Source organism: Triturus cristatus, chromosome 3_1 (genome assembly GCF_964204655.1).
Source record: "Triturus cristatus chromosome 3_1, aTriCri1.1, whole genome shotgun sequence".
NCBI lineage: Eukaryota > Metazoa > Chordata > Amphibia > Caudata > Salamandridae > Triturus > Triturus cristatus.
In genome coordinates this window covers 409086038-409158126 of record NC_140583.1, presented here as the reverse complement: position 1 = coordinate 409158126, position 72089 = coordinate 409086038, and positions in this window count along the sequence as shown.

Sequence of the window (72089 nt, the reverse complement as noted above, 5' to 3'; positions counted from 1 at the left end):
CGCACTATGCCAATCTGCCAGTCACCATGCTATCCACTGCAGCTGAGCAGCTAGGAGGTAATGTTCGAAGCAAGGAGCCGCTAAACCCCCATGTCTGTTGGCAAGTACAGCTTTTTGCCTAGTGCTGCCCAGATGAAGTCTCTCATCTGTTTGTCAACGTGACAAAGAAGGAAGCTGGGATATATACTGGTAGGTTTGTGAAATAGTATAAGAGCCTTGGGAGGATTACCATTTTGGCGAGTGCCACTCTGCCCATTACGGCGAGTGGAAGTGTGCCCCAGAATTGCATCTGTGACCTGATTGTTGTCAATGCCCTACCTAGGTTCCCAAAAAAAGAACAAGGAGACCCTGAGAGACTGAAGGGACCAACGGTGGACGTATATTAAAGAGAACAGTGGTTCCATACATGTTAAATTAGTACAATATCACAAGATAATATACAAAAAAACGTTATTTGGGTATAGGGATCTCATATATAATGAGATCCCTATACCCAAATTAGGATCGAAACGTCATCGACACATACATCTTCAACTCTATACTGTAATCTGTATCTAATTGTGCAGTATGAGATGTAACTCTGATTGTGCATTTTTGCTCACCTACATTTTCACAAATTAAAAAGTCACTTTTTAAGTCACTTGCATGTGGTAAGGAAATCGGCCGATTTCTCATTACCCTGGCACGTCTTGCTCATTCACTTTTTTCGTATATTATCTTTAAGTTGAACTGAATTGTTAATAAAACTTTTATTTTTCCATTGATACATTTGTAATTCCAATTTTGATTGCTAAAATTGTGGTATTGTACTATTCTTCCTAGGTTCCCATCAAAGAGATCTCTTTGGTTGGTGGTAGATCCGGACACCCAGATAGCGGAACGTGTCTTCTCTCAGGCTCCACTGTACTTTTCTATCATTGAGAGTAGATGCAGGACATTCCCTTTAAGCCCGGAGAGTGCGGGGAAGTCCTGTAATAATCACGCTAGCTGACTAGGGACCTTCTCAATGTTCCTAATGTAGATGAGCAGGTCATCAGCATAGAGTGACACCTGGTGCATGGCATCTCCCAAAGGCACACGGTGTCCCAGTTGGGTATGTATTAGTGGCTCTATTGCAAGCGCGGAAAGAAGAGGGGACAAAGGGCATCCCTGTCTTGTTCCTCTTTGTACTGAAATAGCATTTGACAGTTGCCAGTATAAAGCAGATGCGTTAATTGAATAAATACTGGACCTAAGTCATACTTCTCAAGTGCTGCAAATAGTCCCATTCTAAAGAGTCAAAGGCCTTCTCCAGGTCTAATATGAGACATCCAGCCCTCGGCCACTCCTGTACCACGTCCGTCGCCACCCTAAAGAAATGCCGTAGGTTGAGGGAAGTTCTATGAGACGGCACAAAACTGTTCTGGTCTGTATGGACCAATGTGGGAACTACCTGCATTAATCTGTCCGCCAACACGTTCGCAAATATCTTGTTATCAGTGTTGATCAGGGCAAGGGGCTTATAGGAACCCATATCCACAGGTTCTTTGTCGGGCATTAATAAGGACACCAAATGCGCTTCTGGCATAGAGAGGGGAAATTTCCGTCTTTTCACAGTGGTGGTGTATAAAGTGCGGAGCCGTTGCGTATGCGAATCTCGGTACGCCTTATAGTACTCTGCCTGCAAACAATCCGGCCCTGGCGATTTTCCGGAGGCTAAGGACTTTATTGCATCTCCAATCTCCTCTAATGAGATCTGCTCATTGAGTGTCTCTTTATGTTCGTCCGTCACTGTTGGCAGTTATAAGGAGCCCAGAAACCTTTCCAGATTCTGCGTGTTACAGCATCCCTGGGAATAATACAGCCGGATATAATGCTGTGTCATGGCCCTCTGTATTTCGCACTGTGTATATAGCATAAGCCCTGTGGTTGTCTGTAGTGCCCTTGTTGGAGTGTGGGGGTATTCCTGTCTTACCAGCCAAGCAAGCAGTTGGCCTGCACTGTCGGCCGTGGCGTGCCTGCTGTGTGTGCTGTGTAGTTGTGGTATCTGAGGCAACCTAGCTGCTCCTCGTGTTCCACACGCAGCACTTCCAGACACTGTGGGTCTCTGCCTGCCCCTTCCCCTCCAGCTCATACCTCAGTAATTGAGACTCTATTTTTGAAAGGGAGGCAAACAGCTGCTTGCAGACATTCAGTTGTGGCTCCCATGCTGTGCCCTCTGATCGATACTTTAAATGCCTCCCATTCTATTAGCGCGCTGCTGGCCATACCATCATTTATTTCAAAATATGCAAGAGTTGCTGTTTTCAGAGACAAGCGAAATGCTGGGTCCTCCAGTGCATTAGTTTGGAGACGCCACGTAGGGACTGGGGGACGATCCGCTTCCCACCCGAGCTGCATCAACAGGGGGTTATTATTGGAGTGGGCCCGGCCCAGGTACTCCATCTTTTTAACTAGGGGGAGTAACAGTTTTGATCCTACTAATCGATCAAATTGCGTATGAAGTCCATGTACTGCGGAATAATGTGAATAGATCGCCCCATGGGGTTGAGGGTGCACTACATATCTAGTAGTGCCCAATGCGAGAGACAATTTGTGAGGGATTGTGCATTGGATGTGGCAGGAGTTCTGTTGAGGGGTGTGAATGAGCTATCTAGGTCTTTATTGAGCACTGATTTGAAGTCTCCTCACACCAACCTAGGGATACCATTCCATTGCGCCAGTATCCCAGGTAAGCATATGAGAAAGGAGGCTTGGTCCATGTTAGGGGCATAGATAGAGCCACTCAATATTGTTTGGCCATTCAACTACCCTCTCACAAATGTATATCTTCCCACAGCGTCAATTATGTCCTCTTCGTGAACAAACGTGACTTCTGCCCTTATCCATATCAGTGTGTGTTGCACGTGCGCTGAGTAAGTGGTACCAAACACCTGGCCTCTCCACCTCCTGCACAATTCAGAGTGTGACATGTGTGTCTTTTGGAGCAACGTGATGCTTGTCGAACGACGCTCTCAATATGAAAATATTGAGTAACTGCATGCAGGTGTGTGCACACTACATATATTCCATGTAACCATGTTATCTTGTGTCATGTCTGACTATTGTACCCTTCAGGGGAACTTGGGACGAGCAGTGCAATACTGAATATGTGGCGCATAATGCATATGGAGGCCCCGGGATGGCCTTGCTGAACCAAAAGCTGAAGCTTAAACCATAACATGTGTAACTATTGGGGCGAACTCTGCGGAGATGTCCATCCAAACCTTTATACCCAACAATGGCAGTAACTATTCCAGTGTAGTGAATGGTATGGGTGTGTGGTGTACCATGAATTTTGGATAGCCTTCTCTGTCAGAGTGTTGCCACCCCCCTTCCCAGCTGGTGTGCAAGAGTATATATTCATGAGCTGCGTGCATCGCCGGCCGTGGACTTTGTGTGTGGAGTGTGCGTGCACCTAGCTGAGGCATCAGCATTTAACATTTTGCATATATGCAACCATTATCTCAGCTGAACATTTCAATTAAGTCTCTACTTGCATGTGCAATATCTGTCACGGTTCATTCATATAATGTCATAGGCAGTTTGTGGAGTGACATCAGGCAGCTGTGTGTTGTCGAGGTCATTGGACCTGGGAGTTGATGAGCCGCTGGCCGTTGTTGATCCAGAGGAGCTCACATATGGGCTTTCTTGGTACATCATAGTTCCAAGTGCCACGGAAACTTCCAAGGTATCTTGACGTTGCGTACTTCTCCGCTCTGGATTCGATGCTGCTGCCACTGAGGTCATGTTTCCAAGTTTCCCCCATTTCCCACACCGGCGAATTCTTCTGGCAGATGTTTTTGTTGCTTCCATAGTAGAGGGTCTAGGTCCTGTCCACATTCCGGACTTCTCCAACCAGTCCCATACCTCGGCAGGTGAATCAAAGAAGTGGACCATGCCTTTTGCCACTACCCTCAGCCTGACGGGGAACAACAGTGAGTAGGTGAGTTCTAGTTTGCAAAGCTTGCATTTCACGGCCACGTAAGTGGTGCTATGCTTCTGCACTTGCGCTGTGTAGTCTGGAAAAACTATGATCAAACTCCCGCTGACCTTGAGATCTGTGATCTTACGAGTTTCTCGCAGCATCGCATCCCTATCTCTATAATTTAGGAGTTTGGTTTCCCAAGGTGCCATGGTAGTGGTAGTAGTAGTAGTAGTAGTAGTAGTAGTAGTAGTAGTAGTAGTAGACACTGAGAATAGCATTCGCAAAAAAAGAAAATGAGACAGTCAGTCACCTGAGGGAGATTTGGGAACGAGTAGTAAGAGTACAGTACACAAGAAGACTGCCAAACAAGAAACCATGATGATGATAATCAACACTAATGTAAAATAAACTAGAATGCCTGGAATGATAGCCTAGTTTCAAACTGATGTCTACTCTAGCTATGATGATGAAGAGGACAAGCGCCTTCATAGCCTTTAGTGCTGGAACTAGGATGATGATTGATCACTCAATGCTGGCAACTAATTATATTATTATGATGGATTCTTTATGTTCCTCTGGAAAATAAATTTGAATATTGAACACTGTGCATGGGTGGGCAATCTAGAATTGCCAGTGTGGGCTAAAGTGAAGTATATAAACTTAGAGCAGAAGAAGATCTTCACCCTGCCTTGAGTTAATGTTGCTTTCACCACATGAGCCCCAGCAAGTGTGTGATTAATATTGGTGTAAATTTAATTTAGTCACACCTCAATATAAATCACACAGTCTGGGGGAAGAGGGTTAGGGTGGGATGGATGGTTGGGAAGGGGGATTATGGGAATGTTTGACAAAGACAAACATTGCACATCAACAACACAAAATCTTGGCAGCCGATCATCAACAGTCTGTTAAGGGAAAAAAAGGAAATGCATGCATGATGATGGCCTACTTGATGAGTAGTACTAAACTAGTAGTACAGGGCAGCAGTATATTATAAATTATTACCCAATTGCCTTGCCTATCGCCCCCAGAGAGACCCAAGTTACATACATTTTATGTTGTGTTGTACCGGCTTCCTTTTAAAGCTAGCAAAGAAAATTAAAAAATATCTGTAGGAGTCAAATATAAGCAAACATATTAAACGACAACACACACAGTCGTAATGCTTGAAGAGAAAAAATGAATCAAATGAAATGCTGATACTGTAATTATGGTCAAATGGGGAGTTGCATCTCGGCATTCCTCTTGGTCCTTCCTTGGACTGTCCGTCCATCAATCTTGGGTGCCTGCCTGGTAGATGTGGCTTGATAAGGTAAGTGTGAGTTGTTTTTCCCAGTATAGCACAGGGTAAAGGCCAGCCTGTAAGTGTGAGTGGTAAAACAAGAAGGATATTGAACAATCAATGAGAAAAGTAATGTTAAACTGCATAAATTAAGGAGGAGTGCAACAAGTAAACTTTCAGAGGCGGCATGGCTAAATCATGTCTACTCTATTTCCAGAATTAACCTACAACAACAGGAGCAGGCCTGCCCACCCAACCTCCACTTAGCTTAGAATTTGAGCCAGAAAGCACTGACCACACATACACAGCAGCATAGCATTTTTCACATTAAGCAACAAAATCAATGCACCGCTGTCAATTTTACCACTACATTCACCTCCACCACTACACAGACATGTAGGTCTGGTGTTGTTGTTGTTTACCTTTTAGGCCACTTCATGAAATGCCTGAGTTATTCCATCAATCATCTCTGATCCTACTGACTGACTGCAAGTATGGTATGGTCATCATGGTGTCTGTTAGAACCGGCGGTCTCTAGTTGGCAGAGGTATACACTTCTGACAAATAGGGACCAACCAACTCTAGTCAGGGAAAGGGGATTACACACTCAGATAACCCCTGCTACCCCCTTGGTAGCTTGGCAGAGCAGACAGGCTTATCTCAGAGGCAGTGTGTTAAGCATTTATGACCACATACAGTAATAAAGTGAATACACTACAGATGGACACGACACAGAAGTTATTATAAAAATAGTATTTTTATATAAGGCTTAGCACAAGACCAAATAACGACAAAAATATACCACAGTCTTAATAAATACTCTTTGGAAGAAAAAAATAATAGTTCAAGTAAGGTTTCTTCTTGGCAAATAGTTCTTTAGCAAAGTATTCTTCTGAGCACAGTTCTTTGGCAACAATGTAACCCCCACAGGAGTCACACGACGTCGAGTCTACAAGATTCCCAAGGTTCGGCGTCGACCGCGAGGAGCGCTACGTCGAGCCTGGAGTTGCAACAGACCCCACAAGTACAGTACCTTGAGAAACGAAGAAAACGATGATCCACGGCGTCGAGATCGGCGTCGAGGTCGTGCCTCGGAGTCGGGTCAATCCGCAGCGGCGTCGAGGGATGTCGGGCCGGAGCAGCGCTCACGGCGTCGAGAAGGGCGTCGAGTCGATGCGATCAGCAGCGGCGTCGGGACGGGGTCGCTTGGAGGTAGAGCCGATACTCACTCCTCACTGGCGTCGATACCGGCGTCGAGACGGGGTCACTTGGAGCCGGGGCCGATACCCACTGCTCACTGGCGTTGCTGCTGGCGTCGATCGGGCCCGGCGGCCGGCGTCGAAGGCTCGGGACACTGGAGCCGTTACTCACGGTGTCGAGCTGGATTCGGCGGCGTCGGCGGCGTCGAGACTGCAGATTTCCCCTTGTGTACTGGAAACAACACTTTCCAGCAATTCAGCAAATGGTGAAGTCCTTTGGCCCTGTGACTTCAGCAGGAGACTGGCACTCTTCCAGTCCTTGGAGATTTCCTAGCAAGTGTTCAGAGAGTACACACCAAGTTCCTCTCTCCTTGTTCCTTGGCAAAAATAAAGAAGCAGCTTTCAGGTTCCTCCACAGCAAAACAGCACTCTGGCAGAAAGGGGAGGCAAGTCCTTAGATCAGCAGGCTTCTTGTCCTTGGTACAGGTTTCCTTGTCAGAAGTGATCTGAGTTCTTGGTTCAGGGGTCCTTCTCTTATACCCCTTTTTCCCTTTGTTCCCTTTGTCCAAGCAGGGCGATTCCCACCATCTCAGGTTTGTTGTGGGTGTTGCCAGGCAGAGGCACCTGGCCTATTCACTGGGCAGGGCAGAGTCCTCAGCCGCCCAGCAGGAGGCGGAGCCAGTATTGTCACTGGTAGGAGCAGGGCTATCAGTCGCCCAGCAGGAGGCGGGGCCAGTATTGTGTCAGGCAGGGCAGGCTACTCTTCCCTCACTCTACTTGTAAACGCCCCATTCACCCCACACTGACTCACTCAGACCTCTGGAGCCACTCAGCCCCTGACACACACACCAAACCAGCAGAGACCGGTAGATAGTTGGACAAGAAAATAGCCACTTTCTAAAAGTGCTATTTTCAAACATAGAATTTAAAAACCATCCATCCTAAAGGGTGTGTTATTAAATTCTGAGTTCAGGGATACTAAACTCGACTTGCTACCATGCTCCCTGAGTCAGATAGATTATAATGGAGTTAATAATCAGTCTGCCCAGTCTGGCCTATTGGAGGCAGGTAGCCCTTCAATAGTGAAAAACGAAAATGGCTGTAATTCACTATTAGGTCATGCCACACACATCAGGGCATGACCTACCTTTTACCAACAATGCACCCTGCCCTAGGGCCTACCATAGAGGTGTCTGAAAGGTGGCAAAGTGAAGGTTTAGAGACTGGCAAGTAGGTTTCCTTACCAAGTCGACATGGCAGTCAGGGACTGCACGCAGGCGCCGCGGTGGCAGGCCTGAGACACATTTTGCACGCTGCTTCTGTGGGTGGCACAACCAGTGCTGCAAGCCCACCAGCAGCAGTTAACTTACACGCCCTTGGCACGCGCAGTGCACTAGACTAGGGTCTGAACAGTAGTCAACCAAGCCAATCATGGTAACACCAATCAACATAACAATTTAGCATAGGGAGCACTTGCACTGTGGCACTGATCAGCAGTGGCACAGTGCCCAAAGCAATAATCCAGCAAAAACATCGTAAACAGAGGAGGCAAACAGAAAAAAATGGAGGAGAGACTCATGCCAATGATGCCAGGTCTAACACGTGTCCCCTCCAGCTGAAATGTGGGGAGAACTACCCTTCACCCAGGGAGTCCTCATCACTAAGGCGGAAAAATCTGGACAGACCATCAGCATTGGCGTGATCTGTACCAGGGCGGTGTTCCACCGTAAAGTCCATCCCCTGTAGGGAAATGGACCACCTCAACAGCTTTGGGTTCTCACCCCTCATCTGCATTAACCATCTGAGGGGCCTGTGGTCCGTCTGAACCCGGAAGTGAGACCCAAACAAGTAGGGTCTTAGCTTCTTCAGCGCCCAGACCACAGCAAATGCCTCACGCTCTATCGCACTCCACCTTTGTTCCCTGGGAAGTAACCTCCGGCTGATGAAGGCTACAGGTAAGTCTCGGCCCTCCTCATTCATCTGTGCTAGAACAGCCCCCACACCATGCTCTGAAGCGTCCGTCTGGACAATGAATTCTTTTGAAAAGTCGGGTGCCTGGAGGACCGGTGCTGTACACATTGCAGTTTTCAGGGTGTCAAAGGCTTTCTGACAGGCGTCAGTCCAGATCACAAGTCTCGGCTGCTTCCTGGAAGTCAGCGAGGTCAAGGGGTGCACAATGTTGCCATACCCCTTGACGAACCTCCTGTAGTAACCCGTGAGACCCAAGAAGGCTCTCACCTGAGTCTGGGTTTTGGGCGGTTCCCAAGCCAGGATGGTATCTATCTTGGGTTGCAGGGGGGCCACCTTGCCGCTCCCTACTTGGTGCCCCAAGTACACCACTGAACCCTGCCCAATCTGGCACTTACTAGCCTTGATTGTGAGGCCTGCTCTGCGCAGGGCCAACAACACTTCCTGGAGGTGGCGCAAGTGTTCCTCCCAGCTGGCGCTGAACACTGCTATATCGTCCAGGTAGGCGGCGCTGAAATCTTCCAGCCCGGCCAATACCTGGTTAACCAACCTCTGGAATGTGGCAGGGGCATTCTTCATCCCAAAGGGCATCACACGGAACTGGTAGTGCCCATCTGGTGTGGAGAATGCAGACCTCTCTTTTGCCCCATCAGTCAAGGCGATCTGCCAGTACCCAGACGTTAGATCAAACGTACTAAGGTACCGGGCAGCCCCCAACCGATCGATGAGCTCATCAGCTCTGGGGATGGGGTGCGCGTCAGTCTTGGTGACCGAATTGAGTCCTCGGTAATCCACACAGAACCGAAGTTCTGGTGAAGCACCAGGCGCTGCAGCCTTTGGGACCAAGACCACTGGGCTGGCCCAAGGACTGCTAGAGGACTCAACCACCCCTAAGGCAAACATCTTGGAGACCTCCTCCTTGATGTATGCTCTGACCTTGTCAGTCACCCTGTAGGCCTTGTGCCTCACAGGAGTGCTGTCCCCAGTGTCCACATCATGGACACACCACTGAGTGACACCAGGGATCAAGGAGAACAGATCAGGGAATTGTACCAACAGATGGCGACAATCTTGCTGCTGCTCAGGGGTCAGTGTGTCAGAGAGGACAACACCATCCACTGACCCATCTTTTTCTTTTGCACACAGGAGGTCAGGAAGAGGCTCACTCTCCTCCTCCATCCCCGCATCTGTGGCAAGGAGCATGCCCACTTCGGACCTTTCTAAGTGGGGCTTTAACCGGTTGACATGCAGGACCCTTAAGGGGTTCCTGGGAGATTTCAAGTCCACCAAGTAGGTGACATCGCTCTTTTTCTCCACAACCTCAAATGGTCCAGTCCACCTGTCCTTGAGCGCACAAGGTTCTACAGGGGCCATGACCCAAACTTTCTGACCAGGTTGAAGCTCAACCAGAGTGGCATTCTGATCGTACCACCGCTTCATCTCTTCCTGGCTGGCCTCCAGATTTGCCTGAGCAAGATCTCTGAAGCGCCGAGTCTGGTTCCTAAAGGCCAGCATGTAACTATATACATCCTGGGGAGGTTTCCTGGGAGATTGCTCCCAGCCTTCTTTGACCAGACTCAAAGGTCCTCTTACCGGGTGACCATACAAAAGCTCAAAGGGGCTGAACCCTAGAGACTTCTGTGGCACCTCACGGTAAGCAAACAGCAGGCATGGCAAGAGGACGTCCCATTTACGCCTCATTGGTTCTTCAAGACCCATGATCATGCCTTTTAGGGTCCGGTTGAATCTCTCAACCAGCCCATTACCTTGAGGGTGGTAAGGAGTGGTAAACTTGTAGGTTACCCCACACTCCTTCCACAGAGACTTCATATAATTCGAAATGAAGTTGGTGCCTCGGTCTGACACCACCTCTCTGGGGAACCCCATGCGGGAGAAAACACCCATCAGTGCCCGTCCCACCACGGGGGCCGTCACTGTTCGGAGAGGGATGGCTTCCGGGTACCGGGTGGCATGGTCCACCAAGACCAGGATAAACCTGTTGCCCATGGCTGTCTTGGGGTCCAGTGGCCCCACAATGTCAATTCCCACTCGCTCAAAGGGGGTACTGACGACGGGAAAAGGTTGGAGGGGAGCCTTCTGCTTCCGCCCACTTTTCCCACTTGCCTGGCAAGTTTGACAGGTCCTACAATGGATATCTAAATCCCTTCTCATCTGAGGCCAATAAAAATGGGTGACAAGCCTGTCATAGGTCTTGTCCTGCCCCAGATGTCCAGCTAACGGAACGTCATGAGCCAACCCCAGTAGGAAGGCTCTGAAGCGCTGGGGTACCACCAGCACACGGGCTGACCCAGGTTCAGCAGCCTTAGGCTCGCTATACAGGAGGTCGTTCTCCCAGTAGACCCAATGTGATCCTGACTGATCACCTGTCGTTTGGGCTGAGGCCTGCTGCCTCATACCCACAAGAGAAGGGCACACTTTCTGTTCAGCACAAAATTCCTCCCTGGAGGGACCACCATCCTGCTGCCAATGGGTCAGCTCGGGCAGGTCTCCCAGTTCGGCCACTTGTTCTCCTGTCGGTTCCAGGGCATCCCCCTCAGGGTCTGCTCCCTCCTGGACCGCGGGAACGATGGGGGACGGTTTCCCGCGCCCCCTGCCCCTTCTCTTCACGGTTGGGACCTGGGCCATACTTTCAGGCTCCAGGGCCCCATCAACACCCTTACTGACTGACATGGACCGGGTGGTCGCACACACCCACTCAGGCAGACCCAACATTTCCAGATGCGCTTTTCTCTCCACCTTAGCCCAAGGGGAGTCCTCCAAATCATTGCCCAAGAGACAATCAACAGGCATGGCGGGCCTCACAGCAACCTGAAGAGTACCTGAGACCCCCCCCCACTCAAAAGGAACTTGAGCTACCTCACACTTACTCTGTGAGTTGTCAGCAGCTACAACGGGGTAGAATGCATGAGGGACCACCTGCTCTCTGGACACCAAGTGACACTTGACAGCTGTCACACTCGCTCCGGTGTCTCTGAGAGCTTCCACCCTATGGCCATTAATGGTCACCCACTGCCTATATTTCTTAGTGTTACTAGGCAGAGGGGTTGGAGGGACCATCTCCACGTCTCCTAAAGAGACCAGGGACATTTCTGCGGGACCCCACCCACCGGGGGCACCCATCTCCTCCCCTCCCAGGGCTACACTCGCTACCTGACGAGGGGGTGCACGCGGCGGTGCATTCGAATCCTTCATGGGACACTGGGGATCATAATAACGGTGTCCCACCTGCTTACAGGCATAGCAGGTCATGGGGCCCCTGTGAACAGGTTTACCTGTCGGGGCCTCTGGCTTCTTTACAGGGGGAGGCTGGGAACCCTTCCCTTGGTTCCCTTGGGGACTACTTTGGGGCCCTTTCTGAAACTCCCTCTGTTTACCCCTGTCCCCCCCACTCTTCTGCTGGGGACCCTGCCCACCTTTGGCTGAGTCTCCCACTGGACCCTTGTGGACCCTGGTACTGACCCAGCGGTCCGCCTCCTCAGCAAGTTTTCTAGGGTTAGATAGCTTGCTGTCAACAAGGTGCTGGCGTAGCTCTGGAAAACAGTTATTAGACAAGTGCTCCCAAGCAAACAAATCATAAAGAGCGTCATAACTATCAACCTTGCTACCCTTTATCCAACCATCCATGGTTCTGCAGAAAAAAGACACATATTCAACCCACGTAGTACCAGGCAACTTCTTACATTCTCTAAAGGTTTGTCTGTACTTTTCTGGGGTTAAGCCATATCTCAGCATTAAAGCATCTTTCATATGAGTATAAGACATCCTATCCTCAGCAGGAAGGCTCAACAAGGTATCTCTCCCCTCGTTTGTAAAGCGGCTCCACAACCCCGTTCCCCAATCCTTCTCAGGGACCCGGTGGGCCAACAATGCTAACTCATACGCTTTAAACCATTGGCTAATATCTTCATTCTTACTGTAATCTTTGATCACATCCTTAGGAAAATAAAACCTACTTTCTGCAGGCACGGATGGAGTGCTGCCACCAGAGGGATTCAACTCTAAACTCTTAGTTTTAAGCTCCATCTCCCTCACCATCTTCTCACGTTCAAACGCTAATTTCTCTCTCTCAAAATCTAATCTTTTGCTCTCCATTTCAGCTTCTCTCTTGCTTCTCGCATTCTCTAATTCCAACTGCCCTCCTAATTTAAGTTTCGCCATTTCTAACTTGTACCCCCTCTCCTTCTCCCTGTCTTCTAATTCTTCGGGGGAAAGGCTCCTAGAGGACGCACTACTGCCTGGAGATGACACTGGCCCACCTGTGGGCTCTTCCTCTTCCTCTTCCTCTTCCTCTTCCGGTACCACCACCGGATCAGAGGGATTTCTGGCCTCTAACCAGGCCTTCAGCGCTTTGAGGAAGCCCTCTTTCTTTGAGACACCTGTGGTAGGAACTTTAAACTGCTTGCAAAATCCTTTTAGATCTTTTAGCGTGTAGGAATCTATCTTCTCCTTATCGAATTCCCCCACAACATTCTCCACAGGTGTAGCAGCTCCGGCATTCTCCATGGTCAAAACTGGCAGTGTTTAAGAAAATAAGCTCCAGGAAAGCGGAGAACAAAAATAGAATATCCTACCAAACAGACTGTGGCTGCGTTATGGTCTGCTTTCACTATGTAGCGTACACTAATCACTGCACATGAGTCATAAATGCAAAGTTCAAATCCTCACCGCTGACCACCAATGTTAGAACCGGCGGTCTCTAGTTGGCAGAGGTATACACTTCTGACAAATAGGGACCAACCAACTCTAGTCAGGGAAAGGGGATTACACACTCAGATAACCCCTGCTACCCCCTTGGTAGCTTGGCAGAGCAGACAGGCTTATCTCAGAGGCAGTGTGTTAAGCATTTATGACCACATACAGTAATAAAGTGAATACACTACAGATGGACACGACACAGAAGTTATTATAAAAATAGTATTTTTATATAAGGCTTAGCACAAGACCAAATAACGACAAAAATATACCACAGTCTTAATAAATACTCTTTGGAAGAAAAAAATAATAGTTCAAGTAAGGTTTCTTCTTGGCAAATAGTTCTTTAGCAAAGTATTCTTCTGAGCACAGTTCTTTGGCAACAATGTAACCCCCACAGGAGTCACACGACGTCGAGTCTACAAGATTCCCAAGGTTCGGCGTCGACCGCGAGGAGCGCTACGTCGAGCCTGGAGTTGCAACAGACCCCACAAGTACAGTACCTTGAGAAACGAAGAAAACGATGATCCACGGCGTCGAGATCGGCGTCGAGGTCGTGCCTCGGAGTCGGGTCAATCCGCAGCGGCGTCGAGGGATGTCGGGCCGGAGCAGCGCTCACGGCGTCGAGAAGGGCGTCGAGTCGATGCGATCAGCAGCGGCGTCGGGACGGGGTCGCTTGGAGGTAGAGCCGATACTCACTCCTCACTGGCGTCGATACCGGCGTCGAGACGGGGTCACTTGGAGCCGGGGCCGATACCCACTGCTCACTGGCGTTGCTGCTGGCGTCGATCGGGCCCGGCGGCCGGCGTCGAAGGCTCGGGACACTGGAGCCGTTACTCACGGTGTCGAGCTGGATTCGGCGGCGTCGGCGGCGTCGAGACTGCAGATTTCCCCTTGTGTACTGGAAACAACACTTTCCAGCAATTCAGCAAATGGTGAAGTCCTTTGGCCCTGTGACTTCAGCAGGAGACTGGCACTCTTCCAGTCCTTGGAGATTTCCTAGCAAGAGTTCAGAGAGTACACACCAAGTTCCTCTCTCCTTGTTCCTTGGCAAAAATAAAGAAGCAGCTTTCAGGTTCCTCCACAGCAAAACAGCACTCTGGCAGAAAGGGGAGGCAAGTCCTTAGATCAGCAGGCTTCTTGTCCTTGGTACAGGTTTCCTTGTCAGAAGTGATCTGAGTTCTTGGTTCAGGGGTCCTTCTCTTATACCCCTTTTTCCCTTTGTTCCCTTTGTCCAAGCAGGGCGATTCCCACCATCTCAGGTTTGTTGTGGGTGTTGCCAGGCAGAGGCACCTGGCCTATTCACTGGGCAGGGCAGAGTCCTCAGCCGCCCAGCAGGAGGCGGAGCCAGTATTGTCACTGGTAGGAGCAGGGCTATCAGTCGCCCAGCAGGAGGCGGGGCCAGTATTGTGTCAGGCAGGGCAGGCTACTCTTCCCTCACTCTACTTGTAAACGCCCCATTCACCCCACACTGACTCACTCAGACCTCTGGAGCCACTCAGCCCCTGACACACACACCAAACCAGCAGAGACCGGTAGATAGTTGGACAAGAAAATAGCCACTTTCTAAAAGTGCTATTTTCAAACATAGAATTTAAAAACCATCCATCCTAAAGGGTGTGTTATTAAATTCTGAGTTCAGGGATACTAAACTCGACTTGCTACCATGCTCCCTGAGTCAGATAGATTATAATGGAGTTAATAATCAGTCTGCCCAGTCTGGCCTATTGGAGGCAGGTAGCCCTTCAATAGTGAAAAACGAAAATGGCTGTAATTCACTATTAGGTCATGCCACACACATCAGGGCATGACCTACCTTTTACCAACAATGCACCCTGCCCTAGGGCCTACCATAGAGGTGTCTGAAAGGTGGCAAAGTGAAGGTTTAGAGACTGGCAAGTAGGTTTCCTTACCAAGTCGACATGGCAGTCAGGGACTGCACGCAGGCGCCGCGGTGGCAGGCCTGAGACACATTTTGCACGCTGCTTCTGTGGGTGGCACAACCAGTGCTGCAAGCCCACCAGCAGCAGTTAACTTACACGCCCTTGGCACGCGCAGTGCACTAGACTAGGGTCTGAACAGTAGTCAACCAAGCCAATCATGGTAACACCAATCAACGTAACAATTTAGCATAGGGAGCACTTGCACTGTGGCACTGATCAGCAGTGGCACAGTGCCCAAAGCAATAATCCAGCAAAAACATCGTAAACAGAGGAGGCAAACAGAAAAAAATGGAGGAGAGACTCATGCCAATGATGCCAGGTCTAACAGTGTCCAACTCTGTAGTGTCCCGAGTGAGTCGAGAATCAAAAATGCAATGTATCGGCCTGCAGTAGCACAATTTTGTTATTGAACAACAAGAAGGGAAACATTGACCTGAGTCACTTTTCTGTGTGTAGATTAAATACTAGTAGACATCATGCACAACAACACAAAAAACAATCACTCAGAGTCAGCATGCAATGCATGCCATCATCATTTACCTGTTCTTCGGGGGCAGTCCCTCTAGGCTCGGAAAGGATGATAGATATATAGTCAGGTTTTTTGGAAGGACTCGACGAGCAGGCACACATCTCACGTTTGTTGTACTATTTTCCATATAATGTCTGGCTTGACAGAAATGGATTTAGGGCGAGTCAGGACTCAGAAGAGTGGATTTACTTCTTCACTGACTGCACACAGTTGCTACTCCAATCCGGCAATAAAAGAGTAAGACGATGGTGATAGATTGGTTGTGATTTGAACTAGAAAGGCAGTGAGACACACAATAATAAAAGTGAAGGCCTAGTTGTCAGGGAAGTAGAGCTCTTCCTCAGACTCTGGTGGTTCACCCAGAAGTAAGTCATCTAACACACTACTCCCATGACCTGAGTCACCGTCATCATCTTCCTGCTGTGCTACTTCAGGTATGGTATAATCCACTGGTATATTGTGCTGATTCATTTTGATCATGGTTAACGTCCCCACATTTCGGGGCAAGAGACTGGTCCTTCTCACTGTCAGAAAGGCACCAGCAGCACTGAAAACACTCTCAGAAGAGAAACTTGTGACAGGGCAAGTCAGATAGTTTAACGCCAGCCTGCTGAGCACTGGCCATACGCGCCTTTTTACTATACCAATACAGCAATGGGTTTTGATGAAAGTAGACCTATGTTGGTTAATCCGCATAGGCCTGGACCATCCGCTCAATACTCATGGGTGCTCCTCTTTGTTTGGCCTCTTTTGCCTTTGCCTTAGCACTGGACTTAAGCCCTTGCTGTAGAAACCACTCCTGTGCCAAATTTGGGGCTGATGCTCCTGTTCTTGTTGATGTTGTTCTTGGTGTTGTTGATGATTTTGGCTCCTATGAGCCAACCGCAGAGCCCTCAGGCTCCGAAGTTGAACTTGAAGCCGGCTGCCCTGAAGTACCTGTTGTGTCCTGGAGTAGTTGGACTCTAATTCCCGGCCATTCTTTTTCTAAGTGACTGGCTTCCACAGCTATTTAAGTTTTGGAATTGGCAACAGCCCCGTCTGAAAAAGGAATGAAATTGTGCAGTAATGGTTTATACCTTGGATCCAGAATTGTGGCACAAATGTAATGGTTGGATGACACAATGCTTCTTTACATACTTGTATTTTTAGATAAGCGAATGGTTAAGCTCTCCACCAACTCACATGCTTCTTTTTTTCCCTCCACACCTGTGTACATTGCAGACACCTCCTTCAGCTGTTCCTGGAGCATGTGCAACAATGGGATAGCTTGGCCCATAGTACAGTCCTCCTATGGAAAATTGACAGCGATCGGTGTTAGCATTTAGCTGAAGCCATCTTGTTTCCAGCAGCCATTTTGTCTGCCATGAGCTCACAACGTGCTGTTACCTTCTTCACTGTTGTTTACCCTTGTGCTCTGTTTAAAGGACTGGCTATACTTAGACTCTGCTACTCTGCACATGCGCAGATGAATCTGTAACTGTCCATACATCTGTTTTTAGTCTGTAACTTTCAGGTTGTTTCTACTGGAGTCAGCAACTGCTAGCTCCTCCTTTATTGTTGACTGTGCATTTCTGTATGACCATCTATGTATATAATTCTCCGATGTGTGCTTGTACCGCCATCTTTTGAGCCCCTGTTTGGGTATAAAAGACCCATGGTTCTTCTACTCCTTGTGCTACTTCATACACTACCGAAGGGCATTGTGTGAATGTAGTTCCACATCATGAGGTTTAATAAATCTTTCCGTTAACCTTTCAGCTTTCGTGCCAACTTCTATTTACTTGCCTGAGGACTTCCGTGCAGAGAAGGGCAAACCCCTAGCACTGGTTGGCCTGGCTGAGGCCCACTTCTACAAATTGGCGCCCAACTAAGCGGGGCTCATCGGTGAATCGGATGCCCGAAGGAGTGGTCGAAACGGAGGATTGGAATCTTGCTGCGGACGATCGGTGCCCGAGGCAACCACAGTGTTTTTTCCTCTATTTCTGATCTGACCCTCCGGTGGTGCCGGTCCTCGATTGAGATCTCTTCTGGTGTTCGCCGTGCAGAGACCATTTGGTTAATTCAGAACTTTTCAGTTGGAATCTGGAGACCTATGCTCGGTAAGGTCATTTATGAGACAGTGAGGAAAGTGCGCCGGCTGCAAAACGTGAGATATAAAGTGATATAAATGTGAGATACAACAGTGAGATATAACTTGATATAACAGTGAGATATAAAGTGATATAACGTGAGATATAAAGTGATATAACGTGAGATAAAAAGTGAGATATAAAACGTGATATAGAGCAATATAAAGTGATACAACGTGATATAGTGAGATACAGTGATATGGAAAAGAAAATTGGCCAATACATGAGAATATAAAGGATATATATATATATATATATATATATATATATATATATGCGCGCTCACTTCCAATCACTTTCAAGAACTTGGAATAGCACTCAACGGGACACTCCTGCAGTAATTTAATCATTTATTGCATTTGCGAGCATGAGAAAACATGACGCGTTTCGGCGATGCCTTAATCAAATGTTTTACAAAAATCGCGCCAGAAAACGGCATATTTCAATTTACTGAGTTCTGCCTTAAGAACAATATTTTTGTTTTCGGTGATGATTTTTACCATCAAAGGTCCGGTACAGCGATGGGCACCTGCTTCGCCCCCAGTTACGCGAATTTATTCGTGGGCTGGTGGGAGGAGCAGGTGTCCAGAGCACCGGGACCGATTGAGTACAACAGGGTGGTCAGTTGGTATAGGTACATAGATGACCTTTTTATTATTTGGGATGGCTCATTCGAGTCAGCTACTACCTTTATCAGCAATCTGAATAAGAATACTATCAATTTGGAATTCAGTGGTGAAGTTAGTGCTGAAACTGTTAACTTCCTTGATTTACAGATTAGGGTAGTAGATAACCAACTATCTGTATCACTGTACCGCAAACCGGAAATTCGATCCTGCATGCTACAAGTAATCATCTTCCTGGGCTAGTAAGGAGTATCCCTTACGGAGAATTCTTACGACTCAAACGGAACAGCACCAGGGTTGATGATTTTGAAAAGGCAGCCAAAGATAGCATCAGTAGATTTGTAACTAGAGGGTATAGTAAAGCATTCCTTGAGAATACTCTGCAGCGAGTAAGGAATATACCAAGGGCCACTCTATTCAAAGATGACCAGCAAATGGATACACAGGACAAGAAAAAGAGAAACAAGAAAAGTAGAATGGATGAATGTGATACCAATAAGTTCAGAATGGTGACCACCTTTTCAAATGGTGCCAATCAATTGAAGCAAATTCTAAGAAAAAACTGGCACATTTTGAAAACGGATCATGTGATCGGTCCAGATATTCCTCCTGTCCCTCTAATAACTTTTAGAAAAGCTAGATCTTTAAGGGACAGTTTGGTTCAAAGCCATCTACCTACCAGCCCCAAGGTGATGGGAACCCTAAGGGATCTTAGAGGTTTCTTTCCATGCGGCAAATGTAAAGCCTGTGTAGGCAGTAGAAGGACATTGACCTATCAGGTTATTGGCCTTAAGAATCCCCGACCCATTAAGAAGTTCATTACATGTAACACAAACTACGTAGTTTACTGTCTGGAATGTCCGTGTGGCCTACGTTATGTGGGCAGCACGATTCATTGTGTCAAGATTCGCATCCTGGAACATATGCGAGCGATAGCTAAGAATGATATCACCTATTCTGTCGCAAGGCACTATTTTGAAAAACATAATAGCAATAGGGAGCTATTACGCTATTATGGTCTGGACCAGGTACCCATAAGCATCAGGGGAGGAGATAGAATCAAACAACTACGTAGACTGGAATCACGTTACATTATAGATCTGGGTACGAAAAATCCCGTGGGTATGAATGTGGGCGAGGAATTATCGGTCCATCTTGGTGACTAAATAACAGGATAGAGCAATATGACCCCATGATAGAGATCAGGTATTTAGGATTCTGTGAGATTTATATTTATATCAGTGGTTCTGTTTCTGTGTGAGGACTGATAACATATCTTTTTTGTATGTATAAAATGATTGTGATAGAGGCTTTTTTGCATCAGGGGCCACATTACTGCTTGTAAGATAGTGTTAACGCAGGGGTTCAGGCCGATATACGGCGTTATGTCAGAAACCCTTTTTTGATATATATTGGGCAATTGATTTACAGTTGCAAGTTGTTCCTCTGTAATGGAGGAATATTTCCTCTACGTATTTCACTGTTGATCCTGCAATGCAGACTGCCGATACACGGCTCAATTATGGTCAGGTTCGTGGGACTTCATGTGCCGATATACGGCGTAATAACTGTAAAGTAAATGTACATATTTATGTAAATAATTGCTTTTTCTGAGATGCAGACCAATATTGGGGACTTATTTATGGTTTAACGTTTAACGATTTGTAAATTGTATCTATACATTTAAATTATTGTTTCTCCCAATATGGCGGCTGATTTTTAAAGACGATCGCCCCTTTCTGTTGTCCCATTTCGATGACCATGAAAAATAACATCATGTGACTCCTGTTCTGCCTCTTGAAATATGCCGTTTTCTGGCGCGATTTTTGTAAAACATTTGATTAAGGCATCGCCGAAACGCGTCATGTTTTCTCATGCTCGCAAATGCAATAAATGATTAAATTACTGCAGGAGTGTCCCGTTGAGTGCTATTCCAAGTTCTTGAAAGTGATTGGAAGTGAGCGCGCATTTTAAACGCGAGTGCACCTTCGCGTTTCAAAGCACCCGTCTACTGAGTGCGCTGGGTTGGAGGTGCAGATGGAGCCATGATTGTTTTCATCAGCGGCACCGCCGAGGCGAAGGGGAACTACGGATTATAACGAGTACGGATTTGAAGAGTTCGGAAGTCGCATCGTATCTACAGCGTTCAATCGACAAGCGGCGATTGGTAAGCGAGACTCCTACGTTTTACTCGTTATTCCCCTGAGCCATTGTGGCAAGACGAGGGACCCTGCAGTTTCTCATCAATAAGCAATTCTCATGCGAGCATGTTTAATGTATCAGAGCGCCGCGAAGCGGCACAGGATATGTTTAAAAGGAACACCTTTACAGAGACCACACAGAGAGGCGGCAAGGCTTCCCCTACGGTTACTAACTTGACTACCAAGTTCATGGCACTTGAACGGCTATATGAGCGGGAACAGCGGAAATGGTGGGAGGCAACCTCCCTGCAGAGTTACATCGACGTGGAACGCGTCCCCAGGGGGCTGCGAATTTACACAATCCCGGCCTATGAAAACCCGGATCCGAAGTTATTGGATGAATGGGCCGCGCACACAACCGAGTCAAGTAAGGGAATGCTAGTAATACTAGTGAAATTCGCTTGGAGCGATAGGGATAAAGCCTTGCAAGAAATTGAGAAAATGGAGGCGGAAATCGATAAGGAGGAAGACAAGAAGAAAATAGAGGAATTAAAGGAACAAATGAAAAAAAGACTTGTGAAGTATGAAGCAAAAATTAAACAAAGGAAACAGGAAAAGTTTGAACGTGATGAGCGCGATTATGCCCTGGGCAGAGTTCTTACGTTTGCCAAAAAATTTGAGGGTCCACGCAAAGAACTAAGAGCGAGACTGGATGAACCAGTCACCACGAGAATTGAGACATCTGAATCGGACCTCACAGGTGGTGAATCCTCAGATGATGCAACGGGACAATCTAGACCTATCGCGACTCCTTTTCAAGAGGAATTCCGATTAATGAGGCAAACATGGCTGAGAGGTGGCAAGAGCAGACCACCCGAGGGGGAAAAAGAAAAAGAAAGACAAGACGGGGCGGCAGGAAACGAAGGACCAAAAGTCCCTACCAGAGCTACACGCAACAGGAGAGGGAGGAAATGGAATTAGATAATCTCACCATTATCAATTTGACACCGAGAACCCTCACACCTGTGGAACAGCAAGTCCTGAAGCTAGGTCTAACCTTTTGCCCATCTAACCAATTGGAGTATACACAGACACGAATTGATCTTTTTAAGTTAACAAGAAAGTTCAAGCTTCACAAATATTTTAAAATGAAGCCCAGTGTTCTGAAACCCATAAAACCCTCTAGCCAACTTGAGGTGATTGACACTTTGACAGGTGAAGATCTAGCCGCTCTTGAAATCATGGAATCATTACGGACGGATAATCGAGAAGAAGATCAAGGTGACAACGTCGGGGACCACGACCCAATACAAAGATCTACAAGGTTGGGTTTCAACCAAGTGAGAGACGCTAGCACCTTCAAACCTACATCACAATTCTTACCTCAATTGCCAGTGGATGCGATTGATGTATTCTCGGAGGCTGTCAATAAAGATCTTTTGACCCTTCGTGGAAAACTTCAAAATTTGGGCACCAAACAAAACATAAGCACGGAACAGCGTATGGCGATTGATACATTGGGAAATGACCACACGGTAATTTGCAAACCATCAGACAAAGGGGGGAACGTGGTCCTCCAAACAAGGGCGAACTATGAGATGGAGGCCATTAGACAACTGTCAGATGCAGAGAACTATCAGAAAATTCCCAAGGATATATACCTGGATAGCATCAGGAGATACCATGACATGATTAAGATATGGCTTGACAAGTCTATGCTCAGTATGGAAGAGTACCTGTTCCTCCGTTGTTTGAATCCGGTGGTCCCCACTTTTTACCATATTCCCAAAGTCCACAAAGACATTCATCACCCCCCGGGTCGACCTATTGTTTCTTCCCAAGGGGGATTAACTGAACATTTGTCTATTTTTGTTGACTCCTTTCTTTTTCCGTTAGTGAAAACCTTACCGGCGTACATCAAGGATTCACAAGATTTTTTGAAGCGTATTGAGCTACGACAATGGAATCCTGACTTTAAACTCATTGTGCTAGATATCACTAGCCTGTACACCAGGATAAGACACGAACATGGCCTAGAAGCCATAGCCTATTTTTTGAAGAAAAAACCTCTGAAATTTACGGAACACAATGCCATGATCCTTCAATTTACTGAGTTCTGCCTTAAGAACAATATTTTTGTTTTCGGTGATGATTTTTACCATCAAAGGTCCGGTACAGCGATGGGCACCTGCTTCGCCCCCAGTTACGCGAATTTATTCGTGGGCTGGTGGGAGGAGCAGGTGTCCAGAGCACCGGGACCGATTGAGTACAACAGGGTGGTCAGTTGGTATAGGTACATAGATGACCTTTTTATTATTTGGGATGGCTCATTCGAGTCAGCTACTACCTTTATCAGCAATCTGAATAAGAATACTATCAATTTGGAATTCAGTGGTGAAGTTAGTGCTGAAACTGTTAACTTCCTTGATTTACAGATTAGGGTAGTAGATAACCAACTATCTGTATCACTGTACCGCAAACCTACAGCCGGAAATTCGATCCTGCATGCTACAAGTAATCATCTTCCTGGGCTAGTAAGGAGTATCCCTTACGGAGAATTCTTACGACTCAAACGGAACAGCACCAGGGTTGATGATTTTGAAAAGGCAGCCAAAGATAGCATCAGTAGATTTGTAACTAGAGGGTATAGTAAAGCATTCCTTGAGAATACTCTGCAGCGAGTAAGGAATATACCAAGGGCCACTCTATTCAAAGATGACCAGCAAATGGATACACAGGACAAGAAAAAGAGAAACAAGAAAAGTAGAATGGATGAATGTGATACCAATAAGTTCAGAATGGTGACCACCTTTTCAAATGGTGCCAATCAATTGAAGCAAATTCTAAGAAAAAACTGGCACATTTTGAAAACGGATCATGTGATCGGTCCAGATATTCCTCCTGTCCCTCTAATAACTTTTAGAAAAGCTAGATCTTTAAGGGACAGTTTGGTTCAAAGCCATCTACCTACCAGCCCCAAGGTGATGGGAACCCTAAGGGATCTTAGAGGTTTCTTTCCATGCGGCAAATGTAAAGCCTGTGTAGGCAGTAGAAGGACATTGACCTATCAGGTTATTGGCCTTAAGAATCCCCGACCCATTAAGAAGTTCATTACATGTAACACAAACTACGTAGTTTACTGTCTGGAATGTCCGTGTGGCCTACGTTATGTGGGCAGCATGATTCATTGTGTCAAGATTCGCATCCTGGAACATATGCGAGCGATAGCTAAGAATGATATCACCTATTCTGTCGCAAGGCACTATTTTGAAAAACATAATAGCAATAGGGAGCTATTACGCTATTATGGTCTGGACCAGGTACCCATAAGCATCAGGGGAGGAGATAGAATCAAACAACTACGTAGACTGGAATCACGTTACATTATAGATCTGGGTACGAAAAATCCCGTGGGTATGAATGTGGGCGAGGAATTATCGGTCCATCTTGGTGACTAAATAACAGGATAGAGCAATATGACCCCATGATAGAGATCAGGTATTTAGGATTCTGTGAGATTTATATTTATATCAGTGGTTCTGTTTCTGTGTGAGGACTGATAACATATCTTTTTTGTATGTATAAAATGATTGTGATAGAGGCTTTTTTGCATCAGGGGCCACATTACTGCTTGTAAGATAGTGTTAACGCAGGGGTTCAGGCCGATATACGGCGTTATGTCAGAAACCCTTTTTTGATATATATTGGGCAATTGATTTACAGTTGCAAGTTGTTCCTCTGTAATGGAGGAATATTTCCTGTACGTATTTCACTGTTGATCCTGCAATGCAGACTGCCGATACACGGCTCAATTATGGTCAGGTTCGTGGGACTTCATGTGCCGATATACGGCGTAATAACTGTAAAGTAAATGTACATATTTATGTAAATAATTGCTTTTTCTGAGATGCAGACCAATATTGGGGACTTATTTATGGTTTAACGTTTAACGATTTGTAAATTGTATCTATACATTTAAATTATTGTTTCTCCCAATATGGCGGCTGATTTTTAAAGACGATCGCCCCTTTCTGTTGTCCCATTTCGATGACCATGAAAAATAACATCATGTGACTCCTGTTCTGCCTCTTGAAATATGCCGTTTTCTGGCGCGATTTTTGTAAAACATTTGATTAAGGCATCGCCGAAACGCGTCATGTTTTCTCATGCTCGCAAATGCAATAAATGATTAAATTACTGCAGGAGTGTCCCGTTGAGTGCTATTCCAAGTTCTTGAAAGTGATTGGAAGTGAGCGCGCATTTTAAACGCGAGTGCACCTTCGCGTTTCAAAGCACCCGTCTACTGAGTGCGCTGGGTTGGAGGTGCAGATGGAGCCATGATATATATATATATATATATATATATATATATATATATATATATATATATATATATATATATATCAACCTCCAACTCCCGTCTTCAATCAAAGAAAGGACGCCGACACCAACGATTTTCACCAAATTCACAGATTTAATGAATACATTCCTTTGCGACGCGTTTCGGCATCACCTGCCTTAATCATGCAATCATATCAATATATATATATATATATATATATATATATATATATATATATATATATATATATATATATATATATATATATATATATATATATATATATATATATATATATATATACATATATATACATATATATTACCTACTGGCGGTCGCCAGTAGGTAGATATAGTTAGGACCCTGTTTCCATAGGAAATCCGCAACATTCTATTTGGAATAACTTTGGCGCCGGTCGACGAATCCTCGCGAAATTTTCAAAATAGGTGGGGCGCTACGCTCCGCTCCTACCCTGAAAGTCTCGGGGGGATTCGTCAAGCAGGGGCCGAGAAAAAAGGGGGGTCCCAAAACACGTTTTCCCCATGCATTTTTCCATAGGACCTTTAGACACAGCTACAGCCCGAACGGCTGAACAGAATTACTTGAAATTTTGCAGAGAGGTAGCCATAAGGTCAAGGAAGTGCCTTTTGCAGGTCTGGTGTAAATCTGTTCAGTATTTCCTGAGAAAATAGCATTTAAAAGCATATATATATGTGGGCGGAGCCTAACCACACATCTCATCCTGAGATCTGATTGGCTGTCAGCACTTCATCCAAGAAGTGTTGGCAGCCATCTTGGGACCAATATACATGATAGCACCTCATTAAAAAGCATTGCAGTTAATAGAAGGTTTTAAGACTTTAGTTACATTATAAATCATTTGTTGATGGTACCATACTCATTTTAGGAATTGTGGTATGTTCTAAGGTGATTTCACCATGTGAAAAAGCCTTCTGCTGGGATATCATGATTGAGAGAAAAATATTTTCTCATGCTTTTACCACAGAGGTTTGGAAGGTGATCTATAGGCTAAACTGAGAGCTTATTTTCTGTAAATTCACATTATCTTTCTCAGTCATGTGAGAATGAAGTCTGACATTCTCAGTAAAACATGTACATCCAACAAGGGCAGAGACTGTCAGTTGATTCCTTTGTGTTCTACTGCAGCTTCCCAGAGTGTTCCAAAGAACTACTAGAGCGCTAACAGTCCTACTTATGATAAACGTATGGCACACCTGAAGCCATCTTGCTTGGATTAAAGTGGTAACTCTTAAAACATTTAATTTAAAAAGGAACAAAATGAGGGGGTTCATTTTTCCATAAAAAGTATGATTAGTGCTGCAGAAAGAAAAATTAGGGCACATTTTGAGTGACTTCTCAAATCCTCTTCTATTTCATTAAAAAATTCTGACATGCAGACTGAAACATGCACTTTCAATACCAGCAGCAGTTTTCCCTGGTGAGCAGTAGCTTTACTACAGTGATCTAATGAGCAAAAAGAGTGCTAACATTCTGAATTTATGGCAAATGTGTGACACATCTGAATGCCTTCTTGATGGAATCAAAGTAAAAAACTGAAAGTATTTCCTACTTAGGAGACTGCAGTAAATGGGGAAATTAGGAAACTTCATAACAAATAAGTCTCCCAAGATGGCCACCAGAGACAAAAGAGCCCAAATGTAGCCCAAATATCACCCAGATGTAGCCCAAGTATAGCCCAATGACAGAATGTCCCAGAATGTTCTTAAAAACAACTAGAGCGCTTACTGTCTTCATTATGACAAAAGTAAGGCACACCTGAAGCCATCTTGATTGGAATAAACTGGTAACACTTAAAACATTTAATTTAAAAAGGAACACAATGAGGAGGTTCATTTTGCCATAGAAATTATGATTAATGCTGAAGAAAGAAAATGAGGGCACATTTTGAGTGACTTCTCAAATCCTCTTCTATTTCATTAAAAAATTCTGACATGCAGACTGAAACATGCACTTTTAATACCAGGAGCAGACTTCCATGGTGCAGTAGTTTCACTACAGTGATCTAATGAGCAACTAGAGTGCTAACATTCAGAATTTATGGCAAATGTGTGACATATCTGAATACCTTCATGATGGAATCAAAGTAAAAAACTGAAAGCATTTCCTACTGAGGAGACTGCAGTACATGAGGAAATTAGGAAACTTCATAACAAATAAATCTCCCAAGATGGCCACCGGAGACAAAAGAGCCCAAATGTAGCCCAAAATCACCCAGATGTAGCCCAAATATAGCCCAATGACAGAAGTGTGCAAAACACTTATTATTTTGTGTTTTTGCAGTGTTATATAGTGCAGACTTGTCAGGTATTGGAGTGCTTTACATGAGCATTGGTTACATCACACAAGAACAAATTCATTTTGGTTGTAGACATGGGGAGACTAAGTGATTTGACCAGAATCACAGAATGTCGAGCTGAAGCAGAAACTTCAACCTGGTTCCCCAGTTGCAAAGTCTGCAGTTCTGGAAGTAACACCACATCCTCTCCCCTAAGTGCAACATTTAATCAAGTGGTCAACTGGATAAAAAAACATAAAGATAACAAATAATTTAAAAGTGCTTTGTCGCTATTTGAAAACTCAGAAAATATGTCCTTATTTTAGTCTTTTAGAGCACTAACCATAATTTTGATGCCAATAAGACCCTCTCATATATGTAATTTCTAAAGGAAATGCTCTAGGTATTACAGTTTTGATTACATCAAGATGATGTCAGGCGTTCCACACTTTTGTAATAAATATAGAATGTTAGCAATCTAGTTGTTCATTAGGATACTGTTGAGAGGCAGAGGCCAGGGGCACGGACTCTGAAAATTGAAGGCAGGTAGGAGGGTGCAAAGGCAACAATTTAACCACACTGAGCAGGCAGGAAGGGCCGTGGAAGCACAACAGACTATGGAGGGCAGTGGAAAGGGGGGCAGGGGCAACAAACCAACAATACAGGACTTGCAAGAGAGGCTGTTGGAGGGAAGATCTATTACGGGTCAAGGAAGCTAGGGGCGGTCCCCAGATCCCCGGGAGCCACCACAGAACTGAGCAGGAGAGTGAGTCAGGGACAAAAGGGGCACCTTAATTTGAGCCGGGGTGCCTAGGAACGCTTGCTCCAAAAATGAAGAAAACAGACATATGAGACATGGAATTGGAGGCAGAATAAAATGGCAGTTTAATGAGAAGATGCAACTTCAAAGAAACCGCAGAATAGAGACATAAAGTACAAAATACAGAATCCAGATAATCATACAGCTGTCATAATATTCTCTGTATCTCAATTAATGTACTGACAGAGAGAGAGAGAAAACACATCTATAAATGCATCATGAGAAACAAGTTACACCAAGGAAAATGTTACCTAGGAACACTCACGTTTACTCTTAGAGCAAGCATTCCTGCAATTACAATACAAAATCTTTTAAATGCAAAAGTAAAGAGAACAATGGTTAAACATAACATGACATTTCATATAGGTAAAATAGAATAAGATACTTCAAGCAAAGCAGAGCAAGACATTTTAAGCAAAGGAAGACAAGAGCTCCCAGCTCTTGGGGAAAACCTGCACTGCCTGTTAACCTACATACAGACGGCGAGGTAGTCCGTCGATATCTGTGGGTGCTCCCTTTTTATATCATTTTGTGGGCTCCTTTGCACGCTACATCTACCTACGTATGCTACCCAAAAGCTTCGTCTGCAGATTTTACCAGACATTTCGTCATTTACCCACTTAATGCTGACAATGGACTGGGTGAAAAGGTCAGTCTCTCAGGCCAATCGCTTATCGTAAGTTCCATAGAGCAAGCAGAAAATAATGGGTATTGTACGGGAATTCAATATATTCATGTATAAAATCTCCTTAGTTCTCCTAACTTGACGCTCTGCGGTTGCCACTTCCTTAAAAGCGGGAAACCTGCCCAGGAAGCAAGTACCAGTCCAGGATGCAGCCTACTGTATGTCGACAGCTTCAGGGGGATGTTGAACTTTGATACCGAGCACGGAGCACTCGGGTAGGGTGGGGGCTACTAGTTTGGATCAGAAGGCCTCGCAGACCTGCCTTCAGACTGCTATACACTAAAATTGCAGAGCTATGGTCAATTTAACAAAGAGGCCTACATATTGAACAGAAGGGCCTACACAGGGGTTTTATGCTGGCTGAGTGGTAAGGATGTCTCAGGATAATTATATAGCAACACAGGACCCGCTGGTCAATTTAATACGGCCTACAAATGCAGCTGGCAGGGCAAGGACAAGGGTCTCATACTTCAGGTGTGGACAGAACGGGCCAGGGGCCCCCTGTGATACAAAATCTACCCTCCTTCAAGGCTGTGGCAATGTAATAGACCATTGTGGGCAGAAGGAAGAGGCAATGGTAGTACAACCATACATGCCAACAGACCCGATTCAGCCAGGAAACGTCCAATGTTTTTAAGCTCAAATGGGCTTTATTTGATCTGTCTCCTGTCTACAATATCCTCTTTTTCAATGTAACTCAAAGGGGAAAATCAATACCCCAGTTATTTTTCAAAATCTCCCTCTTACCAAGTTCAAAATGTTCGCAAGTATGGTACATTGGATCATGGAAGGAAATGGGATAGGGACATGGACTTGGATAACAGAGGACAGGAGGGACATGGAGAGGTGCACCAAACTGACCCTGCAGGGCAGGCATCAGGGTTTGCAGCAGCACAATACACCACACAGGGCATGCAGGACGGGAGTGCAGCACAACAATCCATAGAAAGCAAGAGGGAGGGGACAGGACCATGCACATGGACAACAGAGAACAGAGGGGCAAGAGGCAATGGTAGCTAGCTGACCATAATGGACAGACAGGAGAGAAAGCTGCAGTATAACAGACCATAAAGGGCAGGAGGGACGGATCAGGGGCATTACAATGGAACAGACAAGCCAGGAGGGAGGGAGTAGGGCTGGGGGCAAGGGGGCAGGGCAGGAGCAGCAAGATAGCCATGGAGGTCAGGCAGGATGGGCACTAGAAGCAAGACACACCATGAAGAGCAACAGTGAGACTGTGATGGCATACACACAGACCATGGAGGTAAGGTGGGAGGGGGTCAGGGGCAGCTAACTGACCACACAGGGAAGGTGGGAGGGGCCATGGCAGCACAGAAGACCATGCATGGCAAGTGGGAGGGTTAGTGGCAGCACAATGGCTATGATGGGCAAGAAGGAGGGTGGAGGGGCATGCAGAAAGGACGATGGAGGATAGAAGGAAGGGTCAGGACCTGTGCACAGACAAGAAAGTTCAGGGGAAGGGACCTCACAACAGACCACACGGGGCAGGCAGGAGGAGCAGTTGCAGCACAACAGACCAGGGAGGGCAGAAGGGTGTGGCAGTACAATGGACCATGTAGGACAGGAGGAAGAGGATAGGGGCATGGCATGTGGACAGGCAGGGTGGAGGTGGCAGGGACAGGTTACAGTCATCTGACAATGCTAGGCAGGTGGGAGGGGAGTGGCAGCTCAACAGAACACTCAGAGTAGATAGGAGTGGCAGGTCCATGGGACATGGTGGGCAAAAAGGATGGAGCAGGGGCATGCACAAAGACATCGGAGGGCAGGGGGAAGGAGAATAGGGGCAGCAAGCTAAGCACAGAGTTTAAGCAGGAGGTCAATGATGGGGCATAGAATTGGGCAATGGAGGGCAGGAGGAGTGGACTGGTACATCATACTAAATTGAGGGCAGTGGCAGCACATCAGACCATGCATGGCAGGAGGGAGGAGGCTAGTCCATGGATTCACACAACAGAGGATAGGGAGGAAGGGGATGGGGCAGCAAGCTAACTGTTCAGAGAAGGCGGGTATTAGGAACTTTATTGTTTTTAAAACATTGTGTCTGTGCGAACTACTTAAAATATGAACAAGTATGCAGCATAATCTCACTTTTATTCAGGAAGAAGAGGACGTTTGTGACTGTGACTCCGGGCTCACTTGGCAGAAACACCCCCTGACCCTCCACCCCCTATCGCAAAATGTAATGCCCGTGAAAAGGGTAGGTGAACACAGTGTTATATAGAACATAGTCCTGAGAGCACGATTGAAAATGAAAACTAGATATAGTGTATGGTATAAACTATGCACCAAAAAGTGTGATATAAGATGAACCGGGCGTGAAATATAATATGCAATACATTGTGCGCAATGACAGATTCATGGGAGAGCGCGAGATAGCACAGGCACTAGCGCGTGCTATGCGATATGCGCCTTGGAGTGTAATATGCACAGGGCAGTGTTGTGTAACCTAACTAGTCTCTAAAGTTGTAATATAAAATATGTGCTGGGGAGTGTAACGTTGCATATGCACTGTGACAAAGATATGGATCCCAGATTGTAATATGTATGGCATAGCACTGTGCGTTATAACATAGGCATCGAGAAAGGCACGTTAGATGGGGCAATATAACCCGTGCGAAGACAAGTGTGGCATGACATATTCACGGGGTGGTGTTACAGTGCACATGGGCTAGAGAGTGTCATAGCATATGCACTAGCTAGTGGAATACAACACAGAGGTGTGTGGCACTCGGCAGGCAATGGTGGGTGTAACACAGCATTGGGCTCTGTCAGGAGCACGCTGTGACTCTCAAGTGATGTTCGTCCCCTTTCCAGAGAGTAAAATAAAAAGTATTACACATCCGGCAGTGGATGTGAGTTTTATTAACCGTGAGGGGGGTTTCTTGCATAGTTTTGGTCGAATTTTTGTCGAATCCCCTTTGAATGGCTTGGTGTGCATGTGTATTAAATGTGCCCGTCAATAGCTACCCATGTTTGTATAAATAAACGACAAGGGTGTCTACCAGGATTAGGCACGGTAGGGCATCAGACATATCAGAGCTTCACTAGTGGTGTAAATACATTCCACGTGGATTCATTGCATGCATAGTCGCCTTTTAATGAATATCACGCAAATCGTCATGGTGATAGGTACGTACGGTTTGTCCAGCATGTCCTAGGTGTGTCTATAAATATATATTTTTTAAAAATAATAAAAAACAGTGGCCGGCCCTGGGGATTGGGGTCAAAAAAATATAATTAGGAGACTGGCCCTGGGGGATGGGGTCATCAGGGCCAATAAATTAGAATAAGAAGGGGAACCAAACAGCCCCCCTTCTTAAAAAACTAAAATAAATAAAAGACTGGCATCGTGCCGGAGGCCATGCCCCCTCCGTGCAGCACTCTGCAAACGCGCCCCCAACAGGCATCTCCAGTATGCGCCAGGGAGCTGCGCTGCAGCCAGGTGTTCTGAGGCCAAGCCCCTTTTTACACCTCTCTGCAACGCAGCTCTGTGGCGCTTACTGGAGGTACCTAGTGGTCTAGTTTGACCCTAGGGACCCTTAGGATTCAGGGGGACTTAATCTCTCAACTTAGAACAGCCACAGGGCGCGTTTACACAGTGGTGAAGGGAGGGGACGGGGCCTGAGGTGACGTGTGCAAACACGCACTATGGCACGTTTTAAATTGGGGATATAATTTCCCTTCAATACTGAGGGCCCCTGGGAGCTAACTAGCCCACCAAGTGCTTCCAGTAAGCGCCACTGAGCTGCATTGCAGAGAGGTGGTCCAGGCCGTGCCACTTTTTACACCTCTCTGCAACGCAGCTCTGTGGCACTTACTGGAGGTACCTAGTGGGCTAGTTGGACCCTAGGGACCCTCAGGATTCAAATGAACTTAATCTCCCAACTAAAAATGGACACAGGGCGTGTTTACACAGTGGTGAAGGGAGGGGACGGGGCCTGAGTTAACGTGTGCAAAAACGCCCTGTGGCCTGTTTTAAGAGGTAGTTTTAATCCCCATGCCCTATTATACACTAGGGGCTTACAGAGGAGGTCATGCTAATCACAGGGGGACCCCAACGCATAATGTTCCCTAGTGTATGTAGGTGTTTTCACTGTATTCTAAGTGTCTTTTAACATAGCACTGGCTCTAGGACTGGTTAGTCAGACTCAGTTACCACCAGTATCCGTCTGAAAAAGTTGAGGGTACAGGATGATTTTGCAACAAGGCTTCTTTCTGCTCTTCTTTTTGTTCTTTCTGCACGTTATCCTTCTTCCTGCACTTATCTTCGTATTTGAGGACTTCTGTTGCTTCTTTCTGCACTTCTTTTGTTTCTTTCTGTGCATTTTTTCTTCTTTCTTCACATGTCCTATCTCTGTAGGCATAGTTAGAAATTAGCATTTAAAAAACCTTTGAAATTCACAGAAAAAACCATAGGTTTCAGGCACGTTATAGTTAGGAATTAGCATTTAAAAAACCTCAGAAATTCACTGAAAAAACCATAGGTTTCAGGGGTGTTATAGTTAGCTGGACTTTTCACTTGTACAAAACCATTGAAATTCCCCCGTTATAGTTAGTTCAGCTAACTATAACTCGCGCGCCCGCAATGCACTGCTGATGACGTCACATATTACATCACTCATGACATGGTCAGTGACATCACTCATGACATCACTGATGACATCTCAAATGACATCACTGATGACATCACTGATGACATCATCCTTGTGATAGAGTGGCAGACCTCCTCTCACCCTAATATAACCTTTGATACACACATTCAAAAATAGAGACTAAAATTTTCAAAACAATGGACATACCAATACCAGTTACAACAACCTCTTCAGTAATTCTAAGATCCACATACACATCCACTCATTCACCAACAGTCCTATACAGTCACTCATACATGTACTCACTCATCATATGTACTCATACACCTATACATCCTGTTACACAATGCCACTCATCCATAGAGTTACTCACACACATAGTCACTCATGCTAATAAAGAATCAAACATACATTTACTTGCATATACAGTTATACACACACCACCATACTTACTTCTACGGAAACTTACACATACTTAGTCTTTTAAACAATCACTTATAGAAACACATACTTATTCATACAGGAACTCTTTCAATCTCTCACTCTCACATATACTCACATATATACACCAATAGTCACATATACTAGTTTAAAACATATGTAGTTACTCATAAAGACACTATTGAGACAGTCATTCACTCACTAACACACCCATACACACACTCATCCACCCATACAGTCCTGCACACATGCTGTGTTCAACACATACAAACAGTGAGTCACTCATTCATGCACCTATGCACTACGTAATACCCCCCACCGAACCATGCAGACACTCAGACTGATACTCAAAAAACCAACTAATAACCTATATAGACACCCATGTAGCTACTCACCAACCCATGCAGCCACTTATACACAAAGTGAGAGACTGATACAGATATTTACATATTTAAACATTACTCACTAAGCCATGTATTCACTATGATACACTTAATCAGTCAGTTACACAATCAATTTTTCAAAAACAAATCATCCATTTAGACACTTATATACCCATTTATTCTTCCATCGACCTTGAGATATACATATATAAAACATATTTAATTTTCAGAAAAACACACATTCACTGGATGATGTCATCAGTGATGTCATCAGTGATGTCATTTGAGATGTCATCAGTGATGTCATGAGTGATTTCACTGACCATGTCATGAGTGATGTAATATGTGACGTCATCAGCAGTGCATTGCGGGCGCGCGAGTTATAGTTAGCTGAACTAACTATAACGGGGGAATTTCAATGGTTTTGTACAAGTGAAAAGTCCAGCTAACTATAACACCCCTGAAACCTATGGTTTTTTCAGTGAATATATATATATATATATTACCTACTGGCGGTCGCCAGTAGGTAGTTATAGTTAGGACCTATTATCCATAGGAAATTTGTAACATTCATTTTCCAATAACTTTTGGCACCGGATGACGAATCTTCGTGAAATTTTCAAAACCGGTGGGGCGCCCCTGTCAGCTCCTGAAAGTCTGGGGGTGATTCGTCAAGCGGGGGCCGAGAAACAAGGCGGGTCTCAAAACACATTTTCTCCATGTTATTTCCCCCAGGAAATTTTGGAACAGGCTACAGCCCGAACTGCTGAATGGAATTATACCAAATTTTGCAAAAAGGTAGCCCTTGGTTCAGAAAGAGACCTTTTTTTAAATGGTGTAAATCCGTTCAGTAATTCCTGAGAAATTCAAAAAATAGAGGTCAAAAAATCAATTTCCCATAGGAAACTTTAGACACAGTTATAGCAAAAACAGCTGAACGGAATTACACCAAATTTGGCAAAAAGGTACTGCTTGACTCAGAAAGCGACCTTTTAAAAAAATGGTGTAAATCCGTTCAGTAGTTTTTGAGAAATTAAGAAATAAAGATAGTGATATCTATGGCCGCGGTGGATCTGCGCACCCTCCCGATCATGAGCTTCATGCTAATTGGCTGTCAACACTCCAAACCAGGAAGTGTTAGCAGCCATCTTGAGCCTTGGTAGAACCGAGGCACAAGAAAACAGAAAAACAAATGCGCGGAAAAGGGGGCAGGGTAGAAACACCCTGACCCCCTAGGCGTGCTCAGGGGGTCCCAGGAGGACCCCCAGGGCCCAAAAGAGCATTTTTTGAAAAAATGTATTTGCGGGATGCGCGGAGGATCCGCGGATCCGGCCGAAACTAAAAAAAACGAAGCACGGACTCCCGTGCTTCATGTTAATAAAGCCCCCGGGTGGGCCAGGTCCTGGGGGCAGTTGAAAAAAAGTGTGGGGGGCTCCCAATTCCCCCCACACTTGCCCCGGGGACCGCCACCTCCATGGGGCTTGAGGAAATAGGGGCGGGGGGCTAGCGGCCCCCCGCAGCCCCGGGGACTGCCACCCCCTAGGGCAAATTTTTAAATGTGTGTGGCTTTCATTAATTGTAAGCGGTGGGCACAAGGCCCCCCGAAGCCCCGGGGACTGCCACCCCGGGACTTTTTTCCTCAATAAAATTAATCTGTGTGGGGGGGCTTGAGCCCCCCACACGCCCCGGGGACCGCCACCTCCCCGGGGCACTAATTATTCAAAATAGGGGGTCCGTTATGGACCCCAGAGCCCCGGGGACCACCACCCCCGGGGCTTTGCATTGAGTGAGAGGGGGGCCGCACGGCCCCCCTCCTGGAGCCAATGATGGCCCTGGGGACCGCCACCCCCCAGGGCCGGCTCCTGCAGTGTCCCGGGGTACCCACCCCGGGACACTGCTGTTTGCAATGACAGGACAGGAGCCTCGCGGCTCCCGCCCTGTCATTGCAAACTCTGCTTTGCTTTATTGACGCAAGAGCAGGGAAACCTGCTCTCGCTTCAATTAGGCAAAGCAGAATTGCTTTTCCATAAGGGGAGCTGCATGTCAGAAAGTTTTTGTTCGAGTGAAATGTCCAGCTAACTTTAACACCCCTAAAACCTATTGTTTTTCAGTGAATTTCTAAGGTTTTTTAAATGCTAATTCCTAACTATATCAGGCCTGAAACCTATGGTTTTGTCAGTGGTTAGTTCCATCGTCCCACTAAAGGAGCAAACAGTTATCAATCTGTCGGATAGGAACTTGACAGACACCGAATTGGGTATTTTACAACTAGGACTTACCTTTTGCCCCACACCAGCATTTGATTATACGCAGACACGTATTGACATTTATAAATTCATCAGAAAGGTAAAATTGATGAAATTACATCTCCTACATCCCAAAAAGAGCTTGTCACCAACTACAGAAATGGAGGCTCATGATGATTTAACAGGAGCTGATCTTTCAACTATTTTGTTACTTCATGAGTTAGAGGATGAACAAGAAGATATTACCATAACTCAGAGATTGGAAGAAAGTGGCATCCCACAAAAAGCATGCAAAAGTAATCTTCAATTTAAATCTAAAACGATACCAAGGACAGCATATGATGCGATTGATACTTTCCAGGATATGGTTGTCGAAGAATTAAAAAATCTTCAAAAAAAGAAATTTAATGCCAAAAGAAGGAATTTAACGAATTAACGAAACAACAATGGGAAACAATTGAGGAATTAAAAAGAGATGAATCAATCATCATAAAGCCCTCTGACAAAGGGGGGAATGTAGTAATCCTCAAGAAAACACAGTATGAAGACGAAGCATTATCTCAATTAAAGGAGTTGGAGCACTATATTCCAATCAACAAACAACAGTATACCAAGAGTATTTCGGACTTCCATGATCTTATCACAAAATGGAGGGACGAAGGAAGTCTAGATCAGAATGATTGGAACTTCTTGAGATGTGAACACCCTGAACTGGCAACTTTCTATCACTTACCGAAAGTGCATAAAAGCAAAACTTGGCCTCCTGGACGACCAATCGTATCATCTAAGAACAGTCCCTTGGAGAATACCTCAATTTACATCGATTGCTTTATTTCTCCGATGGTGAGGGATTTAACATCATACTTACGTGACACTAAGGATTTTTTGCGCATCATACAAGGAATAACATGGGAACCTGGTATGCTATTGATAACTTTGGACATTGTTAGCTTGTACACATCCATCAATCATACTAAGGGCTTAGAGGCAATAAGCTTCTTTCTGGGAAGGAGACCACTAAAATATCGAAAGCATAATGAAATGCTGATGGAACTGACGGAATTTTGCTTAACAAATAACATTTTCACATTTTCTGAAGAACTCTATTTGCAGAAACAAGGTACGGCGATGGGGACGTGCTTCGCCCCCAGTTACGCGAACTTGTTCGTGGGCTGGTGGGAGGAGCACATTGCCTGGACCGGTACCAATGCGAAATGGATGGACAACATCGCTCTGTGGACTCGGTACATTGATGATTTGTTCGTCCTGTGGCGTGGTCCACAGAGCGATGCAGAAGAGTTTATCAAAGCTCTAAATGTTAATGATCAGAACCTGCAATTCACGAGCTGCATCAGTAATAAGGAGGTGGTATACCTTGATCTCAGAGTGTACATCGAAGGGAACAATATAGAAACCGCCCTTTATCGAAAACCTACAGCAGGAAACACGATCCTGCATGCAGGAAGTTGTCATCCGAGAAGTTTAGTTAACAACATACCCCTTGGGGAGTTTCTGAGAATGAAACGGAATTGTTCCAAGACCCCAGAATTTAGCAAAGCGATCAGCCAGGCCAAAGTGAGATTTCAGAAAAGAGGGTATTGCAAGGGGATTTTGAATAAAACCGAGTTCCATTGCAATTCCATTGAAAGAAACGTCTTACTGGTGGATAAGACAAAAAGTAAAGACGATAAAATCAGGATTATCACCAATTTCACTGAGAAATCACCAGAGGTATTCCAAATTCTCAGAAGAAACTGGAGGATATTAAAATCTGACACCATAGTGGGTAAAGTGCTAACTGATAATCCCCTAGTAACATACAGGAAAGGAAATTCCCTCAAAGACCATTTGGTCCAAAGTCACTATGTGTCCAAGAAGAAGAAACCCATACCTGTTAAGGGTTTCTTTCCTTGCATGAAATGCAAAGCTTGTAAAAATAGCCACAAAGTGAAAGATTATACAATACCAGGCAAAACAGGGAGAACCCCGATTTCCAAGCTTTTAAACTGCAACTCAGATCATACAGTTTACTGTTTGGTGTGTCCATGCGGGAAACAATATGTGGGAAGTACGATACATCCCACAAAAAAAAGAATTTTGGAACACCTAAGGGCAATCAATAATAAGGACCATAATTATCCTGTTGCCGGTCATTTTGAAATGGAACACCAAAGTAACAGCAATCTTCTCAGGTTCTTCTGCCTAGACCAGATTGCAAAATCTGAAAGGGGAGGAGACCAGGTGAAGAAATTACGTATTTTAGAATCGAAATATATCATCAAGTTGCAAACTAAAATACCTAAAGGACTTCATAATTGAGGAATAGTAATCACAATGAAATGTAAATAAGTGATATTCAATACATATATGATATATCCAAGAAATGATTTCATGACATGAATGAAATGTAATGATCGTTTAAAGATGGCCGCTGCAATAATGATACCTGTGTCTGCATTACATTACCTTCTTCTATGTTAATTTAAAAAAGAATCATTATCTATTTCCATGAATTGTATGAAAACTTTATTTAAAAAAGTTCATTATGAAACTGTCGAATAGAAACTGACGAAGGCGGTCACGCCGAAACGTGTTTGTCTACTCGTATGCAGTCGAGACGAAAATAAATTGAAACTGGCTTACTAAACGCTGATGGCTTTGAGTGCGCTCTATTGAAAGAGGTTCCTGGAAAGTAAGAACCTGAGTTGGGAATATATATATATATATATATATATATATATATATATATATATATATATATATATATATATATACATATATATATATATATATATGCACTATGCATATATATTTTGCAACTTATATAGGCAGGTATTGCAGAGATTTTTCTCTCATTTGTGAATTATATGTAACTGCACATTTTGTGTTAAAGTGCCACTGCTATTTAGTGTTGTATATCTTACCATACTCTTGGACATACCTGTTTTAAGCACACTTCGTAGAATGTGTTGCTGCTGTAATGGTACCAACGTGAGTTTAGAGAAGAATCAGTTCGCTTCTCCCGAGGGGACGCCTAATAGGTATAGGTATTTTTTCTATAATGTACAGTACATTATGGAATAAATATACTAGTAAGGATCCTGATTTGCGATGGCCTTTACATGGGTCATTTGATCTTAAAAAGTATGTGTAACAATGTATGTTTAAATGTAAAAGTAGACAAGACATGTTTGACTGTGTACGAATGTGGGAGAAAGAAGCGCGTGAGAGAGTGAGAAGGGAGCACGCTTTGATAGAAAAAGAACAACGCAAAAGCATTCACGAGAAAGCACTGGAACTTAAAAATAAAGAAATGCAGGATATAAAGGAGAGGGAGAATAGGGAGCGCCATTTGCAGGTAAATGTCCAATACTCTGTTTAGCGACCCCTCTACCCCCTCCTTAATAAACCACAGGATGATTCAATTCTGTTGAATCAACTTCCACCCCCATATCCTTTTCCTTCTGCTCCTACTAACTCTGATGGTGATGATCCTTCAAGGGATCAGGATAAGTTAGGATCTGATTCTGCATGAGAGACTCGCTCTATGTTGACCGCTGAGCGTGCGGCTGAACTTAGATCTGCTGCCCGTTAAGTTGCTCATAATACTGTTTCTGCTCCCGAAATTTGACAGGATGTAGAAAATGGCAAGACAGGGAGCAAGTATATTTTTCGGAAGTATTTGCCATAGACGTAATTGAACGGTTTAGGAAACAATCCACAGAGTTAGAGCCTGATGATATAGCAACAGATTGTAAGCAGTTGCGTGATGGTCTTTTTCTCTCCTCTCTGGTGGCTGACTTAATTAGACGTTTGGTTAAACTGCGTGCTGAGACACTCCGTTTGCGAGAAGACCAAAAGGCAGCTGCTGCAACTGCACAAACACTTCAGACTACCATGATGCAGTCTGAAGCTTCAAGGACAGATAAGAATGTTGTAGTTCATGCGAAACCCATGCGAGAAGCCGCTCCTTTGTATGTTCCTCCTAAGGGTGCGGGGACAAGTGATGAAAAAGATTCCACTGATGTGAAGGGTTACTTTATAACTGGGTTTATACTCCATGGATTCGAGCAGATGTCATGGCTCTTAAAGCTGCTTTGCTCGATCCGTGCAAAAATCCAGCTGCTTTTTAGGAGGAAGTTAAAGGAGCTACATAGTTCTTGTATCATGACCTTAGCTGATATTGACATGTTTTTTGGGCTTATTTTACCCCCTGATATATGGAGAACTATTCGTAGAGTCAATGACCACGCAACTCTTGGGGATGTTTGGAAGGAGCTAGAAAAGATTGATGCGGAAAGGGAACCTGCGCAGAAACCACACAAACTGATTTTAGATCTTCCAAAAGCCATCGTAGTTAAATTGAAAACCCTCATTCCACCTAAAAAGATAGATTGGACTGTTTTAGCATCCTGTAAGCAAAAGGCAGATGAATCGGTCTCCGATTTCTTTACACGTTTTTAGGAGGCATTCCACGACTTTAGTGGCCAGTCATTGACAGATGACATGGGCAGGCATCTGTTTGTTGACAAATTTGTCGTGAACATGTTGCCAGGAATAGCTAGTCGCCTAAAGTCCAGCGAAAGTTTGTGGACTACGTCCTCTCCTGTTTCTCTCCTGACTATGGCTCAGTATTACGAACAGCAGGAATTAGAAGCTAAGGGTAATGAGGATAGGAAAAACAAGGAGCTGAAAACAAAGGTTATGATTGCTCAGGTTTATGGTCCCTCTTATGATAATAGTGGACGAGGCGGCCGTTCAATGTACCGCCCTGGTGTACCCCCTTTTTCCTGAGTTACTTTGTCTGACGATCAGTGCGCTTATTGTAGGAAGACTGGGCATTGGGCTTATGAATGTCCTCATCGGCGTCCTTTACAGTATCAGCGTGGTCAGGGACAAATGAGAGGCCGCCCAGGGACCCCAGGACATAGGGGAGGTATGGATGATCGTGCTAGATTTGAGGCTGGTGGGTGTACTCCGACTCCTTCAAATACGTTTGATAGGCGTAATCAATATCAAATATCTGACTATTTGAATCCGGACTTGCAGGGCGCAGCTTATGCATAGGACTGCCTAGGATGGGGCTAGGAATCAGTTGAAGTCCCAGTAGATCAGAAGGGTCCCTATGTCCACACACATGTCTTGGGTTCTATTGATCGGTTTCTGGTTGATACTGGAGCTACTTGTAGCGCCTTGTCTAAACAATTGTTTCCAAGGGCTCCCCTGTCTGGCTTAACCATTACATCAATAGGTTTCGATGGGACACCTTCCCTTAGCCCACTGTCAACCACTTGCATTTAATGTTGATAAATTCACTGCTCCATGTCCATTTCTGCTTTCCCCTAACACACCGGACAATATTGTGGGTCTTGATATGCTTAAGTATTTTAGGGCTACGATACGTTGTTTCCCAGAAGGTGTGCGTGTTATTTTGAATGATAACTATCCAGTGATTGAGAAAACCTGTCTTATTAGAGAGGATATAGCATTGGCTTCACTCCCTAGTACTTTGTGGGCCACTTCGGACACTGAGTTAGGGCAAATGGTTATTCCACCAGTGCATATTAGTGTCAAGGAGGGTGCTTTGTTGCCACGATTTCCTCAATACAAATTCCTCAAGAAGGTAAAGAAGCACTTGTACGCATTGTTCATGATCTGATTGATGTGGGAGTTGTGGAAGAAGTCCCTTACGATGTTTGCAATAGTCCTATTCTGCCTATCTTGAAGAAAGAGACTGATACTAAGATTTACAGGTTCATCATTGATTTACGAGAGGTTAACAAGATTGTAGTACCACAATACCCGGTGGTTTCTGATATTACGACACTCCTTACCATGGTTCCTCCAACAGCGACCACCTTTTCCGTGGTCGATTTAAAGAACGCTTTCTTTTCAATTCCTATTCATCCTGACAGCCGATATTTGTTCGGTTTCACTTTGAATAATTGATCGTACAAATTCTGTAGAGTTCTCCAGGGATACACAGAGAGTCCTAGTATTTACAGCCAAGCATTGAAAAGACAGCTTGATTCTTTCCCCTTGCCCACGGGCATGGCTCTCATACAATATGTCGATGACATCTTGTTGGCAGTTGATACGCTTGAACAGTGTGAAGAAGGTACACTGTCTTTGCTTTCATTTCTTGCATCACAGCATCATAAAGTATCACGAAAGAGTTGCAGAATTGTAGACTGAAGGTGACTAATTTAGGTCACCTTCTGTCTAAGGAGGGACGTGCACTCACACCAGATCGCATTCAAGCTATTTTAGACACACCAGTGCCCTGTACTCTGAAAGATGTCCGTGCATTCATTGGTCTTACTTCTTTTTGTAGGCAATGGATATTAGGGTTTTCACATATTGTTAAACCCCTGTTGGCTCTTTTGACTAAAGATATTCCAATGCCCCTTCCATGGACGACTGAATGCTAGAATGCTTTCCAACAATTGCAACAAGCCCTTTGTTCTGCACCAGTATTAGGCACTCCAGATTACACCAAGGCTTTTACACTCTATGTACACAAAAGAGATGGTTGTGCACTTTCAGTGTTAGTACAGACACACGGAGATAAGCAGCGTCCTTGTGCATATTTTTCAGCTGTTCTCGATCCAATTGCCAGTGAATTGCCTGGGTGTTGCCGCTCTGTTGCAGCGGCAGCTGTGTCTATACGTCTATAGAGTGAAGGGATAGTTTTGTCACACAGACTATTGATGTTAGTACCCCATGCAGTTGACGCCCTTCTGAACCAAACTAAAACGCAGCACTTAAATAGTGCTCGATTGACAGGATATGAATTAACACTCTTGGCCCCTCATATCACTTTAAAAAGGTGTTCAACCTTAAATCCAGCTACTTTGTTGCCGTACCCAGTGACTCAGTCTCCGCCACAAGAGTCTCATGATTGTATATTCCCTACTGAGGAACAGACAAAGGGTTGTGTTGATTTGCAAGACACGCCCCTTTCAAGTGTTGATGGGGAACTATGGGTTGGTGGGTCCTGTTTGAAGTTACCAGATGGTACAACGTCGGCTGCATATGCAATTACAACACTTCAGACAGTAGTTGAGACAGCTCGTATTCCATAGAAGCCAGTTCAGGCAGCTGAGCTAATAGCTTTGACACGAGCGTGTGAACTTAGTACTGACTTGTCTGCGAACATTTATACAGATAGCCGCTATGCTTTCGGAGTGGCTCATGATTTTGGGCTACTCTGGAAGGAGAGGGGCTTTTTTACATCCCACTGGATGCAAATAATGCATGGAGAATTAGTACATAACCTCTTGACTGCTTTAACATACCCGAAGAGAATAGCAATTGTTAAATGTAGCGCATTTAAGATAGGACAAGGCAATGCTTTTGCAGACCACACAGCTGGTGAAACTGCCATGCAGCGAAGCACCACGTCTATGTATGTAGTAAAGTCACAGGCTGAACTCTGGCATGATACCAGACAGGGAGTGCTAGATATGCAGAGATCTGCTTCTGCAGAAGAAATTGAGCAATGGTCTAAGGAGGGAACATTGGACGATGAGGGCTGTTGGAGGAATAAAGAGATGAGCAAGTGGAGATTGCCTACAGCCTATTTACAACCTATGATTCATATGGCACATGGGCTGGCACATGTTGGAGCCTCCTCGATAACGAAATTGCTCACGCAAGTTTGGGTGCATCCAGAAATTGCCGGCACAGCTAAAAAGACGGTGCAGTCTTGTGTGATTTGACTTCAGCATAATCCTGGTAAAGGGATACGAACTCCTACAGGAGGGTTTGCTACACCGACCGCACCTTTTGAAGTTTTGCAAATGGATTACATCCAGCTTGAGCGCTGTAACAACTACGTTTTGTTAGTGGTATGTGCCTTCAGTAAATGGATTTAGGCATACCCTACGAAGGACAATACAGCTCTCACTACAGCAAAGGTGCTTTTGAAGGAATTCTTCCCTAGATTTAGTGTTTGTAAACTTTTGTGGAGTGAGAATGGACCCCATTTTATTGGGCAAGTTGTCGAGTATGTCCTGAAGGGATTAGGGATCAAGCAGAAATTTCATGCTGCTTTCCATCCACTATCAGCAGGGCTAGTGGAAAGGTATAACTCCACACTTAAATTGAAACTGGCTAAAATTCAGGCTTCCACGTCTTTGAAATGGCCTGATGCACTACCCTTAGCACTGTTGTCCATTAGATCAGTACCACATTCGCGATCTGGTCTTACACCATATGAGGTGGTATTCGGAAGGCCTATGAACATTTGGGGAATTCCTAAACCACGTCCCATACATGATGTACCATGTGTATTGATAAGTGACTACCTATCACAGTTGACTGACAGGTTGATTTCATTCATCAACAGGTTCGAGAAGCTCTTCGTGATAGGTCTGCAGGTGAAGGCCATGGACTTCGGCCTGGAGACCAGGTGATGAGTCGATCATTCCAGAGGTCGAACAGCTTGGAGCCGAGGTGGCGCGGCCCGGAGCAGGTGCTCCTTTCGACGAGAACAGCGGTTTGAGTGATGAACAGGAGGAACTGGGTGCACTCCACCCACTGCAAGAAAGTGGCATCTACCTTGGTGGATCCTGCTGCCTTGATCGACCATCGGGACATCCTGGATACAGAGAGAGGCCAAGCCATATCACCTGATGAACTTAAGGAAGTCTTCCCGGACCACACGATCCCTGGTGTATCCCGATACCAACTGAGACCCCGGAAAGAACCTTCATTGTTGTAAAAGACTGGTTGAGCTACCGTCCTGGGTTTGTGAAAAGGAGCTGATGTGGCAAGGGGGGGATCAGTCCTACATAGTGACACCCGTCTTGACCCTCAGTGAACAAATCAATGGCTGCCCAGGACTTTAGAGCTCCAACGATTATTTCAGCGATGAAGTGATTATGCCTGTGGAGAAATCAATTGCTGTGAGGATGTGTAATAAGAAAGCAATGTGCATTGCAGGATTTGTTGTCACTGTGGTTGCTATGGCAGTGATAACTTGGGTTGTAGAGGAAGTGGCTCCTGCTTGACAACTGTTGATTGCCACTACTCCAATACCAGCTGAACACCATTACTTTACTCTTCCATATCATAAGCTGAAGCATAGACATAGACAATCTTATCTGAACAACATGTTCATCCAGATGTTACGCCACATCCACAATGCTACAAACACTACTGAATGTTGGGTGTGTGGGATGATACCTGCTCACCAGAAGAAAGGAGGAACACCTTTCATTCCTCTTCCATTCTCCCTTAATGGTTCTTGTCAAGCCTGGTTTGCCCTTTTAATCGCTTCTCAAAATGCTAACATTACTAGTATGGCTGTAGGAAGAATAAATTATCATCCCAATAAAGTGTGTTACCCAGCTGAAGATGGCAAACCACAAGCTAAAGGAACTAAATGGGAGTGGGAGGAGTACCGACCTGTAAATGTTTCTACGCCTTATGTTTTCCCAAATATGCGAACTGCCAAGGGTAATGGACCATTTGTAATATCCGTTACTAGAGCCCGAGCAGACTTGTGTATAAGCAGTGTTGGGAGAATCCCAGTAGGAAGAAGTGAATGTACTCTGGTTTTGACTATTGAAGGTGTCAACAATAGTAGTTTCATGTCCTCACATAACACCTACTTTGTCTGCGGTAACAAGGGATACTACCATCTACCTGTTGGATGGTCCAGAGTATGCTACGTGTCCTTTTTGTTACCTCCTGTGTTTTTGGCACCAGCGTCATATCACAAAGACTATCGACTGTTTAATGATATCTCTAAGAACAGATATCAGAGGACAATAAGCAATGAGGAGGTGGACCGAAACTGATACTGCATTACAGCAATATGTCGATTTCAATTTGGGACTGTTCTACTTTGTCGGTGCTGCTCTAAACAGCAGGAAAATAAGACGGTTGACTCGTGTTGTGGAAGCTGACAGCCATGGCACTTGGGAACATTACAGAGGAACTACAAACTACACAAAATTGCTGCTGAAATCCATCCAGATACTGGCACATGGACTTTCGCCAGTTGGTTCTGGACGCTCCTTGCTACCTGGGGCTGGAAGTTATTAACTGTCCTGTGTGTAATATTTATAATTTTATTGACATGTTGCTTCTGTATACAATGTGGTCCAATGCTTTGCTCCACCTGTATTACTGCCTGTATACCCTCTAAACGTAATGTTAGACAAATTAATACCCAGAAAATTTTAGATAAGAAAATTAGTAATATGATGCAAATTAGTGTACAAGATGTATACAAGGACTATCCTAGATCATAAATGTCTTCAGCTAATGCTAAAAGGGTCGTCTGCGGAAAAGTGAAATTGATTAGTGCTAGCATTTAGCTGAAGCCATCTTATTTCCGGCAGCCATTTTGTCTGCCATGTGCTCACCATGTGCTGTTTCCTTCTTCACTGTTGTTTACCCTTGTGCTCTGTTTAAAGGACTGGCTATAGTTAGACTCTGCTACTCTGCACATGCGCAGAGGAATCTGTAACTGTGCATACATCTGTTTTTAATCTGTAACTGTCAGGTTGTTTCTACCGGAGTCAGCAACTGCTAGCTTCTCCTTTACTGTTGAATGTGCATTTCTGTATGACCATCTGTGTATGTAATTCTACTATGTGTGCTTGTACCACCCTCTTTTGAGCCCCTGTGTGGGTATAAAAGACCCATGGTTCTTCTACTCCTTGTGCTACTTCATACACTACCGAAGGGTGTCGTGTGAATGTAGTTCCACCTCATGAGGTTTAATAAATGTTTCCTTTAACCTTTCAGCTTCCGTGTCAACTTCTATTTACTTGCCTGAGGACTTGCTTGCAGAGAAGGGCGAACCCCTAGCACTGGTAGGACTGGCTGAGGCCCACTCCTACACTCCTTGCTGACTTCACGTGTGAAGACCTCAAAAGGAAGTGGCATCTCTGTCAGGCATTTAACTAGGCCCCATCGGTCCATCTCAATGATCATGCCTTTCACAGTAGCATCTCCTTTTTGCATGACATATTCATTGATTGGTCTGTACTGCTCAGACAGACACTCAAGCATGTAATAAGTTCAGTTCCAACGTTTTGGCACCGCCTGGATGAGTGCTTTAACTGACATTTTATTATCACGTTGAATGATCCTCAGCTACTTTCGGGCTTTAAAACAATGGCTGAAATGTGTACAGATTCTTCTGCAGGCGGTCAGTAAGTTGCTGACTCAGTCTTCTTTTTTCAGAAAGTCTTGAACAATGATGTTAATGCAATGCGCCAAACACAGGACCCTGAAATAGCCACCGTCGCCCATGGGCTTAACTATATTACTGCTGTTGTCCGTGGCAACAAAACCAATGTTAAGCCCTCTTGGTCGGAGCCATTCAAATACCTTGCTGTCAAAGTTTTCCAAAAATGTTTGCAGCAGTATGAGATTTCTCCATTGCAAACATGGTTACAGTTGCATGTTACCGAGCAGCATTACAAATCGCAGCAGTGTTAACTCTACTCCCCAAAAAAGAACTCCAGGGTGCAGTGATGCACATCTAGTCAGTGGCTTAGCAACTGGCCTACATTTCTGTTGTTAGGTGGACAGTGTGAAGAGCACTCTGCTGCAAAGCTTGTCCAAGCAATTCAAGCACGTTGTGATGTAGTACTGGAACAGCAATTCTGGCGAAATGGGGCCAGCCGGCAACCTGCCATTTTGGGCAGATGGCTGCCACAAATTCAAGAAAACCCACCCCTTTCACAAAAAAAAAGGAAGGAGGTCCAGCGCTAACATTTTAGCCAGCTTCACATTGTACAAACGTGCCGTTGGGTGGTTGCGTTCATACTGCCCCTCCGACCTAAAAATGCTGAGAATGGTAGCCTGGATTTTTGTCTTTTCTGCTGTCACTGATGCAGGTGACTTCTTGACGCCACATGTTAGGCTCAACACCCCCCCCCCCCCCAGTGCCTTGAGACCATCACAGGGGAGTAGCGTGCTTTAAAAAACCCTGATTGATTGATTGACATTTTTTCGTTGCAGTATTCTCTTGCCTTGGACCCCTTGGTGTCTCAGCCTGACTCTTGTGCCATTGCGATGTTACTGATGATGATGTGGGCAGAACCACTGCCCTGCTGGGGACACGGCTGCTCTGTGTAACAGAAAAAATGTCTCCCTCTTGTTCACCTTCCGCCATGATCAGATCTTCTTCTTCATCCCCTCCACCAACAACAAGTGCAGTTTTTTGGCCACTAATGTGCACCTCCCACTAGATCAAGTGGTGTTTTCTCGGGTGGGTTGTTTGGCCTCAGGTACCATAGTTTGCACCAAGCTTACCATAACTAACACCTTGTCCACAAATGGAGCATATAGCAATGTTCACCTCCTTCCTGCTAACCGAAAAGAAGTTCAAAACTGCGGAGGTCAACTTTCTGGCGCTGCTGGTGCCACTTTCAATGTCAGATTGACTGGTAGATGGGCATGAAGTTTGACTCTCTGCAGTACCTACTTCTACTGAGGTGATTGTGGTGGATGTAGGTCGCTGCTGGCGAAATATGGAAGCTGGAGGTGGTGTTGGTGGTATCTTCTGTTTTGGTGGTATCCGCGCCACATCCCTCACAGCAATTTGGGATGGTGTAATGTCGGTCTCCGCTAGGGCGGACTAATGTCCATAGTGACTGGCTCGTCATCATCCTCCTCTTCTACATCTACCTCCATAAATCTAAGGCTTTACAGAACCTTCCTTTTCCCTACCCTTGACGCTTGGGCGTGGCCTGTCTCCAACTCAGACTGAGGCGGGATCCAAGTGGTGTCTAGATCATCAGAAGGGGGTCTTGGAGGAGAAGTTGATTGACTAACCCTCCTTTTCCTTGCTGGGAATCTGGAATGTAATGGATCTTCTGAAAGAGTGGCTTGCTCTTCTTCTTTCTCTGCAGGAAGCTTGAACTCCTGAACTGCCTCTACTTTGGGAGGAACAGCTACTATTGGTGGTGGTTGCGGCTGTTGTTGCCCACTTATCTGAGTTTCCTGCATTGGTTGGGTACTACTGTGAAATAACGATAAGTCAATTTCAACATCACTGCTCGTCAGCATTGGACTTGTAATTAGAGTGGCTGCCTCTGTGACAGACCTGGGTTTGGGGCTAGGTTGGTGGGGTGGGTCCACTGATGCGGGGTTCTGCTACCAGCTTGCTCCCTGGACACCGTTGCTGCAGGGTCAATTTTTTGTTTCCCAAGAAAAGTCTTGGGTGACATACTGGTCTTTGTCAGTGCCAGTGCCTTCTTCTCACTGGAAACTTTCTTGGTACCGGACCTGGTACCTTTTTCTGGAGCCATCTTGAAGATGTCAGCAGCACACAGTGGCGCAAGTTGAAGAGATGTTTGTGGTCACCCGTCACATAACATTGTGTGCAGCAGGACTTCTGCAGTACAATGAGTGATGTCATCTCCTCCTCTTTTGTGCAGCTAAAAGCAAAGAAGCAAGAAGAACACCAGTGAAATATGGCATTCATTGTTGTCGTTCAAGTACTACTAGTACAAACAAGCAAATATAATATATATATATATATTTTTTTTTTAAGTTTCAAAACCTTTATTCAGCATGAACATGGAATACACAGCCCCATGCCTACAACCATCCCGTGGCCGGCGGCTTGATACGATAATGAAAGTGAATGTTTAACACAGCTGCCTGCCTACAACCCTCCAGGGGCCGGCTGCGGCACAAGAACGAAGGATAAGCAGCATGCCAGTATGAGCGACCACAACCCATCAGCCACTGAATATTGTACATTTAATGATTTTTCCACAGTAGTATGCACCAATTGTAGCGAGGCGCCCCTCAGTCGCGTGCAATGACCATCCCAACTCACATCCCAGTGCGGTACCTGGTCGAGGGACAGAGGGAGACCACCCACGATGAAGCCCCAGCAAAAATAAGGGAGGACACCAATCTCCACCCATGCCGACCAACCCCCGTCTCCGTCCCTTTAGGTGGGTCACTACTGTATAAGTAGCGTCTTGGAAGGTTAAGGGTTAAACGGGCAGGAAAGTTTGTTATGTCTGTGGGTGTGACAACAGATACGTCCGTAGGGGATGTATGACGTTACAACGCATGCTTTTACAACGCATGCTGTTACAACGAATTTTCTACAACGCAAATGCTGTGACAACGCAAGTCTTTACAACGCAAGTCTTTACATCGACTTGCAGTAGATGGCGTGCTAACATTAAAAAAGGGTAATTTACTATTCTAACTCCAGTCCACGTTGCAGTAGGGAAGGTGTTTGGATAGTAAACTACACTATTTTTAATGTTAGCACGCCATCTAGTGCAAGTCGATGTAAAGACTTGCGTTGTAATGGCATGCGTTGTCACAGCATTTGCGTTGTAATAGTTTCGTTGTAATGGTAGTGCGTTGTAAAAGTTGCGTTGTAAAGGTTGTTCCCCGTCTGTAGGGGACCCCAGATGTCAGTTGGCCTAGCTGCAGAAGGCAGGAGTTCTGCATATCGAAGCAAAGTATCCTGACAGTGTACCATGTCTCTGATCCAATCCTTAAATTTGGGAGCTCTGCTCCGTCCCCATCTACAGGCTATCAGTCGTTTCGCTATGAGAAGAGCGATTCTGGCAAATCTGCGGACCGTTTTTTTAATAGTTTTTGTATGGCCCAGGAGTGCCTGCGTCGGAGAGGGTGCCAGCGGGACATCTATCATTTCCGAAAGGCCGGAATACACTTGTTGCCAATAGTCGGCTATTTCCCTGCATCCCCACGTCATGTGGAGGAAGTCTGAAGCCGGAGCGCGGCATCGCCAGCAAAGATCATCCTCCCGAAGGCCCGTCCTATACATGTGCGCTGGAGTACAATAGAGCCTATGTAGGAACCTATAATGAATCACCCTGAACCTGCTGCTGGAGGAGATTTGTTCCGTTTGTAAGCAGCAATAGCTCCAGAGGTCATCAGCAATGGGCAGTCCTAGTTCTTCATCCCATTTGGTACGTGCCCTGCAAGGCAAGGAGTCTGGTGTAGTGCGTAGAGAGTGATATAGGGTAGAGACCGCGTGCGCAGGAGTGGTAGCCTTAAGTAACTGATGCAAGGGTTCCAGCGTGGGTGGCTCACTAGGAAATTCCCCCGTCAATGCTCGAATACCACTACGAAGCCTGATATATAGGAATGTGTCCATGAAAGTGGGTGCAAGGCTAGTGAACATGTGCGATTGGGAACGGAATTGTCCGTCATGATAGAGGTCCCCCCATGTTGTAATGTGGAATTTGGCCATAAAGTTTTTAAACAGTTGTTCCTGTAAAATGGGCAACCTGGGATGGTATGCTAGGGGAAGCAATGGAGAATAAAGCATCGGTGCGTGGGTTATCCTCGCAATATATTGCCACGCCAGAATGGAGCTTGAAATCGTGGTGCGGTGAGCCGTACGCGTCTCTGGTGTACTGAGTATTGCTCCCTCCAGTGGGATAGGCGCCACCAGCCAGTGTTCCACAGCCGTCTGTGGCAGGAAGGGAGTGGGGCGAATCCAGTGATGAATGTAGTGGGCCTGCGCACTATGAAAGTACATTTCAAAGTCCGGCAGGTCGAACCCTCACTGCGCGAACGGACGAGTCAACACCTCCCAACGAAGACGCGGCTTCTTTCCTCCCCAGACCAGACGAATAAGCTCAGACCTCAGAAGTTGAAAGAAGGACTTGCCTGGGTAATAGGGAATATTCATGAACAGGTACAGGAGTTTCAGAAGAACCACCATCTTGATTAGGGATGAGCGGCCTGCAAAAGAGAGGGGCAGCGTGATCCATCTGGACACGCAGGCCTGGATATGGTCAAACGTACGTCCATAGTTCATCCGCATTAGCTCTTCTCGGTCATGGGAAAGAAGTATGCCCAGATAGCGAACCTCATCCACTTCCCATCGTAGGGGGTAGTCCAGAGGAAACGGTCGAGCGGCCGAAGTCAGCGGAAAGATAGTGGATTTTCCCCAGTTGATATGGATGCCAGACATACCCGCAAAGCGAATAAACTCCCGGAGGATAGGATTGAGGTTGGCAACGGGATCACGGTTGTATAGCGTGATGTCATCCGCGTATAGGGAGATGAGGACCTCTCGCTGAAGACAACGCAGAGCCTTGTCTCGGTGATGTTGACGAAGCCGGGCCGCCAGGGGTTCCATCGCCACCGCAAACAGTAGCGGAGATAGGAGGCATCCCTGACGGGTACCCCGCGACACCACAAAGGCGTCCGATATCCTCCCATTCAACCCCACCCTGGCGACCGGCCGGTCATACAGGATATCAATCCAGCGCGTGAAACCCAGAGGCATTCCCATATTGCGCAAAATACAGTGAAGATAGTCCCATTCCAGGGAGTCAAAGGCCTTGGTGGCGTCTAAAAAGACCGCCACCAATGGCAAATCCGGAACCACGTTATGCATAATGGAAAAAAGCGTCCGAGATTATTGGAAGTGGCCCTGCCAGGGACAAATCCTGCTTGATCCGACAACACCAGGCCTCCTAGTAACAACTGCAAACGGTTAGCTAGTATTTTAGTCAGGATTTTGGCGTCACAGTTAATTAACGAGAGAGGGCGGTACGAGTCGCAATATTGAGGTGGCTTCCCAGGCTTTAATAAGGAGGTAATCAGAGCCTCCTGCATAGACGGAGGAAGCGTGCCCGACTCATGCGCCTCCATGAAAACCTCTCGGAGTACCGGAGCTAGGATATCCATAAACGCCTTGTAGAAATCCATGGGCAGCCCGTCCAAACCCGGGGCCTTTCCCGGCGCCATCTGATTGATCGCTAGTCTCTAACCTCATCCAGGCCTATCGGTTCCGCCAGAAACTCCCGTTGACGGTCAGAGAGCCAGCTCAGTGTGAGCTCCCTAAGGTAGTCGTCCATGTCCAGTGCGCCGACCCTAGTAGTAGAGTATAGCGTGGAATAGTGGGTAGTGAAGACCTCCAAGAGCGAGTGTGTGTCACGTATAGGAGTCCCATCCTCCCCCTCCAGCTCCAGCACAAAATTAGAGCCTCGCGGTGGGCGGACCGCTCCTTCCAAAGATTTACCGGGTCGCTCCCCTTCCCCGTACGTACGAGCCTTGAAGTATTTGCCCCGGAAATTTACCTCTCTGTCAGCTGTGGACATGTAGTCTGATAGCGTCTCGCGGTACTTTGCCTGTGCATCTGTGTTGTCAGCATAGTCTGGGCTAGTTTCCAGGGCGTGGAGTGCGGACTCCAGTTTACGTAATGTGTCTCGCAAGGTTCTCAGTACCCCGGAGCTCTTGGAGATGCAGAATCCCCGTATTGTGACCTTTAGTGCTTCCCAGAAAGTGGCAGCCCGGTCTACCGATCCCCTGTTAAAGGATAGGAAGTCCTCTAGTTCTTGACACAATTCGGCCCGAAACAGTTCATCGAGTAAAATATTGGGCTGGAGTCGCCACGTCGGGGGTCTACCCATTATATCCGGTAAGCGGAACTTGGCCAGCACCGGAGAGTGGTCGGAGTACGTGCGGCCTACATGTTGCACCTCTACCAGGGAGGGGGCCAGGGCCCTATTCACCATAATGTAGTCTAGTCTGGCCCATGTTGCATGTGCAGTATTCCAGTGCATGCCTTCCAGTGAAGTTGGGTGTAAGTGACGCCAAGTATCTACTACATCTTGAGTGTCGCAAATGTCCCTCAGGTATCTATGTGTATTAGTATAGTGGTGTATAGATGGGTTTGACCTATCCAAAGCGGGGTCTAAAACAGCGTTGAAATCTCCCCCCGAAATGAGGTGTGTGGAACCCACTTCTCTAATCTTGTTCCAGAGAGCCATGAAACTGCTCGGGTTATCGCAGTTGGGACCATAAGAACAGGCCAAGGTGATAGTCTCGATACCTATCCATCCCCACGCTATGCAATATCGACCCTCGCGATCTGTTGTGGTACCCAAGGGAACATAGGGAACTCCTCGTTTAACGAGGATAGTAGTGCCTCTTGCATAAGACGAGTAAGGGGCATGAAGCGAGTGGGCAGCCCATCTGGCAGCGAAGGTGGCCGTGCGGAGGGGGTCCATATGAGTCTCCTGAAGAAATACAATCTGAACATTCAACCTGTCTAATGCACCCAGGATTCGCCGTTGTTTGCTCGGATCCCCCAGACCTCTGACATTCCAGGTAATAGCAGTGAGCAGCCCTCCCCCTCCCATCTCAGTGCGCGTGGTGCGGGTCATGTTTGCTGATAAGGAAATTACGGGTGAAGATGCTCAACTGGAAACCAGTCCATAGATGTATTTGTCTAGTAAAGGTGGCATACTGTGCTATTTCAACAAGTATATGCGTAGTGCTCATGCTGAAAACCAACAACAAACCCAAAACATTCCCTCGAAATCCCACCCACCCACCTACTCCGACATCCCAATCATGTCGGGCATCTCTCCCACCCCGTACAAACCTACAAAGTCCTGTCATGTACTTATTGGGGAACACCCAAGAGGGGGACACTAGGGGTCCAGGCCGGCCATCCCACTCCCCCGATATCACACCCGCTATCCCCTGGAGTGAAGGTCCAGCGGAAAGAACGTGGGAGGGGGGGGTTGATGCCAGGGCACAAGCAAATTTAATCACATCGAGGAACCATCGAAACCATCAGGGCCTAACAAGTGGTAGTTCAACCCGAAAGGGCCAAAGCTCAGGGATAATTGTGTAACCAGCACTGAAACTCAACAGAAGGACAGAAGCAGAGCAAGGCCAACCCATGAAAGTAGCAATAATGGAACACGGTGACAGCCGGATATCCCAAATCAGTCAGGGGCAGAAGTGGGCGATCTGGACCTCGCCCTCTCCGAAGGGGACCGGGAGGGTTCAGTAGATTTTTTGCAGTCCTTCAGAAATAGATCAACCTGGGACGGGTCCTGAAATATATGGGCCTTACCGTGGTGGACCACCCGAAGCCGAGCCGGGTATAGCATGGAATATTGAAGTCCAGTCTGAAGTAGTCGTTTCTTGACCGGCCCAAATTTACGACGTGCATCTTGCACTGACTGTGTAATATCCGGAAAAAAGGAAAGCGTGGTATTTTCAAAAAGGACAGGTTGCTTTTCCCTGGCTAGACGGAGTAAGGTGTCCCGATCTCTGTAATTTAAGAAACGGATGATCACAGGCCGCGGGGGCGCCCTGGGCACAGGACGGGGGCCCAAGGTGCGGTGAGCCCGCTCCACCACCAGCTGTGTAGAGAAGGCATTCGCGACAAATAGGTCAGACAGTAGTTTTTCAATGAAAAGTTCCATTCTTCCTACGGATGTAGTCTCCGCCAGACCAATAAGGCGTACATTATTGCGGCGCGATCTCGCTTCCAAGTCCTCGTTCTTGTCGGCGATGACTTTTAATAACTTCTCCATTTGCGAGACCTTGGATTTGGTGGCCGATGTTCCATCCTCTAGCTCCGAAATCCGCTGTTCCGCCTCCTCAGTCCGCTCTTCCTGCTGGTCTAGTCTGTGTACTACGGAGTCAAGGCGACGAGACATGCCGTCGATCTTGGAATCAATGGAGGTGAGACTAGTCTGCATGTTCAGAAGGAGTGCCTTCCAATCCACCTCTTCGCTGTCACCTCCATCAGAATCGCCGTCTCCCGGTGGCGGGGCTCGGGATTTTTTCTTCTGGGCCTCGAATGGGAGCCGGGATTGTTTGGCGTCCGCCTTCCCCATTATGGCTGTTAAGGACTCAGCCTGATTCGGAGCAGTGTCCCTATGATAGTTAATGCCTGGGCAAGCTTGACAATGTGGGACCAGGGCCGCCCCTCAGACTCTTCTCGCCAGGGAGCGCACTCGATGGCTGCAACTTAATGGGCCCAGCGATTTATAGAGCCAGGGAGAACCCTCCAGATCAATGCTCCGAAAGCAGGGGCGCCCCACAGCTGAGAAACCACTCTTCCCGGCAGCCGCTTCAACTAGGCAGCGTCTACAAAGTGGTCCAGTCAATACCTCACTCCGGTGCTTGCGGTGACCCTTCCTCCCGATCAGCACTGTCCCTCTTCCTCCGTAAGGGGCGACGGGCCAGGGGGAGAGCCGCGCGCGGGGCCCTGTCGCGCCGCTCCTCCGCGAGGCGCCAAGTGCTACACGCGACCACCGCCCCCGCAAGGACACCTCACCCAGCGACCCCCGCTTGGAGGATTGGATCGGGGACCAACAACAGGTAAGTCTGTTCAGTAAACTCGGGGGAGGGGGGGCAGCAGGAGCCCGCGTCACTCACCGCCCTCAAAGCTCGACTGCGCCACACAGAGTCTCTCCACGTTGGCCCCACCGGCCGAAGACAGTCACCAGACGGCAGCCTCCTGTCCAACAGCTCACAGCATGGCTTCAACCTGCCTCCGCCTCACCGGTGCCGCGATCCAAAGCGGGCTCTGTGCGAGCGCCAGGTGCCGATCCTCTCCCTCCGCAACGGCCGCTCTCCGCGGCCTGATCCACACGCTGGATCCCCGCTGCGGCGTACGTGAAGCAGCCGGACCTCGCGCTCCAGCCGCACAGCAACAGCGGCCGCGGGATGTTCCGGCAGCCGCCACAGCCAAGCCGCTGAACAGAACGGCTCACAAGTTGGTGGGGGTATTCACTAGCTCTAGCCCCACAAGTCGAGTAAGTCAGGGTGGCGATCCCTCGATGTAGGATGGTCTAATGAAGTAGCGAAGCGCCCGGCTGGCGAGAGCCTCACAAATGTGCGGCCATGTCGGACTGGCGCCCTCTAGCGCCCAAGCAAATATAATATATAACTTTGTGTGTGGTCACGCTTGTCAGTGTTATTAATATTATTAAATATATTACCTCAGTTATTAAAAAACATAACAATACAGTGCAGCCATTTGTAAGACTTTGACAACAACAAGGGATTTCATGGTTGGTGTACTAGTGGACAGTACACTCAGGAAGGATAGGAAAGAAGAAGAACAACAACAAAAACACAAATGTAACGGACCCGGTTTGGCATTGTGCATCACGTGGGATTCAGCACTCAGGGAGCTGCAGCTGACAATCGATAGAAGCAATAAGCAAAGAGGAACAAAGGAAAGACATGCAGGTCTAATGCATAAGCACACTGGCTGCCCCTTCACAAAATGACCGCCAGCCACATGGCCTGGCCACAACAACAAGAAAGAGAATACAGACAATGCAGGCCTATGGCAAAAGCACACTGGCTGCCTTCACAAAATGGCCACCAGCCAAATGACCATACCACATCTACAAGAAAAGGGGAACAGACAATGCAGTCCTATGTAAAAAGCACAATGGCTGCCTTCACAAAATGGCCCCCTGCCACATGGCCAGGCAACAACTTCAAGAAAGGGAAGACAGTCAATGCAGGCCTATGGCAAAAGCACACTGGCTGCCTTCACAAAATGGCCGCCAGTCTCAAGGCCACTTACAAGAACAGCAAGCAGGAGGCCTGGAAAACAATAAACTCAAGCAGGCCTAAATGAACACAGATGTTGTAGAATGGCCCATGGCCACAAGGGGAGGCTCAGCCACGGCAAATGCTGGCCCACTATTACAAACACACTTACACACTGGCCAGTCATGCTAAACAACACAGCTTTAATGCAACAATGCCAAAAATGAAAATCCCCAGGGCCAAAAAAGGTTTGCAAGTTACAACAACTACACACATCAACAAAGGTATTTATTTAACACTCATCAAAAAAAGTGAAATACCAAAAGAAAACACGTTTTGCATTTCAATCCAATGCCATCCATGCCCTAAATGATATTTAAATTCAACAGACGCCACAGAAACAGTTGTTTCATGCACCCATGAGTAGCTCTAGGCCTATTGGTTGGAAAACCCATTGGCAGACTAGGCCACATAGTGAATACATTCAAATCAATAATGTTGCAAATTTCTTAGAAAATGTAGTGAACTGTGCCACATTTTATGCTGGATAAAAAAAGAAAAAATTACACGCAAAACAACAACCAGCAAGAAGGTATGGCCACCACAAAGAAGGCTTGCAGGCCTAATGCAGAAGCACACTGGCAGCCCCTTCACAAAATGGCCGCCGGCCACATGGCCAGGCAGGCCACAACAACAAGAAAGGGAAGACAGACAATGCAGGCCTATGGCAGAGGCACACTGCCTGCCTTCTCAAAATGGCCGTCATCCACATGGCCAGGCAGGCCACAACAACATGAAAATGAAAGGGAAGAAAGACAATGCAGGCCTCTGGCTAAAGCACACTGGCTGTCTTTACAAAATTGCCACCAGCCACATGTCCAGGCTACCACAACAAGAAGCAATAAGCCAAGAATGAAAAGAAGACATGCAGGTCTTTGGCAAAAGCACACTAACTACCAACACCACAGAATGGCCACCAGCCAGATGGTCACTCACAACAACAACAAGCAGGAGGCCTGGAAAACAATAAACTCACCCATGCCTATATGCAAACTGACTTTACAAAATAGACTCTGGCCACACGGGGAGGCTCAGCCAAGACAAATGCTGGCTCATTATTACAAACACACTCACACACTGGCCAGACAAAGGAGGCATGCTAAACAGCACAGCTTTAATGCAACAATGCGGAAAATGAAAATCCACAGGGCTAAAAAAGATTTGCAAGTTACACAACAACCACACACATCCAACAAAGGCACATATTTAACACACATGAAAAAAGTGAAATACCAAAAAAAACACATTTTGCATTTCAATCCAATGCCATCCATGCCCTAAATGATGTTTAAATTAAACAGACACCACAGAAACAGTTGTTCCATGCACCCATGAGCTCTGGGCCTATTGGCTGGAAGGCTTATTAGCAGACTACTGGGCTAGTGAATTAAATAAATATTACAGATTGATTTCAAAAGTTAGAAAAAATCTAGTGAACTGTGTAACCTGTTTCCTTTATAAAAGAAGAAACAACTAGGCCCTTAGTGAAACTACAGGCTACCCACCACAATACATTTTTTTTTTAAACTATGAAAAGTACGAAATAACGTAGGTCCAATCAAACAAACAATACCAATTTTCAAATTTACTTGTGAAATCTCAAATTCAAAAATCTTCAAATCCAATGATATATGATGTAGCAGACACAAAAAGGGATCCTTTCAGCTCTAAATCAAAATGAAAAGTGAACAGGAGATGTAGAAAGCACTGGGAGGAGCCTGCTGGACAGGAACAGAAAGTTGGAGGCTCTGGGGCACTTCCATCCTCTTAAAAAAAAGTAAAAAAACGACAAAGGACTCCTTGCACAAAAAAGTACAGCCAAATGTTAATCTCAGGAGTTTTTTTATCGAAATTATCATTTCGAGAAGGTTTTGATGCTGTTCAGGAGAGAACCTTCTCCAAATTGCTTGGGATCGCGATCTTCCCAAAACTATCACCAGAAGTCCGATATCTCGCCCGAATGACGTGTTCATGATCAAAAACTCTCACGGGACCATGCGGCCACCTAGCAAATCTCGTGGCACTTGTGAATGGATGGGAAGTCTCGCAGACACAAAAAAAACTCAGCTCCATCACAGTGTGCGGAGTTTTCCGGCAACTCTGCATTCTACATGGAATGCGAAGTTGCCTAAAATCCTCCAACTCTGTGAGCGCAGCATAGATTTACGTCCTAGGCTACATATAAGTCAACCCTAAGGTAGGAACTAAGTAACCCTCATGGCAGGGTGCTAAGTAAGTACAAGTTAGGACATGTATTTTTATGTTTTACATTTCCTGTTAGTGACAAATAGCCTATTTCGTTTTTCACTACTATGAGGCCAACACTTCTCATAGACTAGCATTGATAATTCCTGATCAGAGAGGAGTAGATTTTTTATGTTTGAAATATTTGGAATGGTAATGATAAATCCTCCTTACTGCTGATGTTGGATTTAACATTACTGTTTCAGAAATGCCACGTTTTACCAAGTGGATGTTTCTCTGCACGTAAGGCTCTGTGTGGCTGACAGCATGTCTCCAAAACATGTCTGGGTGGGTGACAGCTACACTTGATGCATTACATTTAGACTGCCCCACAACACAAAAAGGATAGGTGTATCTCTGTATACATACACCTGAATTTGGATGGCGATGCCTTGGCAGGATGGAAGGGAGGGGCTAAAACTAGGCAGTGTCCTGTCCCCACACAAAAGAATGATAACCCCCCACAGATAGCCTGGCAGGCAGGACTGGGTTGAAAACGATACTTGTAGAGTTCAGAGGTCTACTTTGATGTCATGCCCAGACATGGGTCCTGGGCTCACTGTGCCACTGGAATCAAGCGATCCTGGCTGATGAGGGGTGAAACCCCAAAACCGGTCCTAAGATTCTTGTTTCCGGTCCAGTGTGAACCTGGCTTGGCAGTTTGGGCTTGACTGTTCCCATGAGGGACAGGGTCAAGACTGATTTGCATATGGCCAGGTCTAAACTGGGGTGGCATGGTGAGCAAAAGAATGGGGATTTAACCCAGATCTCTTGACTGGGGTGAATGTTTTGATTAGTTCTGCATTCCATTCATCAATTGTGTGTCTTTTGCTTTCTCGACCTGTGCGCCAGGTATGCCCGACATGGGTCCTGGACTTACTGGGTCACTGGAATCAAGCTATCCTGGCTGATGAGGGGTGAAACCCCAAAACCGGTCCTAGATACTTGCTTGTTCCAGGTCCATGGAGGACCTGGCTTGGCAGTTCGGGCTGGACTGTTCTCATGAGGCAAAGGGGTCGAGACTGATTTACATATGGCAAGTTCTAAACTGGTGTGGCTTGGTGAGCAAAACAATGATGGATTTAACCCAGATCCTTGTGACAGGGGGTGAATGTTTTGATTTGTTCTGCATTCCATCCATCAATTTTGTGTCTTTTGCATTCCCAACATCAAAGGCACTCTTGGGAATAAGTTCTGGGTCTCTGACCTCCTAAAATCAAACACTACTGTACATGTAACTGAAGCTCTGCCAGAAAAACGTCTGTGCTGCTTAAAGGACTCAACTAGACTGCTGATCTGGAAGGTCTACTTTTATGTTTGTTGGCCTGCCTCCTGCTGCTCTCTGATTCTGCTGAAGGAGAGCTGGGCTCTGCATTCCCTCCAAGTGAACTCCAAGTGCTTTTTGGCTTGTCTCATGTTGCTTGAGACTCAGGGATACCAAAGTCTCCACCGCTGCTCCTGTGCCTGGCTCGCTGGAAGTGACCCAGGTACGTTCAATACAGTTTTCAATGCATTTCCTGTCTGCGTGTAGCAGAACCAGCGCATTGACCCAGTTGCTGGAGTAAAATCGGTGAATCGGATCGGAACTAGCACACTGCCTCCAGTGATCGACGCATTGGACAGTTCATCGCAACCTTCGTAGCTTAGTGATATTGACACATCCTCTTGACTGCGTGGCAGAATTCGCTGTATCACTTGCTCAATGGCTCTCAACTCCGGCAGCCATATTCAGAACTTTTGCATTGCCTTCACTGCGTGGAGAACATTGACGCATCTTGCTGTTTGCGACCAGCAAAGGTATTTTGTTCACCAGGGCCTGTATGGGTCCTGTAGCCGGCTGGCACTCCATTACAGTCAGCCCAAACTTTGACTTTGCCCCCCTCCAGCGTGACCTACAGTAACCTTTTTAGAGCTACTTGCTTCTTAGCACCTTACTGCATTCATTCCTTTAAAATTCAGTATCTCACATTTTATACATTGGATGTTTGTTGTTGTCATCTTGGTTTGTTTAGAATGTAATAATCTATTTTTATAAACCTGTGTTGAGTCTTTTTGTGGTGTATTCATTGTGTTACTGTGTGTGTCTGTTGTACAAATACTTTTACATTGCCTCTTTAGATAAGCCTGACTGCTCTGTGCCAAGCTACCAGAGGGTGAGCACAGGTTACTTTTTAGTGTGTCTAGCTTACACTGACTAGAGTGGTGGTTGTTGCCTGGCTTGGGTGCATAACTCAGCCAACCAGGAATCCCATTTCAAACAGGTTCCAAATGGAGTCTCTCCTCTCAGAGCTTACTCCAAGGGTGCCTCTGAGGAAAATGTTGAGAAACAAGTGGGTCTCCCTTCTCAAAGCTCACCTCAAAGGAAAACCTGTGCCAAGTAATCTGTAGTTTAGGGGTTCCCTAGAGATTAGTGGGCTCCCTTACTGACACCAGAAATCACTGTGGCATTTCACAGAACAAGGGAAAAAATGTGTATGTGTATGCTAAATAGCTTGTTGGGGACGTTCGACCTTGAATATTGCCTTTTGTAAAATATGTCTATGTTTCCCAAAGGGAAACATCCTTAACAACGTGGGCAGAGCCACGCGTACCGTTTCCCCGCAAGTTCTACAATGCGTGCATTAACCACGCATATGTCCCAGCCACGAATATGCTTGGTTAATGCAGTGCTAGGTCTAGATGCTCTGATGGGCTGGCTCTGGAGCAGGAAGGATCAGGAGAGGATGTGGTGAGGTAAGTGGGACTGGGGCTGGGCTTTGGGGGTGGGTGGGTTGTAATTTTTAGGGTTAGGTGGGCGGTCTGGGTAGTGTTTAGAGCTCGGGGTGGGGTAGGGTTTAAGGCTGGGGGGGTCGCGGTAGTATTTGAGGCTCATGGGGGGTCAGGATAGTGTTTAGGGGGTTGGAGTAGGGTTTAGGGCTCGGGGGAATCGGGGTGATGTTTAGTGTTCAGGGGGGTCGGGTAGTGTTTAGGGCTCACGGGCTGCTGGGGTAGTGTTTAGGGCTCTGGGTGGTTTGGGGTAGAGTTTAGGGCTCAGGTAGTGTTTAGGGCTAAGGGCAGGTGGTTGGGGTATGATCTGTACTACACATCCCTTTACCAGTCAAGCCTTTACCATGAGTGGTAAAGGAATGTGTTGTTCAGACACAATTGTTGGGGCTGTGTGGTGAGGCACATGTTGTTTAGCAATTTGTGCCGCTGCCATACAACCTTTCCCAAGAGTTTATTAGGAGAATGATACAATTCTTGACATAGTCTTATGGAGAATATTGTATCCTGTTGTCCCATGTTGTTAAATTCAATTTTATTTTCTTTCACTGCGCTGCATGTAAAATGTTTCTTTTTGGTTTAGAAACATATTACTCTGTGGGTAATAAATGTTCACATTATATTCAGCACCTGTACGGTGGTTGTTTACGTATGAATCAAGTCTTTAGATCTGACAACTAATCCTAGCTCAGGGGAAGAACATTACTGCAAATCACGTTGATTGCCAAAGGCCTGTTTATTACATGAGTTCACTCTGACAGTGTTTATAGTTTTCTTCATGTTGGCTGTAATTACTTTCTCAGCAGAAGTAAGATTGTGAAACTAAAAGAATAACATAGCTACCAGGGAGTAGGTTTCCAGATGCTTTGATTTGAGCTTTTTTCTGCTTTCACTGAGAATGGCAAGGGCTAAATGTGTTTATGAGAAGATATGATAGTCCAATAATTTTAACATTGGTGATCCGATAAAGAAAAATATAGAAATAAGGCAGTTTTTATAGCTCTTCCAAAATAAAACTTGAGTCATGTGGTTAATGTAATCCCCGAGGACATCCTACCAACATGCTGAAAAAATATAGAAGAAGAATGAATTAAAAAAAAGATCCTGTCGCCTAAATTTGGCAACCGTATGCTTGGAAAAATTGTTAAATAAAAGGAAAATAAATAACCATCTCATATAGTTTAATAGACAGGCATGGGTGCTTCCAAGCAGGTGGGTGAACGTAGATAGCTATAGCAACCGTGTTTACCTTTTGTGAACATCGAAGGAAAATATGATTCTTTTTGGCAAAAAGAAATGGTCCAATTGGTTTTGAATTACTGTAACTTGAAACATAGTTAACATAGCTTAAAACAAAAGGAGGACACAAAAGGACAAATCATAAAAACAAATGAAGCATTGGAAAAGTAATTGATCCACCATTACTAGCACTGACATGATCTTCTTTATCAGCAAATGTATAATATTATCAGTTACAATATCTCCACTCACAATGCAACATAGGTAATACATAAAGTGTGCTGACTTATTACCCCAGTGTGTATCCCTTGGTGGGTGGGAGCAATATGTGAATAGGAGCTGGCCAGGACCAGGACAATAAAAGAGGGAGGCTGACGAAAGATTCCTCTATTTGTGTATATATTTATGATTGTTTTTATCTTGTATTACACAAGACTGAAAAAAGAGTTAAAATTGTCTATGAGATAAATCTAAAATGGAGTGAATTTCATAAGCGTTGCTGTTAATTTCTCCACAAAAATGTGTTAAAATATATTTTGGGATAGTTCTGGTGAATATACCATTCCATTTGATTAAAATGTTTTGACATCGTAGGTCTCTACATAGACGTGCAACATGACGTTATCGCAGTATGCAACTTTTACAAATGTGTATCAGGATTCACTGCATTTACGCTGAAGCAAGAGCGCTTTTTTAAATGTGACAAAGAGACTGAGGAAGACACAGCGCGAGAGAGAGTGAGAGTATCTCTGTGTTTTCAATTTTTTTTTTGTTGTCGCTTAGTTATATTGTGTAACTTGTGTGGGTCGCACATCACTCACCATTGAGCTCAGCGAGATGGAACTCCCTGTGTGATAGTGTTTTAGAATCTAGAGGTAGTAGCCGGAAAGCATGCCAGTATCTGTCTGGAAAACCTACGAATTGGGGAAACACTGAAACACTTCTTTTGGGCCACCTTCTCATTCAAAACATCCAAGATCAGAAGGAAGAGGAGGCAGAAGAGAAACGTCATATTTTGAAAGATGTCCAGATGTACAAAACACTTACCTTCAAGAACTCCTGGACAGAAAATTAGAAGAAGGGCGATTATCCACCAGCCATTGGAAGTCTTAATGAAAGCAGAATAAGAAACTATATCATATGCTTCCAACATTACAGTTCTGTGGTTGTTTCCCTGAGAAAAAATGGGCTGGTGCTTGCTAATAGGCAATCCAGAGCCCTTTTTATTAATATACTTGTCTGATATTTCTACACAAAAGAGACCACCAGAATTACCTGGGCTCCATTACAAGAGTGCACTAGGAGCACAGAATGTACCTCTATACAAATGACACATTTGCCTGTAGGCTTACACTATATTCCAATCAGAAGTGGACCATTGCTTGTGTGCTCCTTGAGGGCACCATTTGAGTGAGGAATGAAAGGTCATCCAGACAATCATCTAATACACAGTCCTGACCCACAGGGGGGTGCAGTCACAGTCACAACATGTCTTCAATTTGCGCACAGGTGCTCAGAAACTTGTGTGAAATTTTGAAAACATTGTTCATAGGCCTGACTATGAACATATTTTAGCTGATTTTAAATGGGACTGTGACCCAATGGTCAATATTATTGCAGCACCTTGAGATTGTCTGAAGCAAAAATCGTGCAAGCAAATTTTCTCTCACTGTATATCTCGGTGGTCTAGCAATCATGGCTCTATTATTGTGCAAATAAGGCATTTAGGGCCATATGTATCAAACTCTGATTCTGCGATTCTCAAATTGCGATTTTTTGCGAATCGGTATTTCAGAATCGCAAAACGCTATGTATGTAGGATTTGCAAATAATTTTCCATATTCCTTAATTGCGAATTGCAAATTGCGATTCGCAATTAAGGAATACCTCCCCATTCATTCCTATGGGCCGATAAGAATGAATGGGAAGACATCCTCAATTTGCGATTCTCAATTAGAGAATAGCAAATTGAGAATGCAATCTCAAGGGTGCCAGGGTGTCAAAAGGACACCCTGTTGCACCCCTGAAATGTGCATGTGTGCACATGTGACACACATAAATGCCCTAAAGGCATGTATGTGTGCCACATGGCACTTTGAAAAATGCCAAAAAGTGCATTTTTCCGAGAAATCACAAATTACCACCAACTTGAAGCTGGTGGTAATTTTCGATTCCTTACGGACAAATTGCACTTCTTCTGTGCTCCTTACATTGCATTTAAGGAATAGCAATTTGCGATTCCTTAAATGCAATTGCAAAATAGGGACTCACAAATTTTGCAATTCCTTATTTTGCGAGGCAATTTTTCTTTCATACATACCACTGAGCCCAATTGTGATAGCAAACCCTGAAATTCTGTGAATTTTGGCGTTTGCAATTGCAATTTGGAATGATACATATGGCCCTAAGCTATTGCTTTGAAATTTCAAGGCCTCTTCATAACAGTTTATTAACACCCAGACGTAAAAAACTAGTGTGCAGCTCCTCTTGTTTCAGCACAGCAGTGTAATATCTCTTGTATTTAAAGATCTGATCAGCTCATATCTCTGTTGGCCCTTTGCACCAATAAATTCAAAGGGCCGATATGCAGGATTGGGAACGTATCAGGACAAAAGGACCGGGGCCTAAGGGAGATACAGAAAACCTTCACAATTCAATATTTAATGTCAAAACCCATGAAAGTTTATTTAAAACTTAAAACCATTCAAGAAAGTAAAAAGAAAGTTAGTGATGTTAAATCAATGATACATATAAAGCAATAGGTTTATTATGAGGTCACCTCCAGAAATAAAATGGTCTATGTTCATAATCTAAAAGCAAACTGACATTGAAACTGCTCAGCTTAAAAGGCACAAAAAGTCTGTAAAATATCTAGGTACAAAATCAGTGAGAGAATTAACATGACTAGCTATTATGCACAACCCAAAAATGGGCACTTTTTATAGGTTTTCAGACAGTGAAGGAATACTCATGAAAAAGTTTCATAAACATGTGATACATTAAATACAACACTGGTAGAAACACCCTCAGCTTTCATGTATTATGCTAAAACCTAACTTAAAATAAGAGACTGACACTACATCAGTGTGTGTGTTTATGTATATATTCTGAGGGTGTTTCTACCAGTGTTGTAGCTAATGTACCATGTGTAATAATAGATTAGTTTATGCTATTGATCACAGAGGACGATGTTATGAAATGAAGAATGGCACTCATAAAGAGGCAACAGTAGTTTTCGGAGAACAGGTACAAGGAAGGCAGATTCAGGCGCCTGTATACAAATAGAAGTGAAGCAATGCTTGTAGTATTTGACAGTAATCCATTGATATATTAAGGAAATTCCTACGTGTCTTTCCAAGGTGAACTTTAAAACACAAAATACGTACTTTAAAAGGACTGGATCCTTGCAAGATTAGAAAGCCTACAAATTTGCAGGGACACTCGCTAGCTTGTTTATCAAAGATAGTGTGCCAACGCACGTATCATCATTTCAGGATTTAAGCTGTACATCTCTCAACAATGTAAACTTTAGTTAGGAGGCTGTACTATGTACAAACCCCAGATTTATGTTTAGGACAAATTAATAGAGCACTTTTGCATGGGACTGTGGCAGACGTAGACAAGGTTTATGATGATTTGCAGTTTCATTTCTTTAATCCTGAGCAGGTTTCTAGGGAAAATTAGGCATTTTTAAGAGGAGGAGTTGCAGAACAGGACACAGATATTTCAGCTGCTAGTTTTGAAAAAGAGATTACAAGATTTAGCACAGTATGGTCTCAAAAACCATAGTTGTTTGTATGTGTTGTCGACACACGCACCAGAAGATTCAAACACAGACTGTTGACTTGTAATTAAAAAGTGAGAAAAACAAAATAATGATAACTGGCAAACGTTAGTTGTGTATTTGTTTGTAGAGGAATCCTTTGACTGGTCCATACAACAAGTTATATGTAAGTAGTGTTACTATGAATTAGAAGATAATAAAATGAAGACCACATAGATATAAGATACCCATTTTGTAAGACAATAAAATGCCTGCTAATGTAGAAAAACTATGAGGGGGTAAAAATAAAAATAAAATAAAAAAATATGATTCTTTGCAGCATTATGAAAGGTTATTATGGACTGCTCTGTAGCAATCCCTACAACTCCTCAAACCATGCAGTATGATGCCATTCAAGAAAACTGTGGAGCGAAATTTTGAAGTTGAGATTGGACCTCGAAGGAACTCTCTGCTCCGGCGTTGTTGCGGTTGCTCTTGAAGTTGAGGATCTTACAACCGTGCGTTGCCTTCTTGCTGCTTTTACACTATTGCTATGGTTTGTTTTTAGATTGTAAAGCATGGACATAGTCCCACAATAATAATTTTTATTTGTACCCCTTGACAATGTCATGACATAGTGTGCATTGCGCAAATCTGCTCACTATGACCTCCTCTTAAAGAATGTTCAAGATGGATAAATGTGCATGTTCTTCTTATTTATTCTTTATTTGAAAAGTGTATCATCCAATGATATTTCTTTATTTCTCGGTGACATGTTTTTGTGTTTAGTTTTTGAATTTTTATACTGCTTTTGCAAGGTTTTTTAAAAAAATGTGTTCTTTATTATGGTAACAAAAATGTCAACTGGCACTGGAAGAATTAGAAAAATGTGCACTAAGAAATGTGCAAAAAATATAAAAGGGGAGAAAAAATCAATATGTATGATTTTTTGAAGCATTGCAAATAGCTATAACACATCACTCCCCAACACTTATAACAATGCCGTGCAATACGTGGCCATTCTTGTAAACTAAAGACCCAAATCTGTTATGGTTGTGTGCATCTCTGCAATTCGGGGGCTTGAAGAAGATGGTGGACTGACGCCATAACAGAGATCAGGCACACAGGAAGCTCCTGTACACCTGATGCCGAAGATCGGGTACATAGACACAGAGAAGAAGAGAAATAGATATGGATATTGAACAAGCTTACCTTGCGGAGATTGTGGACGGATGCTGGTATCGGTGGTGACTGTTGTTTGCGTCCCAGGTCGCTCATTGGCTGATCGGTCCATGCTACTCAGCTGTCCACTGGTTGCGACTGCACAAGTCCGCAGCTTTCCTGCTGGTCGGAAAACGGCCCGCCGAAGACTGTGTCAAGAGGGGCACGAGCGGCTTGCGCCCCAGTAAATCCAGGAGGAGGCTCAGTGGCAGTGGCTGAAGCCGAGGAATCATCGATGGTGGCCCAGAGGACGAGTGGTTCAAGAGGTACCTCAGGGGTAGGTAAGCCACTGCTGAAATTGTTGCAGTCAGGCAAAGCTGCAGACTTGTTTTCAGCCGGCAAGTTATAAGAGCAGTCAGCGGGAGACAAAATTGTAGATGCACTGTTGGAAGCATTACCAGCAGTACCAGTGGCCGAGTAAATCTGGGTGACAGCCAAAATGAGTGTCAAGATGTTGGGCCGATAGATCCCGGACGGGTCTTAGACTGTCAGAGGTCAACAGGCTGTCTGCATTGAGTGGAGCAAATCAAGGATACAACGTATTCATTTGAATTGTTGTCTGACACTGAGAACATTGTTGCAAGGAGAACCGGCTGCATCGGCGGCGAAGAACAGGAGGAAATCCACACAGGGTCCGGGAGGGAGAATCTAGCATCTAAAGAGCCGGTTAGACATGCAGCGGATAGCTTGGATGCTGGTGCACTTATTTCTAAAATTGACTACTCAGCAAAGTCGGAAGTACAGGATTTGTCTCATATTAGTGAAGGGCCACAAGAGACACCAAGTGTAGGCCAAGGGAATAATAACTCTATACTAGTCACTGCGATATACTCTAAACAGGCTTCACCTTTGGCGACCAACAAACCAGCAAAAGAGGCCAAGGTGGGATCTAGCTTGTCTAGCTTGTCCTCCGTGAAAAAGAAGGGGAGACCTAAGCCGACAAGGGTCCTGAAGAAAACTTCAGAAGTATATGGTACCCATCAATACAGCAGTGCAATTTCATGAAGTAAAGTTACCTTAGAGGGTAGTCCTCTGCGTGAGTGGGTCCAGTCGAAGGGGGAAGTGAAATCACTAATATCTCGCTCTCAGGGTAAAGGTCTTACAAAAGGCTCAGAAACAAGGCATAAAGTTGGCACCAGTCTGGAGTTAGCAGCACCTGCATTTCAGGTATTGAGTCCTGCGTCACACGGCTCGCCATCAACACCCGCTCCTCCTGAGGGCGGTAGAGGCTTTTGAGAGACAGTATCCTAAAAACACACAGGACGGTAATGAGTCATCGCTTTTCTTAATCCTACAGGCCCTACAGGATCAAAGGCTGCATAGGCCAGGGCAGATCATCTCAGTATCCAGCAGGCACTAAATGAAGTGACGGGTAAGGTCGGGGCATTAATAAAGGTCACATCTTAAACTGCATCAAAGGGTTGCTGACACTGAAGAGGCCACTACTTTAACAACCAGATCGGTACAAATGCACAATGCTCAGATTCTTGCCATGCAGACTAAGATAGAGGATTTGGAGAACCGGCAAGGCCATAATAATTTAAGGCTGTGTGGGGTTCCCAAGGGTAAGTAAGTAGGGATCTGATCCCCACGCAGATGTGGTCCAGGTATTTCAAAAGGCTTTTCCCGACCTTGCGGATTGGGATTGGGATTGCCTATTACAACACGTGCATAGACTACCACTTGTATCACACAAACAGGGGTCTTGCTACTGCTGATCTTCTTTGGTAATTAATTACAAAGGCAAGCAATATCTCTGAATTCCCACCCTAGCTCTCCCGTAAATGATGCTTCTCTATCTGTCTTTGTGAGATCAGATTTGTGTAGAGCCACCATGGACAGGCGCTGGAAGCTGAGACAACTCCTCGATCCACTGAAAGCTAAAGGGGCACAGGTCTTCCCACAGGAGACTGCACGCTTAAAGGTCAGTAAAGGTGGACAGTTGCAGTTTTTCTCAAATGTTTTTATACAAAGCTAATGACCCTTATTATTTCAAAACAGTTCAGTTTAAGACTATCAGGCATAGTGTACACATATGGCGAGCACTGTTTAGTAAATGTACTCTGTCACTTTTTGATGACAAACTCACTTTGTTGGGTAATCCCATGCTTCCAGAGGTATTTTAAGACACCATCAGCAGATGTTGGGTCAGGTATGGGATTCACTGTCTGGGGATATGTAAAACTGTATTGGCCCTAGTACATTTGAAAACGTACAGCTTCTGTTTAATCTCCCTGGTCATATGTTTTTTAAATATCTTCAGATTAAGGACTACTTTGTGAAACATATAGCCTTAATGACAGTATCTAGTCAATTCATTCTGTTAACCTAAGACTACAAGAGTTCCGTACAATTTTTATGCTTTATTACACCCCAGAGAAGATTGCTAGCTGCGCTCAAGGGGGGTCAAGGACGGGATCGGAAAAAAAGCCCCAAATGTGGGGTGTATGCTGCAAGCATAGAGCATATAGTCGCCACCTGTCCAGAGCTACACACATTTTCGCAGTAAATAGGCCATGCAAATAGGCTACGATTGGGTGTAGATTACCCTCCGACAGTCATGGAAATTATGTTGTGTTATAAAGAAGCGAGCCAGGGACGGGGACATCTTATTGCAATCTTATTGGTTGCTGCCCAACTCACCATAGCTAGGGCTTGGATTTCCCCTAAACCTCCCTCTATAGTTGCATGGCGGGCTATAGTAAAGTAAACTTACGAATTAGAGAAAGCCCTAGCTCGGGTAAGAGGAACCCGCTCCTTGATGATATTAGATGCTATATTGGAGAGTTTGTCATTAGATACGTAAGACTAGATAGGGGGACTGAGCAGAATGTAATTGGGAGAGGAGCATCCCGGAATTTGGAATCTAGATGCTAGCCTTAAGTTTATTATTATCATTTTTAATTGTATTGTCTCATGTATGTTTATATATGTGTGGCAATGTACCTCTAATGAGTTTTTGATATGTTATAAGACACTTCATGTATAAGTTGTAATGACGCTCCCTTGTTCACAATAAAAATATTTTTTTTTTAAAGAAAAAAAAAGTAGTTTGTATCTCTGAAGGGACTTTCTGGCCAGGTATTGTTACTGTTGCCACTGATGTAGATCGCCCTTCAGGTTCCCTCTTGTAGATCGCCAGTTGGAGATGTTTACTATGATAGATTGTAAGATAATAT